The sequence below is a fragment of the Bubalus bubalis genome, chromosome 17, assembly GCF_019923935.1.
Source record: "Bubalus bubalis isolate 160015118507 breed Murrah chromosome 17, NDDB_SH_1, whole genome shotgun sequence".
Classification (NCBI taxonomy): domain Eukaryota; kingdom Metazoa; phylum Chordata; class Mammalia; order Artiodactyla; family Bovidae; genus Bubalus; species Bubalus bubalis.
The window spans coordinates 43,833,813-43,905,901 of record NC_059173.1 but is presented as its reverse complement, the minus strand read 5'-3'; the positions used below and the strand labels follow the sequence as shown (position 1 = coordinate 43,905,901).

The 72,089-nt window shown below is 37.5% G+C and overlaps 1 long non-coding RNA gene across 1 annotated transcript; it reads right to left on the bottom strand.

Moving 5' to 3' along the window:
• Nucleotides 1-14,481: 14,481 nt before the first annotated feature.
• Nucleotides 14,482-62,060, bottom strand: LOC112579962. Its single transcript, XR_006545619.1, has 3 exons — nt 61,586-62,060; nt 36,633-36,681; nt 14,482-14,744 (listed from the first exon to the last, which is right to left on the bottom strand). It is a non-coding gene; the product is annotated as an uncharacterized LOC112579962 (long non-coding RNA).
• Between the last annotated feature and the right edge of the window lie 10,029 nt (nt 62,061-72,089).

The following is a 72,089-nucleotide window of genomic DNA, read 5'->3' as shown; positions in this document are numbered from 1 at the left end:
CTTATGGCAGAAAGTGAAGAGGAACTCAAAAGCCTCTTGATGAAAGTGAAAGAGGAGAGTGAAAAAATTGGCTTAAAGCTCAACATTCAGAAAACTAAGATCATGGCATCTGGTCCCATCACTTCATGGCAAATAGATGGGGAAACAGTGGAATTAGGGGCTGACTTTATTTTTCTGGGCTCCAAAATCATTGCAGATGGTGATTGCAGCCAGGAAATTAAAAGATGCTTGCTCCTTGGAAGGAAAGTTATGACCAACCTAGAAAACATATTCAAAAGCAGAGACATTACTTTGCCAACAAAGGTCCATCTAGTCAAGGCTATGGTTTTTCCAGTGATCACGTATGGATGTGAGAGTTGGACTATAAAGAAGGCTGAGCACCAAAGAATCGATGCTTTTGAATTGTGGTGTTGGAGAAGACTCTTGAGAGTCCCTTGGACTGCAAGGAGATCCAACCAGTCCATCCTTAAGGAGATCAGTCCTGGGTGTTCATTGGAGGGACTGATGTTGAAGTTGAAACTCTAATACTCTGGCCACCTGATAAGAAGAGCTGACTCATTTGAAAAGACCCTGATGCTGGGAAAGAGTGGGGGCCAGAGGAGAAGGGGACAACAGAAGATGAGATGGTTGGATGGCATCACCGACTCAATGGACATGGGTTTGGGTGGACTCCAGGAGTTGGTGATGGACAGGGAGGTCTGGCGTGCTGCAGTTCATGGGGTCACAAAGAGTTGGAGACAACTGAGCAACTGAACTGAACTGAACTGAACTGTAGATTCTTTTGGATTTTTTTCTTTTTTTTTCCATTCCCCCCCCCCCCCACCCCTCTGTTGTAGTTGTTGATTTTACTGGCACTATGAAATCTATTTAAGCTTTTGAGCTTTTTTTTTTCTCCATCACATTTTTTATTGCTGTTATAAACCTCTGCCTCTACGTTGGGCTTTTACAATTCTGTGGAGTTTTCCTTTTATTTTTTCTCTTTTTTTAATTTTAACTTTTAAACCTATTATTATTATTTCTACATTTATTCCTTTGTTTGCTTTTCCTACTGTTGTTTGCCCTGTGCAGTTAATCTTTAATGTATACAGATCTTCTTCGCCTACCTCTATTTAACTTTGCATATCTAGTCTTTCTTTCTTTTCTTCCTTTCCTTTCCTCTCAACATATTTGTTAGTTTTATTTTCATTGCATTATTCCCCAATTGGCACCTTGCTCTAGTTCTGTTACATTTGTGCTTTAGTTAGTTTTGTTCTTAACTAGTAAATATAATTTTTTATTTACTTTGTTCACCAGGTCAGTCTACTGTACTTTATTATGTTGGACTGTTTTCCCTTTGCTCATGGGTATATATGTGTATATTCCATCATTTTAATTATTATTTGCCTGATTTTGTAACTGTCATTTCTCTGGGGTTCATCTTTGGTTTCCCATTTTTGGATATTTATTTTAATCTCACTTAATGCCATAACAAACCACTTGTGGAACCTTCATTCCTGACCACAGATCAAGCCCTCAGCCTTTGGTGCAGAAGCACTGACTCCAAGACCCAAGACTACCAGAGAACTAGCCCTAGGGAGTATCAAATAGTGAGAACTTGAAACCCACTTGAATACAAGACCCAGCATCACCCAACCACCAGTAGCACCCTGTGCAGGATGTCTCATCTAAACAACAAACAAAACAAAAATATGAACCCAATCAACAGCAGACAGGATTACCACCTCACTCAGCCTTGCCCATCAGAGGAAAAACAAACAAAAACTCAGCACAAATCTCAACCTATACAAAGCTTATACAAACCACTGGACCAACCTTAGGAGGGAAGAAACCAAAAGGAAGAAAGACTTTAACCTTTAAGCCTGGGAAAAGGAGACCACAAACACAATAAGTTAAAAAATAATAATAATAATGAAAAGGCAGAGAAATACTACACAAGTGAAGGAACAAACTAGAAACACAGAAGTCCAAATAAATGAAGAGGAACTAGGCAAACTACCTGAAAAAGAATTCAGAATAATGATAGTAAAGATGATCAAAAACCTTGAAAACAGAATGGAGAAAATGCACAGATCAATTAACAAAGACCTAGAAGAATTAAAGAATAAACATACAGAGACAAACAACACAATTACTGAAATTAAAAATACTCTAGAAAGAATCAATAGCAGAATACCTGAAGCAGAAGAACAAATCAGTGAGCTGGAAGATAAAATGGTAGAAATAACTTCTGAAGAACAGAATAAAGTAAAAAGAATGAAAAGAACTGAGGATAGTCTCAGAAACCTCTGACATAATATCAAACACACCAATATTCAAATTATAGGGGACCTAGAAGAAGAAGAGATAAAGAAAGGGTATGAGAAAATTTTTAGAGATTAGAGTTGAAAATTTCCCCAACATGGGAAAGGAAATAGTCAATACAGTCCAAGAGGCACAAAGAGTCCCATACAGGATAAACCCAAGGAGAAACACACCAACACACATACCAATCCAACTAACAAAGACTAAACACAAAGAAAGAATATTAAAAGAAGTGAGGGAAAAGCAACAAGTAACATACAAGGGAAACTCCATACTCTCAACAGCTGATCTTTCAGCAGAAACTTTGCAGGCCAGAGGGGACTGGCAGGATATATTTAAAGTACTGAAAGGGAAAAATCTACAACCAAGATTACTTTACCCAAAAAGGAGCTCATTCAAAATTGATGGAGAAATAAAAAGTTTTTCAGGCAAGCAGAAGAGAATTCAGTACAGTCACACCAGCTTTACAACAAATGTTAAAGAGACTTATATAGTCAAGAAATACAAGAGAAGTAAAAGGATCTACAGATCAACCCCAAAGAATTAAGAAAATGGCAATAGGAACATATATATCAATAATTACTTTAAATGTAAATGGGTTAAATGCTACAACCATAAGACACAGATTGCTGAATGGATAAAAAAACATGACCCATATATATGCTGTCTATAAACCCACTTCAGACCTAAAGATGCATATAGACTGAAAGTGAGAGGATGGAAAAATATATTCCATGCAAATGGGAAGCAAGAGAAAGCTGGAGTACCAATCCTCATATCAGACAAAATAGATCTTAAAGAGTATTACAAGAGATAAGGAAGGACACTACACAATGACCAAGGGATCAATCCAAGAGGAAACCATAACAATTGTAAATATCTACGCACCCAACATAGGAGCAGCTCAATACATAAGACAAACTCTAACAAACATAAAAGGAGGAATTGACAGTAACACAATAACAGTAGGAGACTTTAACACCCCACTCACACCAATGGACCAATCATCAAAACAGAAAATTAATAAGGAAACACAAGCCTTAGATGATATATTAGATGAAATGGATCTCATTGATATCCTCAGGACATTCCATCCAAATGCAGGATACACCTTCTTCTCAAGTGCACATAGAACATTCTCCAGGATAGACTACATCTTAGGTCACAAAGCAAACCTCAGTAAATTTAAGAAAATTGAAATATTTAAGAAATTTAAGAAAATTGCATATATGGTTCATATACACAATGGAATTTTACTCAGCTATTAAAAAGAATGCATTTGAATCAGTGCTAATGAGTTGAATGAAACTGGAGCCTATTATACAAAGTAAGTCAGAAAGAAAAACACCAATAGAGTAAATTAACATGTATATATGGAATTTAGAAAGATGGTAATGATAACCCTATATGTGAGACAGCAAAAGAGACACAGATGTAAAAAATGGACTTTTGGACTCTGTGGGAGAAAGCAAGGGTGGGATGATTTGAGAGAATAGCATTGAAATGTGTGTATTACCATATGTGAAATAGATTACCAGTCCAAGTTCGATGCATGAAACAGGGTCCTCAAAGCCAAAAACAGGACCACCCTGAGAGATGGGTTAGGGAGGGAGGTGGGAGCAGGGTTCAGGATGGGGGACACATGTACACCCATGGCTGATTCATGTCTATGCATGGCCAAAACCACCACAATATTGTAAAGTAATTAGCCCCCAATTAAGATTAATTAATTAATTTTTTTTTTTAAAGAGTTTCATGGACTGTATAGTCCATGGGGTCACAGAGTCGAACTCTACTGAGCAACTTTCACTTTCACTTTTTGGAGAGGAATACCTTCCATCATTCTGCTAGGAATTCTCAGGATTTATCAGATTCTTTGGCTACATCTGCTCCAGGCTTCCTGCTCTCTCTTTTGGCTGAATTCTTAAGCTTATATGCCTTCTCTTATTGTTGCAATATACACAAGGGTGCCAACAGCCACGTTTTTGCTTAACCAAGGACAGACTTAAAACTTAAAAATAAAAAAAGACAACTTAAAGTTTCTGGTCTCTCCCTGACCTGCAGAGTCAGTCTGATTTTCTGTGAGTCCCCACTAGTCATCTGCCAGAGCTCACTTCAGTCACCATCAGGAATGTGCACCAGGAGCCAGACACAGGGTGTGATAGTATATGAGTAAAGCAAGCAGAGTGCAGAAGGTGGGGGATCATCGGCAAGGTATCACCAGTGACTCATGGGTGGGCTTTTTGATGCAGTCCCTGATGTGGTTAGGATTTGTGTCTCTTTAATACTATCCAGGAGTTCTATCTGCTACTCCCCCAGCCTCTACAGTGATGTACTTACCAGTACTCTGGACACGATAATCAAATGGCTGTGTCCTGTACAGTTGGGAAAGGTACTTTGCCCAGTTTTTAATTGCAGTGGTGGTTGTTGAGTTTTAGGGGTTCTTTGTGTGTTCTGGATATTAATCTCTTAAAGGATTTGCAAATACTTTATCCCATTCTGTGGACTGCCTTTTCACTCTCTTGATAGTTTTGAATTTTACACAAAAGCTTAAATTTTGGTAATGTCCAACTGATATATTTGTTTCTTTTGTTGCCTATGCTTTTTCTGTCATATACAAGAAAGTATTGCCATATGCTTTTCTTCAGTACATTTATAGTTTACATATAGGTTTTTGATCCATTCTGCATTAATTTTTAAACATGGTATAAGAAAAGGACCAATTTCATTCTTTTGCATGTAGACATCCAGTTTTTCCAGGACTGTTTGTTGAAAAGAGTCCTTTCTACCACACAATGGCTGTAGCACCTTTGTCAAAATCATTTAACTATATATGAGAGGGTTTATTGTGGGTTTTTTATTCTAGTCTCTGTTATTTATATTTCCATAAGCCAATACACAATATTTTGATTGCTTCAACTTTGTGGTAAACTTTGAAATCTGGAAGTATAAATCTCTAGCTTTGCCTTTTAAAAATTATTTAAGCTATTTGAGGCCCATTAACATTCCACATGAATTTTGGAATGGGTTTTTTATTTCTGCAAAAAATGTCATTGGGGTTTTAGTGGAAATTACATTGAATCTGTGTACCATTTTATGTAATGCTATCATCTCAACAATACTAAGTCTTCCAGGCCATGATTAAAAAATGTCTTTCCATTACCAAAAAAAAAAAAGGAATCCAGATTGGAAAAGAGGAAGTAAAGCTCTCTGTTTGCAGATAACATGATACTGTACATAGAAAACCCTAAAGATAGTATCAGAAAATTATTAGAGCTAATCAGTGAATTTAGCAAAGTTGCAGGATACAAAATCAATACACAGAAATTACTTTCATTTCTATATACCAACAATGAAAAGTCAGAAAGAGAAATTAAGGAATCAATTCCATTCACCATTGTGACAAAAAGAATTAAATATCTAGGAATAAACTTACCTAAGGAGACAAAAGAACTGTACATGGAAAATTATAAGACACTAATGAAAGAAATCAAAGATGACAAAAACAGATGGAGAGATATTCCATGTTCCTGGGTAGGAAGAATCAATATTGTGAAAATGACTATACTACCTAACACAATCTACAGATTCAATGTGATCCCTATTAAATAACCAATGGCATTTTTCACAGAATTAGAACAAAAAATTTCACAATTCAAATGTAAACACAAAAGACCCCAGATAGCCACAAAAGTCCTGAGAAAGAAGAATGGAGCTGGAGGAATCAATCTTTCTGACTTCAGATTATACTACAAAGCTACAGTCATCAAGACAGTATGGTACTGACACAAAACCAGAAATATAGACCAATGGAACAAAATAGAAAGCCCAGAAATAAACCCATGCACCTATGGGTACCTTGTTTTTTTACAAAAGAGGCAAAAAAATACAATAGGACAAAGACAGTCTTTTCAATAAATGGTGCTGGGAAAACTGGACAGCTATGTGTAAAAGAATGAAATTAGAACAGTTCCTAACACCATACACAAAGATAAATTCAAAATGGATTAAAGACCTAAATGTAAGACCAGAAACTCTAAACCTCTTAGAGGAAAACATAGGCAGAACACTTGATGACATAAATCAAAGCAAGATTCTCTATGACCCACCTCCTCGAGTAATGGAAATAAAAACAAAAGTAAACAAGTGGGACCTAATTAAACTTAGAAGCTTTGGAACAGCAAAGGAAACTATAAGCAAGGTGAAAAGACAACCCTCAGAATGGGAGAAAATAATAGCAAATGAAACAACTGACAAAGGATTAATTTCCAAAATATACAAGCAGCTCATACAACTCAATGACAGAAAAATAAACAACCCAATCAAAAAGTGGGGAAAAGACTTAAATAGACATGTCTCCAAAGAAGACATGCAGATGGCTAACAAACATGAAAAGATGCTCAACATCGCTCATTTTAGAGAAATGCAAATTAAAACTACAATGAGATATCATGTCACACTGGTCAGAATGGCTGCTACCAAAAAGCCTACAAACAATAAATGCTGGAGAGGATGTGGAGAAAACAGAACGCTCTTCCACTGTTGGTGGGAATATAGATTGATACAGCCACTATGGTAGACAGTATGGAGATTCCTTTAAAAACTAGGAATGAAACTACCATATGACCCAGAAATCCCACTCCTAGGCATATACCCTGAGGAAACCAAAATTTAAAATGACACATATATCCCATTGTTAATTGCAGCACTATTTACAATAGCTAGAACATGAAAGCAACCTAGATGTCCATCGACAGATGAATGGATAAAGAAGTTGTGGTACATATACAGAATGGAATATTACTCAGCCATAAAAAGGAACACATTTGAGTCAGTTCTGATGAGGTAGATGAACTGGAACCTATTATACAGAGTGAAGTGAGAAAGAGAAAGAAAAATATCATATTTTAATGTATATATACGGAATCTAGAAAAATGGTACTGAAGAATTTATTTACAGGGCAGCAATGGAGAAACAGACATAGAGAATAGGCTTATGGACATGGGGAGAGGAGAGGAGAGGGTGAGATGTATGGAAGGAGCTACATGGAAACATATTACTATATGTAAAATAGAAATGGGAATTTGCTGTATGGCTCAGGAAACTCAAACAGGGGCTCTGTATCACTCTAGAGGGGTGGGATGGGTGGGAGATGGGAGGAAGGTTCAAAAGAGAGCAGATATATGTATACCTATGGCTGATTCATTTTGATGTTTGACAGAACACAACAAAATTCTGTAAAACAATTATCCTTCAATAAAAAATAAACTTAAAAAAAGATTCTGTCAGTTGTTTTAATTAACATTATAAATATTTCAGCTATATTTTAAAGTACAGATATAATAAATATCTACCACCCATTGTATAACTTTCTAGGCCCAAGACAGAGTGCTCCTGCCTGGGGTATCAAGTCAGCAAACTGAAACTAAGGTGAACTTTCATGTTCCTATAAATGTTCCACTTGACTAGAAAAGCAGGATAGTCAGTCAGCCAGTCCCCAAAATGAAGCCAGCTCTGGGCCCTATAGTTATTTTCCTTTCCCTTCTTATCTCAAACAAGGTTGACTATGTGGCCATAGCCAATTAGATATTTTCTATTTTTCACTTCCTTGTCCTTTATTTTTTATCCTATCACAGCTTCCTGCCTTCCACCCCATTTTGCAGTTCTCTGAATAGAGACTGTTTGCTTCCTCAAGTGTTAAGAAATTTTGTTTGTATCACCTAAATTGTCTCCTTAAAGCATTTTTTAACATACTCAGTTTAAGAAAAATTCATTAATCCCCCTTTCTCTCGCATGTTTGATATTTATTACTTCTAATCATGGTCTTTTAATTTTACCTATAAACTCTATCAGTTCAGTTCAGTTGCTCAGTCGTGTCCGACTCTTTGCGACCCCATGAATCGCAGCACACCAGGCCTCCCTGTCCATCACAAACTCCAGGAGTTCACACATACTCACATCCATCAAGTCAGTGATGCCATCCAGCCATCTCATCCTCTGTCGTCCCCTTCTCCTCCTGCCCCCAACTCCCAGCATCAGAGTCTTTTCCAATGAGTCAACTCTTTGCATGATGTGGCCAATGTACTGGAGCTTCAGCTTTAGCATCATTCCCTCCAAAGAACTCCCAGGGCTGATCTCCTTCAGAATGGACTGGTTGGATCTCCTTGCAGTCCAAGGGACTCTCGAGTCTTCTCCAACACCACAGTTCAAAAGCATCAATTCTTCGGCGCTCAGCCTTCTTCACAGTCCAACTCTCACATCCATACATGACCACAGGAAAAACCATAGCCTTGACTAGATGGACCTTTGTTGGCAAAGTAATGTCTCTGCTTTTTCATATGCTGTTTAGGTTGGTCATAACTTTCCTTCCAAGGAGTAAGCGTCTTTTAATTTCATATGTGTATACAATAAGTACCATCTTGCATATGTCTATTCTTTATAAAATAGTAGTATACTATGGGCTTCCCTGGTGGTTCAGTCGGTAAAAAATCCACCTGCAATGCAGGAGACCCAGGTACAGTCCCTGGGTTGGGAAGATCCCCTGGAGAAGGAAATGGCAACTACTCCAGTATTCTTGCCTGGAGAATCCCATGGACAGAGGAGCCTGGTGGGCTACAGTCCATTCAGTTGCAAGGAGTCGGACATGACTGAGCAGCTAAACAGCAGCATCAGTATACTATATTTATGCTCTGTATGTATATATGCAAAGTTATACTTTTGAGATTATCTACATTATTTGATGTAACTCAATTTTAATGAATGTGAAGGTAGGCCTGCATCTATAAACTCTCAGAGGAAAATTCTGCTACCCCATCTCCCAGCTCAGGCTGAAACTGGCAAGTTGCTTATTTGACAGTCTGTACCAGTGAGTAGATATTTTTCAAGTTCACCCCTGACTTTTTCACTGGTGTTGCATATCTTCAATAGTTTTTCATTTTATTTTCTATTTCATTTTCAACTCCCTGATTCATGTATGCACAGTGTCATTTTCTGTCCCCACAGGGCCATTAAATTCCAGCTCCTGAGAACTGAGAGATGGAACCAACCCCAACCCCCATCCCCACCTCCCAAGGCAGCTTCCACATTAGTTTTTGTTCTGGGGCTTTGTTTCCTCATCATTTATCTCCTTTGGAATTTTTCAAATTACCTTTTGGGCATATAAATGAACAGTTTTTATGTTCTATTATACGTATTAAAAATCTTCTGTGTGTTAGTAGCTTAGTCATGTCTGACTCTTTGTAACACCATGGACTGTAGCCCTCCAGGGTCTTCTGTCCATGGGATTCTCCAGGCAAGAATACTGGAGTGGGTTGCCATTTCCTTCTCCAAAAAATCTTCTAGATTTACAAAAATTGAAAGCTGTTTAGGTTATCTAATCCCCTCCATCCAGAAAATGAAGCCCTTTAACTGTCTTTAATATAAGTCAATATCGGATATTATGTTTAACATTCAATGATGGAGAAAATAATTTTAGGATTATTAAAAATGAAACCAAATTTTTCATATATAATTCAGTGAGAAGTCTTTATATTGTCATATCCAAACAACTTAGCTCTTTTTAAGGCTCTTTTCAGAGGTCAAACATGAAGAATTTTGTTTCTTTCAAAGTTCTATTGTTTAATTCATGCAATTTGAATTTATATGAATATAATTATGATTAACTCATTTATTCATCTCATCTTACATTTTCTTGATTTTTATTGAAATACCATGTGTCATGATCTATGAAAATTCAAAAATTTGTAATTTTGCCAAGTTTTTCCATTATTCTCCTGTAACTAGCCTATGCCCACAATAAAACAAGCTAGAGGGCATTTGACATCCCAGTGTGAAACATTTTTCTGCCTCTGAAACTTTGTTTATGCTTTAAATTATCCATATACTCTTATTCCCCTCTCCTTAAGTCTAACTCTTAGACCCTACCCACCCTGTTTATATGTCTATAGTGTTCATGAAAGTACTCCCTTATTGCCCCAAATATGATTTCCAGTCTCTTTCTGCATAACTCTTGCGGTTTTATAAAGTAATTTTTAATTGGAGGATAACTCTTGTGGATTTTACCATATTCTACCTTGGTATACTGCTTCATTAGGGTTTTTTATATTTTGTTTTAGCATAGAAAATGTGTCTCCTTTTTATTCTTGTAGTCCATAAAACACTTGGAGAATCTGTAGAAAGTCAATAAATACTCGTTGAAATTCAAGATAAATAAAATCTCCTTTGCAATTCAAATGGAATGTTTTAAATAATTATAAGTAGTGTCATTATTTAAAATATAAACCCTGAAAGGGAAGATTTAAAAGTGTTACAAGCTACATAAAAGGTGTGACAATACATGGAATAAACCTCTCTGGATTCCTACAAAAAGGAAGGGTTAGACTAGATGATTTCTAAGGTTTCTCCTACTTCTAAAATGCTCATATTCTTCCCCAACTTCAGATGTGTTTTCATGAACATTTTGGTCAAGGGGCATAGTGTTCATACTGGCAATGAGACAGTCACCTGATGAGAGCCAGGAATGCACTTTCCCCAAGAAACAGTGGTGCTTGAGGACTGTAGCTCGTGGTGGCGGGGTAGGGGCGGGTGGGGTGGGCGGTGGTTACGCCTGGATGCTTACTCCCTTCATGCATTGCTGAAAGCCATGTAGGAGAAAGCAAATAAAAGACAGACAGCATCAGAGAGAGGAACAAAAACTCCTTTCTCTTACAATGTCTCTCCACTGCCCTCTATTGTCATAGCTGAACGGCTGCGCCTGTTGAAAGTGAGAAATGGTTACAGGATCGTTTCTTTACTGCAGAGTCAGGCAATGCAGGATGAATTTGAAGCTGAGAGGCAGTAAACTGATGACTGGCACAATAAGGAATATAAATTTCAATACATACATATTATCCTCAATTTAGGAGCATATTTCCTATAATTTAAAAGATGGAATGGTCATGTTATGAGGAGGTAAATTTGGATTTAAAAATTGTATAATTCCCTCAAACACCAAACTACTAGTAAACTAACTACAAGTTCAGTATATTAAATTATAGTGAAGCAGCTCAGGGCATTACATGATTTTACCTTATTCTATAAATTTGCAATGAAGAATATAATTCGCCTTTCCATATCTGTTCCAGTTTGATATCAAAGTCTATTTGTAATAGATACCATGAACTATTCATTAGGAAAAAGACAGACTTGTGCCTTAAGATGAAACAGCATCTGATGGCTGGTATATTAAATTATAATAAAATTTGGGGACTTCCCTGGAAGTCCAGCAGTTAAGACTTCCTTCCCATGCATGGGGTACAAGTTTGATCCTTGGTCAGGGAGCTAAGACCCCACATGTCTCGCACCTAAAAAATCAAAACATAGAACAGAAACAATATTGTAACAAATTCAATAAAGACTTTAAAAATGGTCTACATCAAAAAAAAAATCTTAAAAAACTATAACAAAACTTTGATTCTAAACCCTAGGGATTTACTTGAATAAATAGACACAATATGAATTATATCATGTTGCTCTATGACATGGTAAATCAACTGTACTTCAATTTTTTTAAAAATCACATTCTTCACTTAACGGAATGAAGATCTGTTCTCCACTATGATTTCTGTGGACTTTGTCATCTACTTATCTTAAAATATTTTTGATTACATTTAATAAATATAAAAATCCTTTGTACAACATAGGTGGTATGCCATAGTGGTTAAAAGCAGGAGCTTTACAAATAGAATGAGTAGGTTTGAACCCTGGCTCTCACACCGTTGAGACTCTGGGCAACTTGCTTAATCCCTCTCTTTTTCTGTTTTGTCATTTCTGAAATGGGGAGAGAGTACCTGCCTCACAGGGCTTTTATGTGTGTGTATTAAATGAGCTAATACAAGTAAAGTACTTTGCCAAGAGCGTAAGTGACAAAAATCTGCTACTGTTGTTTTTCCTGCCACCAATCCTTGAGGACAAATTTGTCAAGCACCAAAGATTGATTATAGTAACTGATTATGTTAGGAAGAAAACAACTAATTTTCTCTAAAACTCTTATTACCACATCAAAGAACAGAGGTATGAATCTAAAATGAACTCTCTCTCCCCTTAGAATTCCAGAACCATTTCTTCGGAATAGGATCAAATATATTGTTTTACTTGTCCTAATACATGGTCAGATAGTCATGACTGATTTATCCCCACCACTCAAGCTTTCAATTATCAATATAAAATGTATTTCTATGTTTAAGTTTCCTCACCCCAAATCACCCAACAGAGCCTCAGAAAAATCTGTTAAGCCCTAGAGATAAAACTCCTCAGACTTCTGATTTTAAAGCTTGCTAAATTTCCTGTTTCAAGTCATGGATATTAGTGCTAAAGAAGTTACTGATATAAAGTTACTTTAAAGAATAATTGGGTCCTGAGAATGCACTATTGAGCAGTAAAGTGATAAAACTTTTTTTTTCTGCCAGCCTTTATATATTTATGTATCTAGAAGTTCAGTTCATAATCATTTAATAAAGTGAACACTTGTAGCCTTAAATATTAAAAAAGAAACAGGCTATTAAAAGTTAAAACCCTATTTGTATTTAGCTATGTTAAAAAAAAAATAATCGCAGGAATATTGTAATGAGTCTAGGTTTAGGAGCAGGCATTGTGCAAGTTAATGTAAGTAATGAACCTTTCATGTGAAATGATGTAGTGTCACAACTCATTTGCATCCCACTTAAAGTGTAATTAAGTTTCTCTGACAGCATGGCTTATGGCTGAAAGAACAGACCTGGCTGCTAAATTAATCCAGAGTCCCTCAGTTAATAACACTCAGCCAAGAAAACTTTATACACTCTTTCATTTAAAGTTCCCAAACTCCCATTTGCAGAAGCAAGGCAGCCTACAGAGAAATCTTTGTATAAAATTGATGGACACTCACTAGACAGATTTAACCATCAAAACACCTGAAAACTGGCCTTTGATGAGTCAGGACATGAGAATATGCTATTTTCCCTCTAGCTAAGGCTGGAGGTCTGGAGGGGTGGATTCACACTTAAATTACACTGCACCATATATTTAAACTATAGTACATTTTCAAACTTAAGTATGAAGCGCTGGGAATTTTGAATTTATAATCTGAACTGGTTTACCATAATTAAGAGCTCAGAAATCATGGAGTTTATTTTTTCATTCATTCTTTCAGGATCTGAGTTACTACATTTAAGTTTCCAAGTGAAGTTGTTATTCATTAAATTTCTTCAAGTTTTTTCATTTGTTATTGTCCTCATTTTTGTTAAGAATTGTCCTCAATATTGTTAAGAATATTCAATTTTGTAATCCCCAGAACAGATTATGAAGTTGCCACAAGATTAGAACTACACTGTGTTATTTAGAACAAGTTTTAACTAAACAAGGATTTAATTTATAAATAACCCCAAACTGTTTTCAGAGAGGCAAACGAGAGAATAGGCAAATTTTTTAGGATCGGATTTTCCTTCTCTCCAGGGCAACAAAGAATCTCTGCCCACCAGCTACATGGGCAACTGCGTGGTACTATTATGCTGTTCTACTTTTCCATGACACCCAAATTCAAAGGCTGATGCAGAAAAGAAATAGTTTATCTTTAAGCTTAAGGTCTCAAAATCAACTATTGTTGCCACCATAAATAAACTGATTCCTCAGAGACTCAGTGAAAGTGCTGGAGGCTGGAGAAAGATATACTTTTAACATACAAAACATTTCTGAATCCAACAAGTGCCCAGTAATTTAATAATGTAATGACTAGTGGACTTACTTTAATCCACTAAACCAATATTTCTCAGAGTATTTTAGGCTAGGTTAGCATTTATTCTGACAGATGACCTGCAATGCCATCCCTACAAGAAAATTGCCGTATTTAGAAAATAAATAATATATTAAAGTGTAACACTGAGAAGTATTTTCAAAGCATTGAAAAAAGCACTATTTTCCTTAAGGGCAAAATTTGCAGCAGTTCATTTTTCTACTTCAGGTCTCAGCACTATGCAGTGTATGACTGGCATTTTAACAGAAACGTATCATAATCTGTCTTAATTTTCAAAAGCTCTATTTCAGGGAACAAAAAACTTGCCAGGAAGGATGAGTTGATGGGAAAGAAACATCCAAACAATTATTTTCTCTTATCATTTATTTTTTTAAAAATCATTATTAGTAAAAGATAAAGCATAAAAGCCCTGTTCAATTAAATGATTTATTTCTGGCATGTTGTTGGAACACTTACAGCGGTAGCAGACAATGATTTTACTTCAGCTGTCCAGCTGAGGCCAAAAGGTGGTGGTACATGGAGTGTTAAGTGCCTTTCTTCATGAGTTATAACCTGTGTTGTCAGAAGGTAAAGGATCACAGGAAAGCTCTTTCCACATCTCCGAGTCTGGCTGCTCCCCAGTCATCTCCCATAATCCACTTCAGGTTGAAAGTTTTAAAACACTCCAGGCGATGGCTTCAGGTCATATAGAAAAAGAAAAAGTCAAATTTTAAGTATTAAAGACACCACCATGTTTTTATTATTCATTAAATAAAATTTAAAGAAAAATGCACACAAGACCACCAGTCCAAGTTCAATTCATGAGACAGGGCACTCAAAGCTGCTGCACTGGGACAACCCTGAGGGATGGGATGGGGAGGGAGGTGGGAGGGGGCTCAAGATGGGGACACATGTACACCTATGGCTGATTCATGTCAGTGTATGGCAAAAACCACTAAAATATTGTAAAGTAATTAGCCTCCAATTAAAATAAATAAATTAATTTTAAAACTGTTCATTAATATATTGGTTATATTATTTTTAATGATATAATAATGAATTAGATCTTTTTAAAATATTTTTCATGTATATATGTACAGATAAGATCAGATGAAATCAGTCGCTCAGTCGTGTCCGACTCTTTGCAACTCCATGAATTGCAGCACGCCAGGCCTCCCTGTCCATCACCAACTCCTGGAGTTCACCCAGACTCACGTCCATCCAGTCGGTGATGCCATCCAGCCATCTCATCCTCTGGCATCCCCTTCTCCTCTTGCCCCCAACTCCCAGCATCAGAGTCTTTTCCATTGAGTCAACTCTTCGCATGAGGTGGCCAAAGTACTGGAGTTTCAGCTTTAGCATCATTCCTTCCATAGAAATCCCAGGGCTGATCTCCTTCAGAATGGACTGGTTGGATCTCCGTGCAGTCCAAGGGACTCTCAAGAGTCTTCTCCAACACCACAGTTCAAAAGCATCAATTCTTCGGCGCTCAGCCTTCTTCACAGTCCAACTCTCACATACATATATGACCACAGGAAAAACCATAGCCTTGACTAGACAAACCTTTGTTGGCAAAGTAATGTCTCTGCTTTTGAATATGCTATCTAGGTTGGTCATAACCTTCCTTCCAAGGAGTAAGCGTCTTTTTTAATTTCATGGCTGCAGTCACCATCTGCAGTGATTTGGGAGCCCCCAAAAATAAAGTCTGACACTGTTTCCACTGTTTCCCCATCTATTTCCCATGAAGTGATGGGACCAGAGGCCATGATCTTCGTTTTCTGAATGTTGAGGTTTAAGCCAACTTTTTCACTCTCCACTTTCAGTTTCATCAAGAGGCTTTTTAGTTCCTCTTCACTTTCTGCCATAAGGGTGGTGTCATCTGCATATCTGAGGTTATTGATATTTCTCCCAGCAATCTTGATTCCAGCTTGTGTTTCTTCCAGTCCAGTGTTTCTCATGATGTACTCTGCATATAAGTTAAATAAACAGGGTGACAATATACAGCCTTGATGTACTTGATGTACCTTGACATACCTTGACGTACTCCTTTTCCTATTTGGAACCAGTCTGTTCCATGTCCAGTTCTAACTGTTGCTTCCTGACCTGCATACACATTTCCCAAGAGGCAGATCAGGTGGTCTGGTATTCCCATCTCTTTCAGAATTTTCCACAGTTTATTGTGATCCACACAGTCAAAGGCTTTGGTATAGTCAATAAAGCAGAAATAGATGTGTTTCTGGAACTCTCTTGCTTTTTCCATGATCAAGCGGATGTTGGCAATTTGATCTCTGGTATACATGTATAGAACTTGCTATAGTATTCATTGAGGAGTAAGAAATCATTATTTCTATGCTAATTAATGATTATATACAACTTTTTTTTTAATTCAAATCTCACCTAAAAAATTTTATATGATCAGTTTGTTGAATTCACATTTTAAGATATGTCAGGATGGTCTGAATCTGAGGTTTACCATGCAACAACAAAGGTATCCTCTCATGTCTTATTGGCAGTTTCTGTGAATCCCTGGTTACTACAAAACACATTCATTCAACTCACACAGACATACTGTACACTGATTAAGCATTGGGTTGGCCAAAAACTTTGTTCAGGCTTTTCATACCATATGGAAAACCCAAATGGACTTTTTGGCCAATCCAATAGTTTCATTCATTCAACACTCCTGTAGAATGAGCTTTACCTATGTATTATCAAAGTATGCAAGCTTTTACTACCAGTGGCAAAGTCACTATTATCATTCATAAAAGCAAACAGAAATCATACAGACCTGTAGAGTGCCTAGCACAGCCTGAAGGAAGTTGATTCAAGTTGACTGCTATGTAGATTCATTTCCAATTAGGTGGGAATTGAAGCAAATAATGGAGTTGTTAAAGAGTATAAAAAGCAGGTCAAGCAAAAATGTTAAAAATAATTCACTTGTGCTATACATAAAGAACACAAAAAGATATATATATATATATATTATATTACACATACTTGAATATAATTTTACATGTATGTGTAGTTTTTAAATTTTAGGCACTGTGAAAAAATGATGAATGTTTAAAGCATCTTTCCCTTAAATGTGTAGCATCTGAAATGAGCAGGTATCAAACCAAAAATTTCAAATATCTATAAAATATAATACATAGGGAATATTTGCAAAAAGTAAACCATATGTGGAATTGGGTTGGAGTTATGGAGGGTTGGGCTTCCCTTGTGGAGGGTTGAGAAAATAATATAAACATATTATATATGTTTATAAATATATTATAAAACATAAAATACTATAAAACATAAAGGTTACTTGTTAGATTTAATTCTATAACTTAGAGAGCCTAAATAATTTAAAATTGTTCCTTGGCATTTTTAGTTTCAATTAGCTCTCATAGTATAAACCAGAAAGTGTTTTTAAATAAATTTGGAAAAAAATCTCAGTATATGTGAATAGAGCTACTTATTTTAATCACCAGAAATGCAGTGAAAATCCTTCTGGCATATTAAAAAAAAACTTAAGGAGTTGTAGTTAAAGCTCGTATCTCCCTCTCACAATTTATTAAAGATAAAATCTGAAAGTAAATACATAATCAAATTATTTGCATACTCACAAGTTAGGCCTTGTCCATCCTCAGTTTCTTCATGTGGTATTGAATCTTCTAATCCCTGATCCATGAATTGCATATAAATTCATTTTATCCATGCTGCTGCTAAGTCGCTTCAGTCGTGTCCGACTCTGTGTAACCCCATAGACGGCAGCCCACCAGGCTCCCCCGTCCCTGGGATTCTCCAGGCAAGAACACTGGAGTGGGTTGCCATTTCCTTCTCAAATGCATGAAAGTGAAAAGTGAAAGGGAAGTCGCTCAGTCGTGTCTGACTCTTAGCGACCCCAAGGACTACAGCCTACCAGGCTCCTCCATCCATGGGATTTTCCAGGCAAGAGTACTGGAGTGGGGTGCCATTGCCTTCTCCACATTTTATCCATACCAGGTGGAAAATATTCCCAAGGAAGAAATAGAATCCCATTCCACTGTTTCCAGGTAGCGCTGATTTTAAATTGTAAACTCAGCTCTTTCTTTCATAGTTTGGAGTTAATAATCAAAAAAGCAATAATTTTCAACTGGCAGAATTAATATATTAAACAAATAGAACCTAAGTTTAAATTAGACAAAAATGATATGCTTTTGATAAGGCAAGCTTGTAACTCATGGCTCCTAAGTTGAAAACCCATTAGTAATGCCACTGAGTATTCACCCCATTCACAGTTTTATTATTTATAAAAAGTTGAAAATATTTATTGTCTGTTATTGGCTTCCCTGGTGGCTCAGATGATAAAGAATCTGCCTGCGGTGTAGGAGACCCGGGTTTGATCCCTGGGTCAGGAAAATCTTCTGGTGAAGGGAATGGCAACCCACTCCAGTATTCATGCCTGGAAAATTCCATGGAAATTTCCATGAAAATTCCATGGAAATTTCCATGAAAATTCCATGGTGGGCTATAGTCCATGGGGTCGCAGAGTCAGGGGACCACTGAGCAACTAACACTCTCACTTTCATTAATATATAAAATGTCAGATCATATTGTACAAACAGCTAATTTTTATAAGGGCATAATGATACTGAAGACCTAAGTATTGGTACTTCATGCTTGGAGTTCTAAGGAAAAGTAAGGGAAACTACTTTGTGTGCTCATTAGCCCTATCTCTATTTTAGTTGTTAATATCTATGCAGATCCCTGGCAAGCAAACCTAAACAATGGAGACCTGTAGCAGTCACCATACCCAAATGAACCTGACCTGAATCACGGAGATAACCTCTAATGGATTTTATATGCCCCTACCTGTTTGAGTTAGTCATTTCATTCTTTGTCACTATTTCAGAATCTGATTATATTTATTATATTGGCTATTATAATGCATTCATCAACAACTATTTTATCAGTTTTGTAATTTTTAGTAATTTTCTACTGACATCAATTTTTACCTTTTTAAATGGTTCATCTCATTAATGCATATTAATATAATCTTTTAACAGGGATAAGGCAAAACAGAGATAGGCTTTGGAAACAATCCATGTCCTAAATAGAGAATATTGGATTCCTTTTTAACACAGATTATCTCTCCATAGACTTCCTTCCTTTGTTCCCAGACAGTTCCTGTCAACCCTTAATGAAGAATCTAATATTAACTTAAGTCAGCCAGAATCACTGACAATCCTATTTTAAAAATTACCCATTTGGAAAACAGTGATAGTCAAGAGCCAAATTATCTTCTCTGCTTTCCAACTCCATTCCCTCAGAGATCAAGACAATTCAATTAAAAAAAAAAACTCTTCAGGGAACTGCTGTAACAATGTTGTCCACAGAACAACTGACAATTTCTATGAAGAGATCCATAAACCAAAATCTATGGTGTCTGATAAACACAATCTGCTGGTCATAGTGATTTCCCTTGATGGTCTATTTTTGCATCTGGAGAAGAAAGTATGTGAGGAATTTTACCCCTCTGGAATCGGCTCTATTGTAACTCCATAGAGCTGCCAATAGTTGTCTCCCTTTCAGAATTTTTTTTAAGGAGAACATTTAGGATAAAGGGTCCACTGTGAAATTATTGGAATTCAATATATTATTCTTCTGCTAGGATAATCTCAAGTAACTTGTCTGACTTCCTTTCAAAACAGAAATTTCTGTAAGTTCTCCATTATGACTAATTTCTTGATACATTTGAAGATGAGAAGTGTTACCATAACAACCAACCATTAACTGTTTGGGATTTCATTTTTCCAAAAGTCATTTACAAATATATATTTTTTATAAAGATCTGAGCCCACTGAACACCAAAAAATCTTAGGATCTAAATTGTTGTTGAGTTATTCAGTTTTCTCTGACTCTGCAACTCCAGGGACTGTAGACTGCCAGGCTTCTCTGTCCATAGGATTTCCCAGGCAAGAAGGCTGGAGTGGGTGGCCATTTCCTTCTTCAGGAGATCTTCCTGAACCAGGGATCAAACCCACGTCTCTTGCACTGCAAGTGGATTTTTACCACTGAGCCACTGGGGAAGCCCCTAGGATCCAAATAGAATACCATTATTTTTCTCATTCCACCTGCTTCTGTATCAAGAAGGTTAAATTAATTCCTGACTTTATCAAGCTCCTGATTGTCATACAGTGAGTATTTAATAAGTGCCTGCCATGCAACAGATCTTTTCAAGGAACTGGGCAGATGGTGTCAACAAAACAAAGTCCCTGTCCTCACAGAGCAGACATTTTAGCTACATTCATAGAAGACACTCTTTACCATTTACTAAGAGAAGAACAGGATGCCATTTTTTATTTTCTGAAAGTATTACAGAAAAACAAATTAATGTTTAGAACTCAGACTATACCAGTAAACCACTGTTCAGCTGAATAAACTTTTTATTATCTGTTATTCCTTTCTGTATGAGAAAAATATAATTCTAAGAGGTCAAAGAGGAAGTCTAATCTACCCTGTACACCAGCATGTTCCCATTGTCTAGCACATTTAACACTTAACAATACTGAACATTTGTAGAATGACTAATGAGCATTAGGCCAAATAATAAATGAATATACTGAAGTATCTTAGAAGCTGAAGTGGTCAAACAAGAGACTGGCAACAGTGAACATCGACATTTTAGGAACTGGTAAACTAAAATGGGCTGGAATGGGTGGATTTAATCCAGATGACCATTATATCTATTAATGTGGGCAAGAATCCCTTAGAAGAAATGGAATAGTACTCATAGTCAAGAAAAGAATCCAAAATGCAGTACCTGGGTACAATCTCAAAAATGACAGAAAGATTTCTGTTCATTTCCAAGGGAAACCATTCAGTATCACGGTAATTCAAGTCTATGGCCTAACCACAAATGCCAAAGAAGCTGAAGTTGAACGGTTCTATGATGACCTACCAAACCTTCTAGAACTAGCACCAAAAAAAGACGTCCTTTTCATCATAGAGGACTGAAATGCAAAAGCAGGAAGTCAAGAGATACCTGGAATAACAGGCAAGATTGGCCTTGGAATACAAAATAAAGCAAGGCAAAGGCTAACAGAGTTTAGCCAAGAGAACACACTGATCACAGCAAACACCATCTTCCAACAGCACAAGAGACGACTCTACAAATGGACATCGCTAGATGATCAATACTGAAATCAGACTGATTATATATATCCTTGGCAGTTGAAGATGGAGAAGCACTATACAGTCAGCAAAAACAAGACCGGGAGCTGACTGTGGCTAAGATCATACCATCACTACAAACAAAGCTAGTGGAGGTGATGGAATTCCAGTTGAGCTATTTCAAATCCTAAACAATGATGCTCTTAAAGTGCTACACTCAATATGCCAGCGAATTTGGAAAACTCAGCAGTGACCACAGGACTGGAAAAGGTCAGTTTTCATTCCAATCCCAAAGAAAGGCAATGCCAAAGAATGTTCAAAGTACCACGCAATTGCACTCATCTTACACACTAGCAAAGCAATGCTCAAAATTCTCCAAGCCAGGCTTCAACAGTATGTGAACTGTGAACTTCCAGATGTTCAAGCTGGATTTAGAAAAGGCAGAGGAACCAGAGCTCAAATTGCCAACATCTAGTGGATCATCAAAAAAGCAAGAGAGTTTCCTGAAAAAACCCACTTCTGCTTTATTGTCTACGCCAAAGCCTTTGACTGATTGGTCACAACAAGTGTGGAAAATTCTTCAGGAGATGGGAATATCAGCCCACCTTACCTGCCTTCTGAGAAATCTGTATGCAGGTCAAGAAGCAACAGTTAGAACTGGACATGGAACAACAGAACATTTGGAATAATATGGTTTCAAATCGGGAAAGGAGTATGTCAAGGCTGTATGTTGTCACCCTGCTTATTTAACTTCTGTGCAGAGTACATCATGCAAAATGCCAGCCTGGATGAAGCATAAGCTGGAATCAAGATTGCTGGGAGAAATATCAATAACTTCAGGTATGCAAATGACACCACCCTTATGGCAAAAGAGAAGAAGAACTAAAGAGCCTCTTGATGAAAATGAGAGAAGAGAGAGAAAAAACTGGCTTAAAACTCAACATTCAGAAAACTAAGATCATGGGATCTGGTCCCATCACTTCATGGCAAATAGATGGGGAAACAATGGAAACAGTGAGAGACTTCCTATTTTTGAGCTCCAAAATCACTGCAGATGGTGACTGCAGCCATGAAATTGAAAGATGTTTGCTTCTTGTAAGAAAAGCTATGACCAACCTAGACAGCATACTAAAAGCAGCAACATTACTTTGCCAACAAAGGTCCATCTAGTCAAAACTATGGTTTTTCCAGTAGTCATGTATGCAAGTGAGAGTTGGACCATAAAGAAAGCTGAGTGCTGAAGAATTGATGCTTTTGAACCATGGTGTTGGAGAAAACTCTTGAGAATCTCTTGGACTGCAAGGAGATCCAACCAGTCCATCCAAAAGGAAATCAATCCTGAATATTCATTGGAAGGACTGATACTGAAGCTGAAATTCCAGTACTTTGGCCACCTGATGCAAAGAAATAACTCGTTGGAAAAGACCCTGATGCTGGGAAAGATTTCATGCAAATATCAATCCTGAATATTCGTTGGAAGGACTGATGCTGAAGCTGAAGCTCCAATACTTTGGCCACCTGATGTGATAGAACTGACTCATTGGAAAAGACCCTGATGCTGGGAAAAATTAAAGGTAGGAGGAGAAGAGGATGACAGAGTATGAGATGGTTGGATGGCATCACCGACTCGATGGACATGAGTTTGAGCAGTCTCCAGGAGTTAGTGATGGACAGGAAAGACTGGTACACTGCAGTCCATGGGGTCGCAAAGAGTCGGACATGACTGAGCAACTGAACTGAAGTATCTATTCACAGGGAAAACCACATGACTGTGGTTGATTTAACATCCTTAATTGTTCACAGTATCATCTTTCTCGCTTCCCAAAGTGACTCTTTCATGTGATCTTCCTGTTATATTAGGCAGAAGGCAAGATTCTAAGAAAAATTGTGAAGACACTTATAGATTGAGGTAGCATTTCTGTGCTCTTCCCCCCTTGTCCCTTGTGCTACCTCCCAATATTTAGATATTCTGCTGCTAAATTCTTTAAATTTTGCTCTGAGTGGTGAAGCAAAAGATTCCATCTACTAGCTGGAAGAGGGAACCAATGTACTACTTATACGCTATCACAAAGGCATTCCCTTGATATCCCAAACCTCAAAATCATCAGCTTGCCACCTACCCTCTCAAACCCCAGTTTTTCCTACTGAACTTCTCACTGATTGATTTTTTAATTGGAAAAATTTAAACTTGATTCAGAAACCACATTAAAATCTGGTCCTCAAAAATATTTCAGGCCAATCTCTTCAAGGTTTATGGTGACCATTTCTGTAATTTCAAGGAATTCCTTGTTTAAGCATCAAAAATATTTCAGGCCAATCTCTTCAAGGTTTATGGTGACCATTTCTGTAATTTCAAGGAATTCCTTGTTTAAGCATCTGAGTAGAACCAGAGATGCAAACTGAGGCATTCCTACAGTTTCTTTTTAAGGAGGGAATTATCATTTCAGCAAGAAAATCAGTAAATATCTCCAGTATTCCCCCTGAAACACCATGTTGGCCATCAACTTTGCTTGATTAAGATTACAATAAGGAATTCCCTGGCAGCCCAGTGTGGTTTAGACTCCATGCTTCTACTGCCAGGAGCCCAGGGTTTGATCCCTGGTTGGGGAACTAAGATCTTGCAAGCCAAGTGGCATGGCTAAAAAAGAAAAATACATACAACAGTTTTTTTTTTTTAATCAATTAGCAACATATTTTAGAAGGCATCATCATAGTGTACTAGCTATTGCTTCCCACTAAGAATTTTCTGCCACGTAGCTCTTACTACAATCCTAGCTAAGATTATTTACATTCAAAATGAACTTATTAAAGTGGTCATTAAAAAAAACTGTATGATTGTAAGGTAATTATAAAAATACAAGTTCATAGGAGACATTCAAGATCTCCTAAATCTGAATATTAAGAGAGGATCCAATGCTTAGAATATAGCCTTGGACACAGTAGGTGCACCCTGCTGCTGCTGTTGCTGCTAAGTCGCTTCAGTCGTGTCCAACTCTGTGCAACCCCAGAGACAGCAGCCCATCAGGCTCCCCCGTCCCTGGGATTCTCCACGCAAGAACACTGGAGTGCATCCTAAGCATAAGTTAAAAGAGTAAATGTATGAGATACTAAGTCCTACACCGCAGTGTTTTATTTCCTGAAGACAGATAACTCATTCTGTGGGACAGAATTATTAGGAATTTCTCCACCTGAACTCTTTGCTAGTCAGGACTTTCCCTGGAATATGAGCTCACTGAATAAAAGAGCTTAGACTCCTGTTCACACATATAACCCCAGTCACAAGAATAACACCCTGTACATGGTAAATGCTCACAAAATATTTGTTGAATAACCGAATTAGCCTGTGAATCCTCATATTTGTCAAACCCCATATATGATGTCAGGGGTGTTCAATCAGAGTAGAACTCATAAAATTAAATACAGGTAAACCCAAGCCAGCAAAGTTGAAAGTTGACATTGATGATTTCAGTGCAGTTTAATAGCCTATTTTCTTTCCTCAAAAAGTAGTATTTATAATTTGGGAAGGATTGTAATGGTTCTCATAAAGACATCAAATTCTTCTTATTTCAACCTACATAATAGTGTCCTACTAAACTATATTGTTGTTGTTTAATCACTGAGTCATATGTCACTCCTTTGCGACCCTATGAACTGTAGACTGCCAGGCACCTCTATCCATAGGATTTCCCAGGCATGGATACTGGAGTGGGTTGCCATTCTTCCTCCAGGGGATCTTCTCCACTCAAGGATCAAACCCACATCTCCTGCATTGGTAGGTAGATACTTTACCACTGAGTCACCTAGGAAGCCTGTAAAAACTGTATACACCTACAGCTAAAAATGTGAAATGCATTAAACAATACAGCAGATTTTGCAGGTGACACTCATATATCAATGAACTTCTAACATAAAGAACCATCCTCAAAGAAAAGGTACAGTACAGTCTTTAATATAGAAGAAAAAAGCTTTTCTTCCTTTCAGAGCTAGCGGGATTCCTTACTTTGTAGACTCTCAGTGTAGTAGCTTGGCTTGGTGTTGTTTGTTGTTTTATTTTCTCTTCTGTTGTTTCACTCTATTTTTATTTCAAAGCAGAAGAAGAGATATTTAAAGTAGATATAAAGAAAACATATACCAAAAAAAAAAAAAAATTCAGAGAAAACTTGTTTTTAAGAAATCCAATCAATATTAACAAAACATTTTGAAAAAGCGGATACATGTCACTGTAGCAAAAGCTCCAAAGGGGCAGAAACTACATGTTATTTGACTTTGTCTCTTCCGCCCCTAACAGAATCTGACCCATAAAGAGTACTCAGTGAAAGTCTGGTAAATAAATGAATTAATGATTTCATTTCCTCCTAACAAATATATTCAAATAGGCAACTTTGTTTTCATTAATCAAACACATTTTTTTAACATACCACTTTCAATAGCAATTTTCTTGATCCTCAAGTGCACATAGCCTTTTCCACATAGTAAGACAAAATCGTGCTCCAGTTTTCAGTGTTGATTATGCTAGATACTACAGAGCCAAACCATTTTAAGAATTCAGCAAAACATTTAACTCTATCTGACACATAAACAGACAGCAGTGTTAAATCTGTCACTTTGGTTCAGTTATCTCTACATCTGCTGATGGGATTTTAATCTGGTTGGCATGCACTTAAACAGTCATACGCACAGTTCTCAATTTTCATTTTCCCCCTTTTACAAAACAGAAAGTCAAATGGTAAAGTTAATAGAGCTGTAAAAATATAGTACCAAATTTATTTTAATCACTGTGTGAGTGTCATTGATTTAGGACAGCTGCTGTCTAAATAAATAGACCTAAGGCCAAACTGTCAAGGCCAAGGCAGATGTCTATTGCTGGGACCTGAAGACTTGTAGGCAGATCACTGTCCAGTTAGGATGACTGGTCTCAGTGGCAGTTTCCCTACAGCTCAGAAAACTGCCCAGCTCTTTTTGTATGCAGAGGTTTCTAGATCAATTTCTTACTGGAACAGATTCCTCACAAACAAGGATAATCCTTTATTTGAGGTTTAGTCACTTGAATTCCCCTCTGTTCTCTTCACTGTCAAGCTTTGCAATTTTTATTTATTCTTGGTAGAATGCACTTACTATTGTAGTTACGGCACTTTTCACTTTAAGCCTCTTTTCAGTGTCTTCAAGAGAGAAAGGTCTTTAGTTAGAAATTTCTCATGCTTGTTGACAGTCTGGAAATGATTTATTTTAGAAGAGAATAGAGGTGAAAGGAATAGAAGGAAAGATCATTATTTCACCATCTTTGAGAACTTATCAGTTAATCACTGGTTTATTGTTAAATGTGATGGCTTTCAAGATTTAATTTTATTGGGTTTATCTTTAAGAAGCAACACTGAACTATCTTAAAGTCTTATAAATAAAGTAAATCTAACAGGCTAAAAAAATTTCCTGTGGCTAAATTATTTTAATTTATTCTCTCTCACACTTATATGACAAAGTGGGTTACTGAAAAACTAGACAATGAAAATATGCTTTAAACATATATATTTATAAATAAGTTTACAAATATAGTTTTAATATATGATATACAGATAGCAAATATTTATTTCATGGGTATGCTTTCAGATGCTTTCAATACTAGCTTCTTCCACACACATGAAAGAATTCATAATAATTATAATTGTCACTCTTTAAAATCTCTACTTAATATTCTGATATTTTAATCCACTGCTCTCCAAAGATTTTTTTCTCCATGAGAATTACTGCATATGTACATACATAGGACTAAAGGATAAAATAGTTACTGAAAGAATTATTTAACAGGATTTCAAAATGTATCAAACTCACTCTGGGCTTTCTGATTTTGCTACATAGAAATAAAATATTTATTTCTTTATTTATTTAATTTCTTTTAGAGAATAGCAAGATTCAAGGCCATCTGTTGCTTCTCTCTCTTCTTTTTCTAATAAAAGAAATTCTTTGAAGTAAAGTATTGCCAATTACATGTTCATCCAAGGAGAAGAGAAAAAAATAGCAAGTGGATTTGCTTTAAAGATTATTCCAACTTCCCAAGTGTGAAATCTTCAATATAGACTATTTAACAGTAAAAACTAGAGTGGAAAATACACAGAGATTAAAACTAGATACTAAAACTATAAGAATTTATAGGAAATTTGTCATTATCTTTTAAATTAAATGCAAAAGCAAACTGTTTATGAAAGTTAAGATCCCTATACTTATTTTTGATTTCTTATGCTAACCTTAAAGACTCTACAAGAAAAAACTCACTGAAATATTGAATCTGCATACAGATAACAGTTTCTCAAAACCAAGTTATATATCAGAAGCAGAAATAGAAGGAAAGTATGCATATAAATATAAAGTTATAGATCATGTTTATTATTATATTTTTATTATCTGAGCCCTAGAACTTGATTTTATCTCATCCTTGTAATTCCAAATGTAAAATTAAAATAAATAACCTGTATTTTTTCCACTAAGAACGTTTGACTTAGGGTAAGAATAAGCTATTGCTAAATTTAAACTTCTCTTTCTCCTCTTAGGGCAGGAGATCAATAAATAGGAAGTAAGCTGGACATGAATAACGTACATCAGGAAATTCCCAAAGAAGACACCATATCCAGGATAGAACTCAGCATGTTAGGTAAACAGTACACTGGAGTCAGCTTCATGTGAACTGGAGTTGTCTTAGCTATTATCCAGAAAGCATAAGCAGGAATATAAGGAAAACACATAAGGAAAGATTCTTTTTTTTTCCCTCCAAATTCAGAATAACACACTGATACCACCTTCTTGGGTACTAGGGGACAAACATAAGGGACTGCTGCCTAGCTTCCCAAAGTTGAAAACAATTATGCTCAATTGAAAAATCTTTTTCCAGCAGAAAAGTATTACTTCTCACAAATTCTTTAATGGTTAACAATTTTATATCCAATCAAACATTATTATGACTATGTATAAACCACAGTAGGACCATCTGGCAAGTAAATTACTTGGGGCACAAATCCCAACCTGTGATTTAAAAAAAAAAAAGCACTATATAAAAAGCTCAGTTAGATGTTCGCCAAGATTCAAAATGAAAATACATGCACGAGCCATTCAGAATTCACAAATAAATAAAAATGGAAAGGTCAGCAATGGTCTTTCTTCTTCACTGTACTAGGCCTTTGAAATAAGCTCAGGAAATGTAAGTAGGTGGTTTTTGATTAATTTGATAGAGGTACATCCATGGAACCAATTTACAAGTGATTTGCAGGCAGGCTGGCATTACTGAAATAAACGGTGCTATTACTATGATTTATGCTACTATTCCTAACACAAGTGATAAAGTGAAATTTACAGTCCTTAATTACTACCATGAAAAATTGGGAGGGAGAAAAAAGAGCAAAGATTGGCAATTTGCAAACTTGTCAGTAAGGCAACATGCAAAAATTCATTTGCTTTACTTAAAAAAAAAAAAAGACACTGCACAAATGGGCCTTTCTGTATTGTTATCAATCCACTGGGGAAGGACAGGCAGCTCAAAAAAACAAATGACCAAAATGTAACCTTGAGATGTATGGTTTAGGAAAACAGCTGACAAAATGCAGTCACTAGTTACAAAAAGTAGGGAGGTGACGAAATATTGCACTACACTATATGTTATTTGGGCCACTCACAAGGCCCAGCTTGCTCTTTAAATCACTTCCTTTCAAATGTTTTATAGTGGGGGTGGGATAAAATTAAAGAAATCATATCTGTAACTTTTTAATTGAATGTTTTCCTCTTATCCTATTCATATCCAAATAGCACTGAGAGTCTGTTAAGTTATTCAAAAATGTTTACAGAGACACTGCTATCCAGAGAACTCGAACAAAGCTACACAGAGGACTCTATTCTGAGAGGCATGCTCCAGCACAGCAGTTGTCTAGAGGCTGGAGATTGTGTGGACGCTTAGTTTCCTGGGCCGTGGCCCTCTCTCTGTCTTCCATAACTTTCTACTTTAATGGTCCAGCCAAGTTTTATTTCCAATACTCATCCCCTCACGTGACTGACCCGCTATCAGGCAATGCTTAGGGTTCTAATGGACCTTCTAGTCATTATTTGCTGTTTGGTTCAGTATAGAGCAATTCCATTCAGTGGTCATTCACACTACTTAACAGTTGCTAAATAGCAAAATTCTGCAAGGTTACAAGATGTGGCAACTAATGGTACATAATAAGCGAGAGAGATGCAACAAAGATGGCAGAAGTTTCCTGTCTGCTTGATTTAGAAGATAATGGGGCAACCTTAGACAGAGATGCTCAACCAAAACCTGGAAATTGATAAGTCAGTTTCAGGAATGTTAAGTTTGAGTTGCTGTCAGGATATCCACATGCAGATACACAATGAGATTTACTAGGAATGTAGGACTAGCGCTCTGGAGAAAAGTTAGGCACAGATATACATATATTAGAGAAATATGAATAGAAATTAAGGTTGAAGGCATGGAAGAGGATCAGATGGCCATAGTGGGCAATGTAAAACACAAGAGATCTAACAGCAGAAACAAAGAGAAGACATACTTGGAGGACCAGGAAAAAAGAAAACAATGACATCGCAAAGGACTAATCAAAGAACTAGAAGAACTCTGAAATGAATCTCAAGAAGAAAGAAAGGGTCATTAGTGTCACATGCTGCACAGAAATCAGGAAGATGAGAAAACTCCATTAAATCTGTTGACCAAGATAGCTTCAATAGATAAAAACCAAAATACAAGATTCTGAGAAACACATTTAAGGAAAAGGAGCTCTCTCCACACATTATGGAGAGAATTAGGAAAAAGCTCTTTACACAGTAGATAATAAAGCATATATGTGTCTTATTGATTTTTTATTTCCTGCCACTTCTTAAAAATTTCTTATTTTATCACTGGGATACTATAGTGTATGAAAAAACCCTTCAAACTGGTCTTTTCTGGAGTTAATCCCTTATGTAGCAGGACCTCAGTGATCATGATGGATTATTTTATCTTTGCCTTGTTCCCAGAAAGCCTAAAAGCATTTGGGCATTCTACAACCAAGCATTTTCTTCATTTCTACTTCCCATCAACTCAGGCTTCCTTCCCACTCCATAAATCTTTTTTTAAAGCATCATTTTCTCCATTTCAGTAACTTTTCTCCTGAGATTTTAAATTATAATAAAAATTTCACATTTTCTTTAATAACCTCCTTACTTCAAATTTCATAAATTTCACACTTTTCCTTCAGGAGTTTCCCATACCTCCATTCATCTGTATTTGGATAGTATCTCTTTTCTGTAAGTATTTTCTAAGTCACATTTTCATCACCATACTTGAAATGCAACACATGAAATATGCATTGCTGTTTCTTCTAATTTATATTCCTTTTAATATTTTCATCAGTAGTTAATACCATTTGAAGAGATGTATTAAATATCTAATGTAGTGCCTGACATTCATTGTTTCATTTCATCATCTCCAAAGCCTTTGAAGTGATTGTTTTATTCTCTCTAATTCACAGATTAGGAAACTGAGTGTCAGAAAGGTTAGGTCACTAAAGTCACACAGCAAGGAAGCAACAGAGTTGGCTGGAATTCGTACCCATGTCCATTTAACTCCAATGTGCATCATTTACCTTGTAGAAAATTCTACCTCAATCCTTTTGGTCTTACTTTATAAGAATATCAATGGTCAATTAATGCATTTTCATTTTTGGAACACAGCCAAAAAAAAAATTTTAATTCTCATTAGTGAAACAGGCCTCTGTCAATTCTGGTTCATCCTAACTCAAAAGACTCAAAAGGATAGATTTCAAGATTGTTTTGTTCCTTTTATCCTTTCTTCACACTTTATCAACCAGCATCCTGTCTTGAAGACCCAAGTTATTTCATGGGTCTTTCCCTCTGTCACCCCCCTTTGTTTTTCCTCTACCCTAATTACTCTGAATTCTTCTTTATTGATAGAGAATATAAATGTGCATAAGATCACCAAAATTTCAAATTACTCCTTAATTTTCATTAATGATACCCACATCTTTTAGATTTTATTTTAGTTTTTATAATCTTTATCAGATATAATACATATCATGTGCCTATGAGTATGCTGCTCCTGCTGCTAAATCGCTTCAGTCATGTCCAACTGTGTGCGACCCCATATACAGCAGCCCATCAAGCTCCCCCGTCCCTGGGATTCTCCAGGCAAGAACACTGGAGTGGGTTGCCATTTCCTTCTCCAATGCAGGAAAGTGAAAAGTGAAAGGGAAGTTGCTCAGTTGTATCCGACTCTTAGTGACCCCATGGACTGCAGCCTACCAGGCTCCTCCATCCATGGGATTTTCCAGGCAAGAGTACTGGAGTGGGGTGCCATTGCCTTCTCCAGCCTATGAGTATAGATACACACAATTTAATGGTATTAAGTTAGTAGTATATCTTTATATTATATAACAGTATGAATACAAAATTTCAAATTTTTAACCATATTGTACATTTATATGCACATATATATGTAATTTAAGGGTGTTAAATCAGCAGCATATTTTGTATTAAGTATTTCTCAAACAACACATAGATTATTTTTTTAAAACACTTCATTTAGAATATACAAGCAACTCCTAAAGCTCAACTCTAGAAAAATAAATGACCCAATCAAAAAATGGGCCAAAGAACTAAATAGACATTTCTCCAAAGAAGACATACAGATGGCTAACAAACACATGAAAAGATGCTCAACATCACTCATTATCAGAGAAATGCAAATCAAAACCACTATGAGGTACCATTTCACGCCAGTCAGAATGGCTGCGATCCAAAAGTCTACAAGCAATAAATGCTGGAAGAGGGTGTGGAGAAAAGGGAACCCTCTTACACTGTTGGTGGGAATGCAAACTAGTACAGCCACTATGGAGAACAGTGTGGAGATTCCTTAAAAAACTGGAAATAGAACTGCCTTATGATCCAGCAATCCCACTGCTGGGCATACACACTGAGGAAACCAGAAGGGAAAGAGACACGTGTACCCCAATGTTCATCGCAGCACTGTTTATAATAGCCAGGACATGGAAGCAACCTAGATGTCCATCAGCAGATGAATGGATAAGCAAGCTGTGGTACATATACACAATGGAGTATTACTCAGCCATTAAAAAGAATACATTTGAATCAGTTCTAATGAGGTGGATGAAACTGGAGCCTATTATACATAGTGAAGTAAGCCAGAAAGAAAAACACCAATACAGTATACTAACGCATATATATGGAATTTAGAAAGATGGTAACAATAAGCCTGTGTACGAGACAGCAAAAGAGACACTGATGTATAGAACAGTCTTATGGACTCTGTGGGAGAGGGAGAGGGTGGGAAGATTTGGGAGAATGGCATTGAAACATGTAAAATATCATGTATGAAACGAGTTGCCAGTCCAGGTTCGATGCACGATACTGGATGCTTGGGGCTGGTGCACTGGGACGACCCAGAGGGATGGAATGTGGAGGGAGGAGGGAAGAGGGTTCAGGATGGGGAACACATGTATACCTGTGGCGGATTCATTTTGATATTTGGCAAAACTAATACAATTATGTAAAGTTTAAAAATAAAATTAAATTAAAAATAAATAAATAAAATTTAAAAAAATATTCAAAATTAAAAATTAAACAATAAAAATAAGATAAAATTAAAAAAAACACTTCATTTAGAACTTATCTCTCCTTTCCACTTTCACAACTGGAATGCTAGCTGTATTCATATCTTTTCAGACATATTAAAGATCAAAAAGCACAATTACATTTAAAAGAAAAGAGAAGATGCCATACCTCTATCTATGTGATACTTTTCCTAGAACTTCACTGTTCAATATGGTAGAGATCAGCCATACCTAGCAATTTAACCTTAAATCTGAATTAATTAAAATTAAAGTTAAACTTGAGTTTCTCAGTTGCACTAGGCACATGTTATGTGGTGCTGCTGCTGCTGCTGCTAAGTCTCTTCAGTCGTGTCCAACTCTGTGTGACCCCATAGACGGAAGCCCACCAGGCTCTGCTGTCCCTGGGATTCTCCAGGCAAGAACACTGGTGTGGGTTGCCATTTCCTTCTCCAACGCATGAAAGTGAAAAGTGAAAGGGAAGTCTCTCAGTCGTGTCTGACTCTTCTCAACCCCATGGACTGCAGCCCACCAGGCTCCTCCGTCCATGGGATTTTCTAGGCAAGAGTACTGGAGTGGGTTGCCATTGCCTTCTCCAGTCATGTGGCTAGTAGCTACCATTTAGGGCAGAGCATATGCAGAACATTTCCCAACATCACAGAAATTTCTACTGGACAGAGGTGATCTAAGAAAATTCAAAAGGTAAGTCAATCTTTTGTACGTCTTGCTGTTTCTCTTAAGATAATTCTCCTCCATGAATGAATAAAGAAAATGTGGTATATACACATACAGTAAATAATACTCAGACTTTTAAAAAGAAGGAAAGTCTGCAATATGTGACAACATGGATGAATCTTGAGGACATTATGCTAAATGAAATAATGCTAAGTCAGTCACAGAAAGACAAATGTGATATGGTTCCATTTACATGAGGTATCTAACATAGTCAACTTCATAGGATCAAAGAGTAAAACCCAGGTGCTGGGAGATTTAGAAATGGGGAATTACTAACCAATAAGCATAAAGTTTCAGTTTAGCAAGATGAATAAGCTCCAGGGGTCTGCTGTACCACACTGTATCTACAGTCAACAATAACATGTTATACACTTAAAAATTTAAGAGAGTAGACCCTATGTTCTTTGTTCTTACCACAAAAAAAAAAAATGATTGTTTAAATAACGTAGAGCTATATATGGGCATGGTTCTGAGGGAAACAAATGACAAATGACAGATAATAAATTATTCTTTTACCATTAAGAAAAGATTACTACTTCCTTCTTAAACTCTTTTTAAAAATTGCTACCCAAAAAGCAGAGACATTACTTTGCCAACAAAGGTCTGTCTAGTCAAAGCTATGGTTTTTCCAGTGGTCATGTATGGATGTGAGAGTTGGACTGTGAAGAAAGCTGAGCGCCAAAGAATTGATGCTTTTGAACTGTGGTGTTGGAGAAGACTCTTGAGAGTCCCTTGGACTACAAGGAGATCCAACCAGTCCATTCTAAAGGACATCAGTCCTGGCTGTTCATTGGAAGGACTGATGCTGAAGCTGAAACTCCAAAACTTTGGCCACCTCATTCGAAGAGTGACTCATTGGAAAAGACCCTGATGCTGGGAGGGATTGGGGGCAGGAGGAGAAGGGGACGCCAGAGGATGAGATGGCTGGATGGCATCACCGACTCAATGGACATGAATTTGGGTAAACTCTGGGAGTTGGTGATGGACAGGGAGGCCTGGCGTGCTGCAATTCATGGGGTCACAAAGAGTCAGACACAACTGAGTGACTGAACTGAACTGAGTCTTAATAAATTTTTCTACTCACTACCAGTTTTAAAAAACAATCCTGGAAATATTTTACAATGTAAGATCAATAATTCAAATGTCCACTAATTCAAAAAGTCTCCAATGACTTTTTCTTAAACAATAGATCTTGAATCATTTTTTATCTCCACTAGCTCCAAAATTTAAATAACAAAGTAAAACAAGCCTTCCCAATAGTGTTAGTCACTTGGTTGTGTCTGACTTTTTGTGACCCCATGGTTTGCAGCCCACCAGACTCCTTGTCCATGGGATTCTCCAGGCAAGAATACTGGAGTGGGTAGCCATTCCCTTCTCCAGGGGATGTTCCTGATCCAGGGTTTGAACCAGGGTCTCCTGCATTGCAGGCAGATTCTTTACCATCTGAGCCACGAGGAAAACCCAGTAGAGTGAGCAATTTTTTCTAAAATCCAGTGATAAGACCACTGTCTCTACAGTGGATTGATTCAGTCCTTTGCTAAGAATTTTGTTTCTAGAGCTGGAGAAGAATTCCTCAGTAGTGTGTTATACTTTTTATAGGTGGGTCATTATTTCAGCTCCTAAGTCCCATATTTCTACCCCTGTTAGCAATTTTACAACAAGCTTCTGGTTTTTCCCTTGCCTCCCCATTTTCTGAAGTTTCAAACCGATAGAATACACAGGTGAAAAGCTTACAAGAGTTAGGGTTGTAATCTATAGTCATGGGCCACACAGGATAACTGGCCAACATATCCATCAAACCTCTAATCCTGGCCTTTTTAGCACCCTTGGACTGAGATATCTTTGGCAACAAAAAGCTTATGTCTGAATGTATTTCTATTAGAAAAAAAAAAGATACATCATCTACTGTGTCTTTTCTTAATGATTCAAAAGAATTACCAAAACACACACCAAGTATTTTAAATATGAAAACAAATTCCTGAAAGCAGTTGCCAATGGACTAAGACTGAAGTGAGAAATAATGGGTCAAAGGTATATTGTATTCAGTTCTATAAAGCCTTTCAGTAGATTTTTGAATCGTGGGCATTTTACAAATAATTATTTATTGATATAATTGCTTTTAAAAAATGAAGAGAAACCACTTGATTGTTCATCATTGAGGAACACACTGATTTTATCTATTAGAATAAAACTGTGAAAAATTGCAAAATATATGAATTTAGAAAATATTTGACTTTTGCCCTAGATTGTATTTACAAAAACATATTAGCACCTCTTCACAATTTAGTAAGAAGAATATACCATTTTTTAAACTTTTAAAAATATTTTTAAAAGATTTTTTATGGATACAGACATTTAAAAAGGCAAGAAAATGCTATGGAAATGATGTAGACTGACTTTAGAATAGTGAAAGTCAAAAAAACTGAAAAAGATAGGAAGAAGAAAGGAGGAAAAAAGGGTAAGGGATAAGAGATGGGTATCAGCTGTGTCCATAAGGATTTATTTTTAATATGTGTCAAATCTACATGGGAAATGTTAAATTTCAGTGGCAGGTGTTATCATTTTCTGTAGTTTTCAGTTATTTTGAAATTCACTTAAAAGAATTTCTCCTTCTTCATTCGAACATGTCCTCAGTTTACAGAAAATTTTCTAATTAAATACACAGTATTCTCTGCTGCTCCTTTTTAGAGAACAGAGTAGAACCTTTAATCCCAGAAGAGTAGTGATCATTATTAAATCCAATGTGCAAGAGCACACGTAAAACAACAATTACTGATCCATATTAATTATCCACCCATAAACCAGCCACACCAGTGATATGACATAATATATACATACATATACATACACACACACATATACATATGTATATACATATATACAGACACACACAAACATTAGCCTCATACACTTCAGCCCTACTCAAACCTTTGAACTCTCTTATTTGCTTCCTCTTCTAACTTTGAGAAGAAAATAAAAGTTAAACATGAAATATATAAATATTCTAATCTCCAAAGTCATTTAATCCTACATTTTAAAATATAGACACTGTAAAAACAAAGGCTGATTTGATTCAGCAAAGATTTGTAGTACTCACTGCAAATGCATCATCGTTGGAGAGCAGTAGGACCAGGTGCTGTCTTTGCCTAAGGAAATAAAGAGAATCATAATGATAGTGCTGAAATTAGGCTGATAGTTCAGGCATTTTGAAATTAAAATGTCATCCAATTTTAATTTTTATCTAATATTATTTGTTATTTTCCAGTATCTCATTCTCAGAAAACTGCAGGCTACTTAATAGACTAAAGCAAAAAATGAGTGACAGTGGGAACCAGAACCCTTAACATTTACACAGTTTAAAAAGGTTTGTCTTTCTCCATTTGTGTAGGCTTTATAAATTTCCTTAGTTCAGTTCAGTTTAGTCACTCAGTCGTGTCCGACTCTTTGCGAGCCCATGAATTGCAGCACGCCAGGCCTCCCTGTCCATCACCAACTCCTGGAGTTCACTCAAACTCATGTCCATAAAGTCGGTGATGCCATCCAGCCATCTCATCCTCTGGCATCCCCTTCTCCTCCTGCCCCCAATCCCTCCTAGCATCAGAGTCTTTTCCAATGAGTCAACTCTTCGCATGAGGTGGCCAAAGTACTGGAGTTTCAGCTTTAGCATCACTCCTTCCAAAGAACACCCAGGGCTGATCTCCTTTAGGATGGACTGGTTGGATCCCCTTGCAGTCCAAGGGACCCTCAAGAGTCTTCTCCAACACCACAGTTCAAAAGCATAGATTCTTCGGCACTCAGCTTTCTTCACAGTCCAGCTCTCACATCCATCCATACATAATTTCTTCAACCTACTATTAAAAGTATGCTAAACATTGGCTATATCTCTAAACTTCACCTAAATTTTCAGCTGTTTCTATTAATTGAGAAATTGTCAGATAAAAGAATATTAATTTCAAGACCAGTTATATAGATTCAGGGCTTCCCTGGTGGCTCAGATGGTAAAGAATCTGCCTGCAATGCAAGAGACTCAGGTTTGATCCCTGGATCAGGAAGATCCCTTGGAGAAGGGAATGACTACCCACTCCAGTATTCTTGCCTGGAGAATTCCATGGATATGGGAGCCTGGTGGACTACAGTCAGTGAGGTCGCAGAGTTAGACATGACTGAACGACTAACACTATATAGGTTCATGTTAATAATGTTTAACACTCTGTTCAAAATATGCTAAAGTGTTCTGCTCACAAAATGGTCAGATATGGCAACGTATCAGGATCAGTTTGGCCTCAGTTTATTTACTGCCTTTCATACAAGAGATGTGTGCATTTCAACCAAAGTATGAATTAAGTACATATTAATATGACATTGCCAAATGTCATATTTACAAGGTCAAAAGAGAAACTGCCTCATCAACAATGTTAAGGAATGAATATCTTAGAAGTATCTCTTAAGAATTCAGGTTCTTGATAATGATGTCTTTAAGATTAGAAACTAAAAGTAGATTAATTGTATTCAACATTGTAACATAAACAAATTAAACTGAAGAATTTTAATACTTAATTTCTTTAAATTTTACTTGCTCACTTGTAATAATGGACAAAAAAGAAAGACACTCTATTTAGCACTATTTGGCCTACATGTTTAATTCTTATAGTGATGTGTACTATTTATATTTTTAAGAAATCATTTATTTGTTGTTGTTGCTTAGTTGCTAAGACATGTCTGATTCTTTTGCCACCCCATGGACTGTAGTTTGCCAGGCTCCTCTGTCCATGGGATTTCCCAGGCAGGAATACTGGAGTGGGCTGCCATTTCCTTCTCCAGGGGATCTTCCTAATCCAGAGATCAAACACATGTCTCCTGCATTGAAGGTAGATTCTTTACCACTGAGCTACCTGGAAGCCCAGCAGAAATCATTTATAGTGACTGGTAAAAATAATGTTTTCTTTAAAATTGTATATGCTTTATACATTTCTCCACCACTTCACTGACACTCTACAAACAATCTAAGGCATATGAATTCACACTTTTTAGAAAATAAATACAAAAGTGCATCTTAATATGATTTTGTTCTTTTTCTTCATTAAAAAAAAAAAAACATTCAATTTATTTAAACTAAAAAAAAAAAAGTTCATCCATTTCATCCACCTCACCTACTCTCCACCTCTGGAGACCACCAATCCATTTTCTATATCTGTGAGCTTAGATTATCTCTCTCTCTCTCTCTCCATCTTTCTATCTAGACAGATAGGTAGGTCAATATTTTATCAGGTATTTGTCTTTCACTGCCTGACTTATTACACTTAGCATAATGTCCTCAAGGTCCATTCATTGTTTCACAAATGGTAAGATTTCATTCTTTTTATGACTAAATAATATCCATTGTAGATATATGCCACATCTTCTTTCATCCATCAATGGACATCTAGATTGCTTCCATGTCTTGACTACCATAATGTGGCATTGAACATGGGGACATACACATACATGCATGTGCATAATTTTTTTCAAATCAGTTTTTTTCATTTCCTTCAGATAAACACCCGGAAGTGGAAGTGGAATTGTTAAGTCATATAGTAGTTCTACTTTTAACTTTTTGAGAAATTTCCATACTGTTTTTTAAAGTAGCTGTACCAATTTACATTCTCACCACAAGTACACAAGGGTTCTTTTTTCTCCATATCCTTGCCAACACTTGTTATTTCTAGTCTTTTTGATAACAACCATTCTAACAGGTATAAGGTAATAATACCTCATTTTGCTCCCAGCTTGCCTTTGATATGTAAAGGAATCAATCCAGAGACTTCGCTCTCTCTGCCTGGCCACACCACCCAGGAGGCAGTATTCCTCTGCTTGAATCATCCCAGGGCCAGGTATCAGGTAATTAGGGACCACCCTTATAGCTTACAGCCTGGAAAAGTTTTCCAAACAAGCCAAACCTGACCTGTTTACACTGCCCTGCCTTGACTTTTTCTCAGGAAATGCCAATCTACAACGCCACCCCCCACCCCTTCTGGCTACTGCCCCATGCCAGTGCTTTCCCATGTTGCTCTTCTAGGACCAATGAGTATAAGAAACTTTATTTTTCTGAACTTCTCCTGGGTCTCCTCTAGTGGCCATATCTAATGACCGTCACATCAAAGAACACAGAACGTGATGTCTGTTTCATATATGCAGCATGACTGCTAACTATCCATCAGTATCTATTCTCTCTTGCTATATTTTAAAAATAGATACAATAGAGTTTAGCTGGCCTGTGACTGCCTGGCTAGAGGTGACATTTTCCAGCCTCCTTTGCAGCTAGATGTGGCCCTGTGATTAGGTTTCACATAGATGTGAAATATCAGTCACATAGATGAGAAATAAAACTTGCTTTTGTTCATCTAAAAGGCAAAAATGGGAACAGCATCTAGCAAGTATATAGAACGAGTTTCAACTAAATATGGAAAATTACCTTCTAACTATGGCAGTCTTTAGAGGCTACTGTCCTTCCAATACTATATCTTTTCTATCAAAGCCTAGACAAAAATCTTTGCTCCAACAACCAGGTGGAAGAGATTTCAAAACTGAATAAAACTTTTAAATAGATGTCCCTCAAAGTTTCTTCCAGCCCCAATATTCTACAATTCTATGCAAGACAGGAAAAGAAAAGTTAGGACAAGGAAGAGAAAGTAGGAGGCAGGACAAAATGGCCAGAGAGAATGAGGAAAAGAAAAGGAAGAGGTAAGAAAAAGGCAACTTTCAGAACCAATGAAGATTACTGGGAAATACATCTGAGTAGCTAGAAAATATTTCCTTTAGTTATCATTTTTATGCAATACCAAGTTTCATATCAGTTCAGTTGCTCAGTCGTGTCTGACTCTTTGCAACCCCATGGACTGCAGCACACCAGGCTTCCCTGTCCATCACCAACTCCCAGAGCTTGCTCAAACTCATGTCCATGTAGTCAGTGATGCCACCCAATGATCTCATCCTCTGTCACCCATTTATCCTCCTGCCTTCAATCTTTCTCAGCATCAGGGTCTTTTCCAATGAGTCAGTTCTCATTGATGACAATACTTACTGCCCAGGTGAAGACAGTAAGGTAATATGTACATGATTAACAAAGCCTAGCATATGAGAAGTTCTCAACAAATGTTATTTATAAGTTGATCACATTTGTTGTTGTTCAGTCACTAAGTCATGTCTGACTCTTTGTGACCTCATGGACTGCAGCATGCCAGGCTCCTTTGTCCTCCACTGTCTCCTGGAGTTTGCTCAGATTCATGTCCATTGAGTTGGTGATGCTCTGTAACCATCTCATCCTCTGCCACCCCATTCTCCTTTTGCCTTCAGTCTTTCCCAGCATCAGGGTTTTTTCCAATAAGTCAGCTCTTTTCATCATGTGGCCAAAGTATTAGAACTTAAACTTCAGCATCAGTCCTTCCAATGAATATTCCAAATTGATTTCCTTTAAGATTGACTGGTTTTAACTCCTTGCAGTCCAAGGGACTCTCAAGAGTCTTCTCCAGCACCACAGTTCAGAAGATCAATTCTTTGGTGCTCAGCCTTCTTTATGGCCCAACTCTCACATTTATACATGACTACCAGATAAAACATAGATTTGACTATATGGACCTTTGGCAAAATGATGTCTCTGCTTTTTAATATGCTGTCTAGGTTTATCATAGCTTTTCTTCCAAGGAGCAAGTGTCTCTTAATTTCATGGCTGTAGTCACCATCTGCAGTGATTTTGGAGCTCAGGAAAAGAAAATCTGTCACTGCTTCCACTTTCCCCCTTCTATTTTCCATGAAGTGATGGGACCACATGCTATGATCTTAGTTTTTTGAATGTTGGCTTTCTAGCCAGCTTTTTCAGTCTCCTCTTTCACCCTCATCAAGAGTTCTTTAGTTCCTCTTTGCTTTCTGCCATTAGACTGGTATCATCTGCATATCTGAAGTTGTTGATACTTCTCCCAGAAATCTTGATTCCAGCTTGTGTTTCATTCAGTCTAGCATTTCCCATGATGTTCTCTGCATAGAAGTTAAATAAGCACAGTAACAATATACAGCTTTGTCATATGCCTTACCCAATTTTAAACCAGTGAGTTGTTTCAGGTCCATTTCTAACTGTTGCTTCTTGACTCAAATACCGGTTTCTAAAGAGACAGGTAAGGTGGTCTGGTATGCCCATCTCTTAAAGAATCTTCCACGGTTTGTTGTGATCCACATAGTCAAAGGCTTTAACATAGTCAATGAAGCAGAAGTAGATGTTTTTCTGGAACTCTCTTGCTTTCTCCATGATCTAAAGAATGTTTGCAATTTGATCTTTGATACCTTTGCCTCTTTGAAACCCAGCTTGTACATCTGGAAGTTCTTGGATCATGTATTGCTAAAGCCTAGCTTGAAAGATTTTGAGTTAACCTTGCTAGCATATGAAATGAGTTTAATTGTATGGTTGTTTGAACCTTCTTTGGCATTGCCCTTCTTTGGGACTGGAATGAAAACTGACTTTTCCCAGTTGTGTGGCTACTGTTCACAGTACCTATAAAATAATGTCAATATACAACCACTCATATTATAACCTATGTACTATAATTCATTGAATAAACATCCTATGAGGAAAGATTTGCCTATTTTTTCATTACTGTCTCTCCAGTGCCTAAAACAATGCCTGAAAGACAGTAGATATTAAGGAAAAAGTGTGTTTTTAAATAAATTAATCAGCAATAAAGACATTTTTATAGCAAAACATTTCATTTTCTTTATTATAGACTTTCATTTTGAGAATTATAAACTACATGGACAAATGCTATATTAAGATTAAATGAAGCAGGACTTCTAGTATTTTAAGGCAATCTAGCTCCTTCCAAGATGCCGCCTTACAAAGACAATATAGGCAGGCAATAACTACTTAGAGTAAAATGTCTACCTTTATATAATCTGAATAATAAAATCTTTAAAGTGGCAATAAGTGTGGTAAGTTAATGAAGCATATCTGTTAAAAAAAATTCAGAGAAGTCTTAACACATAAAAACTTGAAAATCCAAAGTGATTCTTGATTTTTTAAATTAATCTTGGGACTACATAAGACATATTCTTTCAACAGAAGAAAATGCTAATAATGTCAATCTTATCTCCCAACAACATACTTTAGTAGTTCATGATACATGGCAAAATAGCTTATGTATATTTATTTCTCCATTCAGCACTCCAGAAAATTTGCCAAAAGGTAGTGTTCCAGGTGGAGAAAAAAAGAAAGAAAACATGAATAATTTGAATAACCCATAAGGATTTATATTTGAGGGCTGTATAATGACTTGCTGGAGATGTGTAGAGAAAATGATCACTAGTCAACTCTGCGAGATTTTCCTTCTCCATTTCCCCCAGAACCTTCTCTGCTTTTGAAGAACGATTCCTTACACCTTGAATTATGTGGTTCCGGCAGGGCTGGCAGTGACAGGATCACAGCCTCCTTACAGACTGAAGCGAGAAGAAGAAACCTGTTTCCTTTAAGTTGGCCAAGTTAGGACTGCTGCAGATTTTCAACTACCTGAGTCACCTCCCTCAGCACCATCTCCTAAAGGAAGCCCATCTCTACAAGATGAAAGAGTGAGGCAGATACACATAGATGTTGAAGGGATTTAGAGATGAATGGAAAGGGCTGGTGGTGGGTAGGACATGAAGGTGTAAAGAGAAAACAGCAAGAGAGAAATACTCTTTGACATCACTCTAATCTTTGGATTGAAGCAAACTGAAGCAGGCCAGCTAGTTCACCTCTGATCTTCTGAAACATCTGAGTCAACAATTCTTTCTACTCAAATTTACTTGAGTTGTATTTCTTTCACTTATACATAAAAGAATTTTGCTGAACAGGAGACTTTCAATTTACTTAGTCACAGAATATCTACAGGCACAGTATAAATTATGAATCAAAATATATAAAGTCTTATAAATACTCAAGATTTTCAACTTTGGACATAATTTTTTTTGTTTACTGTTTTTAATATTTTATGCATTTATATGATTAAAACTGCAAAACATATCGGTTGTACTCATTGAACTATTCTTGCTGAGATGCAAATGTCCACACAATAAGAGTGAAGAAAATAAGTGATTCATTTTGAAGAAATTATCTTAGTAACTCAAGTTAATATAATTTTTATGTTATCAACAGAAGCAGCATCGGGATTAAAAAGCATGGACTTTAAAACCAGACTGCTCAGATTCAAGTTTAGCCTCTGTTACTTACTATCTGTGAAACCTTGGTCAAGTTATTCAATAGATATATGGCTTCCTTTGTGGCTCAGTTGGTAAAGAATCCACCTGCAATGCGGGAGACCTGGGTTCAATCCCTGGTTTGGGAAGATCCTCTGGGAAAGGAAAGGCTACCCACTCCAGTATTCGGGCCTGGAGAATTTCATGGACTGTATAGTCCATGGGGTCACAAAGAGTCGGACATGACTGAGCGACTTTCACTTTCACTTTCCTCACCTGTAAAATGGATTATGGTAGGGCTATGCCAAAGCCTTTGACTGTGTGGATCACAATAAACTGTGGAAAATTCTGAAAGAGATGGGAATACCAGACCACCTGACCTGCCTCTTAAGAAATTTGTATGCAGGTCAGGAAGCAACAGTTAGAACTGGACATGGAACAACAGACTGGTTCCAAATAGGAAAAGAAGTACGTCAAGGCTGTATATTGTCACCCAGCTTATTTAACTTCTATGCAGAGTACATCATGAGAAATGCTGGACTGGAAGAAACACAAGCTGGAATCAAGATTGCTGGGAGAAATATCAATAATCTCAGATATGCAGATGACATCACCCTTATGGCAGAAAGTGAAGAGGAACTAAAAAGCCTCTTGATGAAGGTGAAAGAGGAGAGTGGAAAAGTTGGCTTAAAACTCAACATTCAGAAAACAAAGATCATGGCATCTGGTCCCATCACTTCATGGGAAATAGATGGGGAAACAGTGGAAACAGTGGCAGACTTTATTTTGGAGGGCTCCAAAATCGCTGCAGATGGTGACTGCAGCCATGAAATTAAAAGACGCTTACTCCTTGGAAGAAAAGTTATGACCAACCTAGACAGCATATTCAAAAGCAGAGACATTACTTTGCCAACAAAGGTTCGTCTAGTCAAGGCTACAGTTTTTCCAGTGGTCATGTATGGATGTGAGAGTTGGACTGTGAAGAAAGCTGAGTGCCGAAGAATTGATGCTTTTGAACTGTGGTGTTGGAGAAGACTCTTGAGAGTCCCTTGGACTGTGAGGAGATCCAACCAGTTCATTCTGAAGGAGATCAGCCCTTGGATTTCTTTGGAAGGAATGATGCTAAAGCTGAAACTCCAGTACTTTGGCCACCTCATGCGAAGAGTTGACTCATTGGAAAAGACTCTGATGCTGGGAGGGATTGGGGGCAGGAGGAGAAGGGGACGACAGAGGATGAGATGGCTGGATGGCAGCACTGACTTGATGGACGTGAGTCTGAGTGAACTCCGGGAGTTGGTGATGGACAGGGAGGCCTGGCGTGCTGCGATTCATGGGGTTGCAAAGAGTTGGACATGACTGAGTGACTGAACTGAACTGAAAGGATTTAGGATGTGAAAAGTGCTCAGGATAGCATCTGACACAAGATAAGCATTATAGTTTTGTTAGTCATTGTTGTTGCTGTTATTGTCTATAACAACTGATGAGGCAATTGGCAGATCTTAGGTTTCACCAGCATGATTTGGAAACAGCAATACAGTGCTTTAAAATGCCTCACTGATTGGCTTATTTCCTCATCTCATACTTTGCTTCAGTGAAAAAAATAAGGATCAGAACTGCCCATCAGATGCACAAAAGTTAAGGTGCACACATCCAAACTGATGAAGCATTTTAGCAATGTTAGTGATGCTAAAGCCAAGAGTAGCATGGCAGGTTCCCTCTACTGCTTGCCCATTTTCCTCTAAGGAAAAGGAAGCAATGGAGAGCAAATTACCTGACTGGGAGTATGGGACTTGAGACAGAAAGAACCTAATGCTGATTGCTTCTGCTGATTTTCTATGACAATATGATAATATGCTCAAAAAAAAATCTGCATTATGACTCTAGAGAAATCATGCTCAAATATTTAGAAGGCCAGGCATGTACTATGACTATGAGAAGCATTCTGAATATAAACAGTTAAATTCAAAATTGTAAAAACACGCTATAAGCAAAAATCCTCCAAACAAACAAACAAACAAAAAAACCAACCTTCTGATAATATTTAGCTACTTATATATCTGATTATATACATCCAAAGGTGAACAGTGACTTCACCTGGGTAGCAGTATTACAGTATTGATTTTTATTTGTATATGTGCTTTATATTATTTCCTAAGTGTTTTTAATGTACATGCTTTCTTTTTATTATCAAATGAGAAAGACACACAAAATGTGATTAAAAAAAAAATTACAGGTTCAGTGACTCAGCCAATCCTAACTGAATTTGCTAACTTGTTACAACTAAGAAAATCATAAAACAAGACTTGAGATAAGAGGACAGACATGAATACGCACTTTAAAGAACAACTTTTACCAAAAGAAAGAGAGAAAAACCTGTGGATGAGGTTACTCTGAAGAGGAGAAGTACATCCTTAGATGACTGGCTGTCATAGAGAAAAGTCCAGTATAGCCTTTTTACCAGGCAGAATGTGAAGTTATTCAAATAGACTGATTGTGGTTCAGTGTTTTTTAAGTGTAGTAAAATTATATTTTATAATCTAAAATGACTATCTAAAGAATTCTTTCTTTGTTTCTTTAAAGTTATCTCCATATAATGCATCTCTTAAACCATACTGCTTGACTGAGCATCTTTACAGATATCAACATTGTTTGTCCAGTATAGTAAGGGCCAGAAGAATCCCTATACTCTTGTATAGACTTTGTGTAGAAATTGTAATGCCCTGGATGGAGTTAAATAGATGGCTTTAAATTTTAAAACTTTGAAACAAATACTTTGGAACTCAATACTTCAGAACTCATCTCATTAGGAAATTATCTTCTAAACTTTGCTTGTTAACTTAAAGATGAAGTCTATAAAGTGTAAGGTGTGTGTGTGTATACAGAAGTTACTTAGCAGAGTTGAATTAGAGTTATAAATACCCTAAAAAATTGGGTATCATAAGTATACCAGAAGCTCTCTATAATTCTGAGACCTGTGAGACTAGTTTCACAAAGTGGTTAGTCTATCTACTTTAGTGCTTCTAACTTTGTATAGTGTCTACAATAACAAATATGGTTGGGACTCATCAGTTTGCAAACCAAATAGAATGTCTGACACATTAATGATTTTTAAAAACTATTTGGAAAGCTAACCTAAAGCAGCAATCAGCCTGTGTGTATTAAAAGAGAACTTATAGGCAGAGTTCCACCTCTAGATACTGTTTAACCTTGCTGTTCAAAAACACAATTCAACAACTGCAAATAAAAAAACAATCATCATATTGAGAAATTTAATCCAAAAAGAGTCAAGAAAGTAAACAATTATAAAGAATCACATCCTGAAGAATGGATCCAGTACCTTATATACTAATAACAACAATGGCAACTACTATTTATTGAGTACCTACTATGTCCCCAACACTATTCTAAAAAATACCTATAAAATTAAAGTTTATATTCAGCATTACTATAAACTATTTTAGAAAATTCAATGTAACATCTCAAGACCTGTGAACATTAAATTTTAAAGTAATTTATCTTTTGTCCATACAAAACATTCTGTTTCAATTGTTTCCCAAAGTAATTTCACTGAAAAACTCATTCCATAGCATTTCCATAGATGAAAGTGAAAGTACTAATCACTCAGTTGTGTCCAACTCCTTGCGACCTCAGATGGTAGGTATTAAATGTGGGCTTCTCTATTCTTCTATAATATGTGGCTCAGCAGGTAAAGAACCTACCTGCAATGCAGGATGCACAGGAGATGTGGGTTTGATCCCTGGGTTAGGAAGATCCCCTAGAGGCAGAAATGCCAACGCACTTAAGCATTCCTTCCTGAAAAATCCCACGGACAGAGGAGTTTGATGGACTAGAGTCTACAGAGTTGCAAAGAGTTGGACACAACTGAGTGACTAAGCACAAGTTCAGCACAGTTATTTGACTTCAAGTTCAACCTAAACCACTTTTGCGACCTTGGACAAAACTGTCAAATGCCTTATGCTTCAGTTTCCTAATTTGTCAAACAGAGGTAAAGACAGTGTCTATGTCATAGGACTAATATGTGAAACTTTTAGAATAGTGTTGGGGACATAGTAGGTACTCAATAAATAGTAGTTGCCATTGTTGTTATTAGTATATATATATATCATATATATTTATGTATATACATATATATGAGTATAAAATATGTTTGAGTATGTCAGGTTAATAATATGAAACAGATTTATCTTCTGAAGGATTTGGGAATTACGAAGAAGCACAAGCTGGAATCAAGCTTGCCAGGAGAAATATCAATAACCTCAGATATGCAGATGACATCACCCTTATGGCAGAAAGTGAAGAGGAACTAAAAAGCCTCTTGATGAAAGTGAAAGTGGAGAGTGAAAAAGTGGGCTTAAAGCTCAACATTCAGAAAACGAAGATCATGGCATCTAGTCCCATCACTTCATGGGAAATAGATGGGGAAACAGTGGAAACAGTGGCAGACTTTATTTTGGGGGGCTCCAAAATCACTGCAGATGGTGACTGCAGCCATGAAATTAAAAGACGCTTACTCCTTGGAAGAAAAGTTATGACCAACCTAGATAGCATATTGAAAAGCAGAGACATTACTTTGCCAACAAAGGTCCGTCTAGTCAAGGCTATGGTTTTACCAGTGGTAATATATGGATGCGAGAGTTGGACTGTGAAGAAAGCTGAGCGACGAAGAATTGATGCTTTTGAACTGTGGTGTTGGAGAAGACTCCTGAGAGTCCCTTGGACTGCAAGGAGATCCAACCAGTCCATCTTAAAGGAGATCAGTCCTGGGTGTTCGTTGGAAGGACTGATGCTAAAGCTGAAGCTCCAATACTTTGGCCACCTCATGAGAAGAGTTGACTCATTGGAAAAGACTCTGATGTTGGGAGGGGTTGGGGGCAGGAGGAGAAGGGGACGACAGAGAATGAGATGGCTGGATGGCATCACCGACTCTATGGACATGAGTTTGAGTAAACTCCAGGAGTTGGTGATGGACAAGGAGGTTTGGCATGCTGCGATTCATGGGGTCGCAAAGAGTTGAACACGACTGAGCGACTGAACTGAACTGAACTGAATATGCTAATATTCATGGTGACTCTCCAAGGGACCATTAGAGTTTACAGTGTTTTCCAAACTTATCTCACTAGAACCTTTTTTTTTCCCCTCAGCTATTTTTCAAAATTAATATCAGTGAACAGACTTGAGGGATGAAAGTAAATAAAAAGAGAATTTCAAAAAGAATTTTTATAAATACAAACTAATTCATCTACTATAATCAATCTAGTAAGGAATGCTAAAAAGTCTGGTTCTAAAATCAGATAACCTGGCCTTTTGAGTACCAGATCCATTACTTATGCCCAAAGTGATCACAGGCAAGATAATGAACTTCTCTGAGCCTCTGCTTCCTCACTTGTAAAATGGTGATAGTAATCATAACTATCTCATAGGACTGCAGTGAGGATTAAATGGATCGATACTTGTAAAGTGCTTGCCAGAATGCTGTCAAGCAGGGGAAAGAGATTCTGCTCAGGGCATCCTGTACACTGCAGTGTCTCCAATCTTCCACCTCCACCCCAATAAGGCTGTGACCTTCTGATGCCACGTAGGACTTGAGAAGCAGGAGAATTCAGATGTCTCCAAATATTTCTAGTTAAAGACACATTATTGCTAGTATATGCTTGCCTGGTGGCTCAGACAGTAAAGAATCTGCCTGCAATGCAGGAGACAAGTGTTCAATCCCTGGGTCAGGAAGATCCCCTGGAGAAGAGAATGGCAACCCACTCCAGTACTCTTGACTGGAGAATCCCATGAACAGAGGAGCCTGGGGAGCTACAGTCCATGGGGTCACAAAGAGTTGGACACAACTCAGTGACTTTCACATTGCTACTATCAGCTCTTGAGAGCTAACATAAATCCTAATCATAAAAGGCCACAGCATAACAAAATCATTCATCTTCTCAGGGCCTTCATGACTGACACCCTGCTGCGACTATGTCTCGGCCAAGACTTCAGGGGCCAAAGGAACTTGCTTGAAGAGATCTTGTATCTTCTCCTACTCTGTATGCACTTGCTTCTGCTGAATTTCTCTATCCTTTGTTCTTGCAAATTTGGAAATTAACATAATTTATTATAATGCAGGTTTTTTTTTTAATTTTATTTTATTTTTAAACTTTACATAACTGTATTAGTTTTTCCAAATATCAAAATGAATCCGCCACAGGTATACATGTGTTCCCCATCCTGAACCCTCCTCCCTCCTCCCTCCCCATTCCATCCCTCTGGGTCGTCCCAGTGCACCAGCCCCAAGCATCCAGTATCGTGCATCGAACCTGGACTGGCAACTCATTTCATATATGATATTTTACATGTTTCAATGCCATTCTCCCAAATCTTCCCACCCTCTCCCTCTCCCACAGAGTCCATAAGACTGTTCTATACATCAGTGTCTCTTTTGCTGTTTCGTACACAGGCTTATTGTTACCATCTTTCTAAATTCCATATATATGCATTAGTATACTGTATTGGTGTTTTTCTTTCTGGCTTACTTCACTCTGTATAATAGGCTCCAGTTTCATCCACCTCATTAGAACTGATTCAAATGTATTCTTTTTAATGGCTGAATAATACTCCATTGTGTATATGTACCACAGCTTTCTTATCCATTCATCTGCTGATGGGCATCTAGGTTGCTTCCATGTCCTGGCTATTATAAACAGTGCTGCGATGAACATTGGGGTACTCGTGTCTCTTTCCCTTCTGGTTTCTTCAGTGTGTATGCCCAGCAGTGGGATTGCTGGATCATAAGGCAGGTCTATTTCCAGTTTTTTAAGGCTGGAGAGGGTGTGGAGAAAAGGGAACCCTCTTACACTGTTGGTGGGAATGCAAACTAGTACAGCCACTATGGAGAACAGTGTGGAGATTCCTTATAATGCAGTTTGAGTGGAACAGAGGAGGGGAGTTCTTTCTATTTGTAGCTAAATAGAAATACGATAGCAAAACAGTGCCTCAACATTAGCACAAAATGAATATTGTTTGCTGATTTTTGGTTACTGGCTAAGTCATGTCTGACTCTTGTGACCCCATGAACTGTAGCCTGCCAGGCTCCTCTGTTCGTGGGATTCTCCAGGCAAGAATACTAGAGTAGGTTGCCATGCCCTTCTCAGGGGACCTTCCCTACCCAGGGATTGAACTCATGTCTCCTGCGTTGGCTGGCAGGTTGTTTACCAACTAAGTCACCAGGGGAGCCCAAAATGAGTATTAACTGTTAGCTGCCATTCTGATTGGAAACCTAATGCAAAGAGCTGACTCATTAGAAAAGACCCTGATGCTGGGAAAGATTGAAGGCAAAAGGAGAAGGCGACAGAGGATGAGATGGTTGGATGGCATCACCAATTCAATGGACATGAATTTGAGCAAACTCTGGAAGAGAGTAGAGGACAGAGGAGCCTGGCGTGTTATAGTCCATGGGGTCGCAAAGAGTCAGATATGACTTAGCAACTGAACAACAACAACATCATTCCCATTCAGAGTTAGACCCAAGGTTTATGGAGCTAAAAATGTATATATTTTGACAGGACCCTGTCCGAAAAAAATTCAAAATTATGAAAACAAAATTAGACATGGAATCTTAGAAGAGATCCATGCAAGTAAGGTGCTAAAATTTCATTAGCTATACAGTAAATCCACTCAGGGGACAGAAAATACGCATCCTTGCCCTTTTTATTTGTTTGTTTTAAATTTTATTTGTTTTAAATATGACAAGGGAAACAAGACATTGTCTAAGAATTTAAACAGCAGTAAAAAAACATTAGAAAAAATTCAAAATTCATTTTGGGGTTATGTAAATGCCATAAAGCAGTATATAATAAATTTCTAAATGAATGGCACAGCAAAATACATTATAGGAATTCAAAAGGTAGAGTAATCACCATGAACGGGATTATCTTAGAAGGCTTCACAGAGGAGGTGATATTTTGGTAGGATTGAAAAGGAAAGATTTGGGTAAGCAGGAAGAAAGGAAAATTCTATGTTGTCAAAGATTCAACTCATTTAAGTTAAAATGAGCGGACCTGCTTGGTTGAGACAGAGATTTCTGGAAGAATAGTAATTGAATAGTTTTCAGAGCAGCCAATCAAAGGCCTTGAGCAGCAGTCTAACAATTTGGGGCTTAACTTTGCAAGCAAAATGGAGCTATTAATCTTTTAAAAAAAAAAAATAGAGTAACATAATCAAAGTGGTGTTTTAGGATCACCAGCCGGGTCACTGTATGTGGGATAAGCAGGATCAGAGAGACCCTAGGGGCAGAAACACCAGTGGAAGGCAGACTGTAATGGTCCAGACAGTCCTCAAGAACTCATGCTGAGGACAGGAATAAAGGAGCATATTCTAGTTCAGTTCAGTTCAGTCGCTCAGTCGTGTCTGACTCTTTGCGACCCCATGAATTGCAGCACGCCAGGCCTCCCTGTCCATCACCAACTCCCAGAGTTCACCCAGACTCACGTCCATCGAGTCAGTGATGCCATCCAGCCATCTCATCCTCTGTCGTCCCCTTCTCCTCCTGCCCCCAATCCCTCCCAGCATCAGAGTCTTTTCCAATGAGTCAACTCTTCACATGAGGTGGCCAAAGTACTGGAGTTTCAGCTTTAGCATCATTCCTTCCAAAGAAATCCCAGGGCTGATCTCTTTCAGAATGGACTGGCCGGATCTCCTTGCGGTCCAAGGGACTCTCAAGAGTCTTCTCCAACACCACAGTTCAAAAGCATCGATTCTTCGGCGCTCAGCTTTCTTCACAGTCCAACTCTCACATCCATACATGACCACAGGAAAAACCATAGCCTTGACTAGACGAACCTTTGTTGGCAAAGTAATGTCTCTGCTTTTGAATATGCTATCTAGGTTGGTCATAACTTACCCCAAAAATATGATTATAGGATTTGATAACTGTTTGTGGGGTGAAAAAATGAAGAGGTCAATGATAACATCAGGATCTCAAGGCTGGTAACTTGGAGAGTAACATAAACTGGAAAGTCAGAAATAAAAGTGATTGTGTGTGAGGATGATCAAATCTGGACAAGTACACATTTAGGCATGGGACGTCTGGGGTAAAGAAAGGACATATTCAGGTTTCCATGTTCACAACAAAGTTGTAAATATGGTTTAAAGACAGATTCCATAGAAAGAATTTCTACTCTTTTAAATTCTAAATAGTTGAAGAAATGAATTTTTTAAACAGGACAATAGCATATCTTGGAAGTTTCCAGACTTGGAGTCAAGAGAACTCAGATGTAGACACAGATATGTTCAAGGGTAGTCAGGCTTTTAGACTCCTACAGGTAGAGTTCCAATACACTATGATTCAATGAAAAATCACTTTGTTTTCCATGACTTATTCAATGAAATTTATAAATTAAAAAAACATAAAATATCTGGATGAAAAATCTTTCTCAAAATATACAGCTATGTTTTTTAGAAATAAGAGTAACAATACTACTAAAAATTTTTAAAGATATAATTTTATAGTTCTTAGAACTTAAAAAAAGATTCCCAGGTGGCTCAGTGGTAAATAATTAGCCTGCCAAGCAGGGGACACGGGATCAATCCCTGGGTCAGGAAGATCCTCTGGAGGGGGAAATGGCAACCCACTCCAGCATTCTTGCCAGGATAATCCCATGGCCGGGGAGCCTGGCAGGTTACAATCCATAGGGTCGCAAAGAGTGGGACACAACTTAGCGACTAAACAACAGCAGCAACAACAAAACTTAAACACTGTCAACTAAATTTAAGGATGCATGCTTTAAAAATGCCACTCAACAGCCGAACAAATCAATTATCTATATTTACTTCTTAAGCTAACGTTTTCACGTGAATTGTTAGTACTGTTTCAGAAATAATTTTCTTAAGTGCCTATCAGATACAGACTGTTTATTCAAAAAATTTCAATTCTAGGTCACACAATTTTGACTCCAGCTTTCCATGTCACTGAATTTTCAGATACTCAGGATGAATAGCATCAGGTCTTTGGAAACTCTGAGAGGATTAACAGATACTGTAAAAGAGCACTGCCATATATCACAGCACATGCTCTCTATTTCTCTCAGCTTTGGCACTCAAAATAGAAAATTTTTTACCTTCAGACTCCCAGAGTCCATCAAAAGGTTGTCCAGCTTCACCTGGTGGTGCTGGGGGTAATCATCAAAGAAAGGAACATTCAGGTCCCTCAGTAAGTCTTGGACTTAAACTTGAGAGTCACAGGCAAACTGTGCAGCACTGGGTAAATTGTGCCTCTTTGTGGTAATTCCACATTCCATTGGTCAAAACAAGACAGAAGACCAAGTCCCGTGATATAAGTAAAGCAACGTCTTTCTAGTCTCCTTCAGTTCAGTTCAGTTCAGTCGCTCAGTCATGTCTGACTCTTTGCGACCCCATGAATCGCAGCACGCCAGGCCTCCCTGTCCATCACCAACTCCCGGAGTTCACTCAGACTCACGTCCATCGAGTCAGCGATGCCATCCAGCCATCTCATCCTCTGTCGTCCCCTTCTCCTGCCCCCAATCTCTCCCAGCATCAGAGTCTTTTCCAATCAGTCAACTCTTCACATGAGGTGGCCAAAACACTGGAGCTTCAGCTTTAGCATCATTCCTTCCAAAGAAATCCCAGGGCTGATCTCCTTCAGAATGGACTGGTTGAATCTCCTTGCAGTCCAAGGGACTCTCAGGAGTCTTCTCCAACACCACAGTTCAAAAGCATCAATTCTTCAGCACTCAGCCTTCTTCACAGTCCAACTCTCACATCCATACATGACCACAGGAAAAACCATAGCCTTGACTAGACGGACCTTTGTTGGCAAAGTAATGTCTCTGCTTTTGAATATGCTATCTAGGTTGGTCATAACTTTTCTTCCAAGGAGTAAGTGTCTTTTAATTTCATGGCTGCAGTCACCATCTGCAGTGATTTTGGAACCCAAAAAAATAAAGTCTGACACTGTTTCCACTGTTTCCCCATCTATTTCCCATGAAGTGATGGGACTAGCCTCCTTGGTCTTTATCAAATTAAATTGAAATAACATTATTTTTACTAATAACCTCAAGGCAATCAACACCCCCATTACATTTTAAGGAATTATACTAATTGCAGTAAAATATTTTTGTGTGGTATTCACCCACAGCAAAATTTATATAAAAAATACTTTGAGGAATTGCTTTTTGTGACTCAACACACAGGTACCTTTATTTATGTAGCATTTACAGTGTTCAAACATGTGAATTTGCTTTTATTCATTTGTTGGGGAAGAAGAAAACTTTCCTTTACCCTTCTAGGTTCTTCTTATTGATCTAAGAATTAAATTGCCATGAGACAGTTTAATAGGAGAAAAACAAATTTAATGGGAACCTCCCATACATGAGAGATTCAAAGACTGAAAGGTAAAATGAGGTACAGATGCCATCCTCACCTAAGAACTGGGATAGGAACTTGGGGCTTCCAAGGATAGGAGGCTTATTCATAGGACAATACGAGGAAGAGCAGAAGTTTAATAATTAGATCTTTGCCCTGCCATATAGATAAAGCTACTTAGATAAATTTTACCTCTGGCAAAAACTCTTTTCTAGGAAAAATTCCTAATTCAAATTCTTATAGGTGGTAAAGGAAAGGCAGTAGTTTCTCTTGAACCTACAGAGACTCAACTGCCCCCAGCTCAAAACAATCTCCATACAAAAGCGACACCTTCTGAGGAGGCTCATTCTGAACCCCTACGCATTCCATAAATAATTTTTGAGAACATATTGTGTGTGCAGCTTCTCACTAGATTCTGCAGGAAAAAAAAATCAAAGTAGCAGATGTAACCCCTGAACTAAAAGAACATATAATCTTTATACTCATAAAGAAAGACAAAATGCACATCTAAAGCCCAATGAACAGTTCAATGAAGCATACATTTAGAACCTGACTGGATAAGAGAAAAGTAATGGAAACACGGAGATAAATATAGGTTGTAGTAGTCAGAAAATGCCTCCTAAGACTTGGGCTGCACAAGAAAGGAAAATATATATGTTGAATATAACTATCTTGGATAGTTTATTCTGGATGTTTGTTTTGTCTACTTCAATTTCAAAATTTTTGAGAACAGAAAATAATGACATTAATTAGTCAGCATTTATTACACTGTATGTATAATATATGTGGTGGCGGTTTAGTCGCTAAGTCATATCTGACTCTTGCAACCCTATGGACTGTAGCCTGCCAGGCACCTCTGTCTATGGGATTCTCCAAGCAAGAATGCTGGAGTGAGTTGTCATTTCCTTCTCCAATAATATATGTATCCCCCTCAAAGAATATCTTAGTGTGTTCCTCTTACCTGGGTATACATTAAATGTTTATTAACTATTAATTAATAATACAAACATTTCTTGTGTAACCACCATCTGCTTTTCTGTGCTGATGTTAGAACTACAAAAAGAAGACACTTTCCTTGCCCATAGGTAACTCACAATCTAGTGGGAAAGAGAACTGTGAACAACACGCAAGAAAACTGTGGAAGTGCTATAACAGAAATATGGGAGCACAGGGTAGGGAGCTTCTAGTTCTGACGGTGGGAACTGAAAGAGTTGAGAGTGCCAGCAAAGTTCACAGACGTTATTAATACAATTGAAAGACATGTAGGAACAGAAAAGGAAAGGCTGCAAGGGTGATTATGAATGGAGAAAACTGCTTGAATGAAAGCACAGAGCACTGTGAAAGCTGAAAGCAGATGAGAGATGAGATATAAAAGGAATGGAAGGTGCATGGTGGGTGGCAGGAGGATACAGTGAGAGAAATGTTGCTGATAGAAGTGGGTGCAGATCCTGGGGGCTTACATTAGAGTTTATGCTGAAGCCATTGGAAACCACTGCTACATTCTAAGCAGAGAATTTACTGACAAGGTTTATGCTTTAGAAGAATCACTCTGAAGAATATATAGAAGAACAAAAATACTTTTAAGAAATCTGAAGCCTTATTCAGAATTCATTTTTCTATTCCAATTTCCCCTAACTACACGGGTAAGTCTGTTTTCAAAGTTACAGTCTTTATTTCAAATGATTTTGTGAAATGTCTGTAAGAGAAAGGATCTTAAAGAATAGAATTGAACTCAATTCAGTAACGGGACTCTTTATTCCCTCTCTACAACATAATACTTCTTGAATCTCCTAGTGTTAGATACACTCTGCTGCTGCTGCAGATACACTCACGCCTTCTCAATTATTCATTCCTCATTATGTAAAGAAAATTAGCCAAAGTGATTCTGATGGAAGGAAAGAAAGCAAAATTTTGAGCCAGGCATAAATTAATGTAAACATCCAATGCTATAGGTTTAAATAACCATTTAGAAAACAATCTCATCATGAAAAAAAAGAAACTTAACTGCACCAAAGTTTAAAACTCCATATATTCAGTGATGATATTGTTCTTCTGCTCCTAAATATTCTCAAACTATGTCTATCTCTGAGCTCCTTTTGCTTAAAAAAAAAGGGAAAAATTTTTAAACGTACTATGTTGAAGTTTCTTTTTTTCTTTTCTTATAAACAATGTTTTTTGTAATATCCCAAAATGGTCAAAGGCATTCTGGCAACTTGGAAATTTCAGTAAAAAATATCATCTTTAGTAAAAATTCAAAATTTCAAAATAATCATAATTTTGTAGGAAATTTTAGTTGTTTTGTTATATAGTTTACAAATATCAAATGCCAACAAGAAAATTTATCGAACAAAATAAAATGAATATGTGTGAACAAGAAGCACATATTTTTTATTCTAGTATTCAAACGATCTCCATTATGAAACTTTTGAAGTGAGATACCTATTTTGTTAAACCCACTTTGTATATACAGAAAAACTTAAATGCAAAAACAAAACAACACAACACCATACACTACGGTTTGAGGTACCCTTATGCTCAACTGCTGATATAATTATGATGTAGTTCCCTTCCTAAAATAGCTTGATGTTTACCAAATTCTCAACTGTCTTCTTTCTATTGAATTTATGAAATTCCCATTTGATGCCAGCACTACAAAGAACAAAATTTGGACTCATGAGTTTTGTTTTAATCAGATTTCCACAAAGGAATATTATATTACCTGTAGTAACAAAGAGATGTAATTTGGCCAAAAATGCTATGACTCCTGAAAGGCAAAACTACATTATTCTAAACTGGAAGAAATAAACTTCTAAAAGTTAATAAAGAGCAAATAACACTTTTAACAGGCATGTTTTATTAAGCCATATAAACTTGTCTTGTCAGATTTTAAAAAAGAAAGGTCTCTATAGGAAAATCGCCAATGATTTTCATGTGACAAATAATAGGAAACCAAGCATTAAAGGTAGGGTGAGGTTGTATCAAATTAGAAAATTTTATTTTTAGATTTTCTACTGATATCTGTAAGAGTAAAGAGTTACAGAGAGTTAAACGGAATTATGCTAAGCCAATGGAATCAATATAAATACACGGTCTGGATAAGCAGGATGCAAACTCCTTACTGTATCATTGCTTCAATTACAGGGCTTAAAATTTTTGCCCAGCTCTTTTCAGATAAGTACCTCTATTCTCTATCTTGCTTATGTAGACACAGTCCTAAAAGAAAGCCAGTAATTAATGTAGGCTTCTACAGCCATTTTTTATCCCTCTAATAAGTACTTTTGAAGTTCTATTTTTTCAGATCCAATACTACTAGTGAGTTATAATTTTTTTAAGATTTAACTGTAGAGGGGCAAAAAAGTCATAAAATCAAAATGACGTCATTCTCTTTGCAGGGGAATTAGTTTATATTTTATAAAGCACATTAAGTATCAATAAAATAAAATTATCAGCTTTATTTAATGAGATATAAACAAAGCTAATATTTTATATGTGTGTTAAAATAACCAAGGCTACTATTTTTAATTTGGGGAAATATGAATATATTTAGCTATTACCAAAATGTTGCTTTGTAGAATAAAATGGTGAGGCTGTTTATAATCTGAATTTATTCATCTGAAATATAAATATATAAAAATATATATGTACATTACATACCAGGTAATTTAGTAATCCTGTGTATGATCACATACTTACCAAATTTAAATAAGACAATGCATAGCATTTTTACTCCCATCAAGATAAAAAACAATATTTAATTTTAAGTTTTAATTATACCTTACTTATAAACAAGAAATAGAAAAAGTAGGAACTATAAGCTAAAAACTATATTAAGGTCTCCTACATACGTTTCTAGCAATTAAAAGAATGATGAAGTAGATACAAATAATATTATAGGAATAATATAGAATCTGAATTTGGAAAACAGTTACAAGATCCTCATTGAGCTGTACAAAATTATAACACCATGAAGCTTGTCCTACAGTAGAACAAGGTGATCTCTGAAATTATAAGGCAATGAATTCAAAACCATAAAAAGGAAATATTACTTCATAACCTTTAGTTAACCTGTGGCTATAGTTCCACAGGAGGTCATAAAATCAAATTCTGTGGTTGGATTTAAAAGCTAGATAACTTTATAGCCACTCATAACATCAGGGTTCAAGCTCATTGCCTTCGACAGCTGGAATAGAAATCTTTGATCATTCACATTGGTAGACACTAGGTATAAAGGTAGGGAGTACTATGTGTTATTCCAAACATTAAATACTAGTTTTGGGAGTCAAATGACACTGTTTACCACCTTGTTCTCCTTTCTAACATGTGCAGAGCGGTGAAGAACAATAGAAGCTGCAGGAAGTTGCCCTCATACGTCAGAATTCATCATTCTCTTATGGAGTCTTCCTACCAATTTACAGACCCACATGCACAGTAAAGCTACATTTGATAAAACACTGGCATCAGATGGATGCTAGTGTTCTCATTACAGGCTACTGCATCTTGAGCGATCTTCTGTTTCTAAGCTGAAGCTTCACTTTTCTGGAATGCCTACCCTCCTACACTGTGCTTTAGCACCTTCCTATATCTATCATTTGCTCAAAAACTACATTTTACAATGTCTTAACTATATAAACATTTAAGTTGCTTTTTAAAATGCACGGTCCTTTCATCACTATACACTATACATGCTTTTAACCTGCTATTTCCTGCTCTGTGCCTTTGCTCATTCTGCCTCTATCATAGGAAAGCCATTCTCTGCCCCTTCCACATCAACTGTCCCTCTTAATTCTAGTTTCTTCATGAAGTGATTCCTGCTCTCCTCAGATTAAAGTGACCCTCCAAACCTACACTTCTTCTATGTCCAAAATATTGTACCTGTATTTCTAGTATTTATCCATTTTTACCTTATTTTAAATGATGCATAAATGAATCTTGCTCAACTCCCCTGTAGAATGTAAAATTGTTATAAGCAATTACTGCTCTTAAGTCATCCCTGTGTGTTTCTCAGCACTTTGTTTAGTGTCTTCAGTGTGCCAACTGCTCAGTAAGCATTTGTGGCACAAAAGAATAATTACACGAATGAGGATTGTTATTTATTGGACAGTAATGCACATGAAGAATTACTTTGCCACATTGACGGGGGCCAGCGTGAGGCACTCCACCCGTGGCAAAGGTCATGAGGAAGGAGGCTCAACATACGCAAAGGTGGGATGGAGCCTCAGGAGTCCCCCTGGAAATCCTCGAGCATCTACCCCCATAACCAGAGCCTGCCTACTTTACTACTTTGTGCTCTCACCTACACCTCTGACTTTACAGGGGGCTGTCCCCCACCACCTCTTTTGGAGAACGAGTTAAATTAGAGCTCCAGTTAATAAAAATTCCTGGGCGTGACAAGAGTGTTTTAACCTACAAACTCCTCTGAAGGTTCTCTAGCCTGCCTGACAGGCTTGTCCAGCCACATGTGATTGCTCACAGCCTCCCAACCATGAGAGGCACGAGATGATTTAAACCTTCTAAAAACAGGTTCCTTAGAAAAGTTAGAAAACCATTAGTATAAGTATAGTGGGCTGATTAGAAATTGTATTGGTGAAGGGTTTTTCATTTGTTGAACCAATGTTTGTCGCTAAGTCTCCACATCCCCTGCCCTTACACACATTAATGAATATATAGAAATAAGTATTAACTTTTGATATTAATCACATTAGACCTTAGGCTAAGTAAATTCTTTCCTTAACTAAAACCCACTACACCCTAACTCTATAGGAATGTAACTTTATTTGGGTGGCGTCTGTTTTAAGAATAATCACCCCTGGAGAAATAAGTGTCCTGGTTGACTGACCGCTGTCACAAGGAGAGGGTCATAAATTGTCAGCAGGCACCCTGGCCAGAAGATGATGTAACACCCCTAAGACCTCTGTATACATTTGTATGAAGCACCTGACTTTGATAAAAACCAGGACTGCTGACCCCACGTGACTTTTGCATAACATCTCAGTGTATAAAAGTAGACCATGGAAAATAAAGAATTGGGATCAGTTTCTCGAAATACTGGTCTCCCCATGTCGCCCTCTCTCTCACTCTGGCTGAGTCTCCATCTGGAGCGTGGAACCCACCAAGCTTACTAATTTTGCCTGGGCTTCTAAGATCCGACCGGGGAGGCCTCAGTGTCTCCTCTCCTTCGGGAGAAGGGAAGGATGCCTGCAGCCTACGTAAGTGGTGCAAGCTTCTTGTCTTGAAGCTTTATTGGTTTCCCGTGTAAACCAAGCTACTCAGCCTCTTTTCTCCACTGAATTTTCCTACTGAGCTATCCTCATTCTATTACTCTTTACATCTTTAATTGATATCTAATTGAAGCTATTGTATCCTGATCCTCACCGACGCCGTCCCCACTTCGAACTCCCTGGATCTGATGGGGCTGGACCCCGGCACCACATATCTATTTTTTATATACCAATATCTTATTATAATTCTTACCTCTTCTCTTCCAATAGCAGTTGCTTTCCTTCTTGGTTGTTTTCGAAAATTTAAGTCCTTTAAAAAAATAAAAAGAAAATTAATCTCTATAAAAATACAAAAGAAATACACTTTTTAGATCTAGTATGTACATGAAAAGAAATACTTCACTAAAAATAAAACAGAATGCTGAGACTGTCATTAGTTTAAATATAGTGTTGTGGTTGTTTCTGGGTAGAGTTGAATAAAACACCAAAAATATCATTTTGTTAACCTGCTTCTTCCATCTAGTGGCAAAAAGCAGTAAGAAACAATGTTCTAGAAAAACACTGTGTTAAAATGGTTCTAAATGCTGTTTCAGGAATTATTTGATGGTGAGAGTCCAACATCCAAGGCTTAAGTTATGAATATGCAATAATTATTTCAAAATAATTCTAGCAAATTGGTAGGGTTCAGCTCAGATAACTGCCAAAGTTGTATAAATTCATAAGTGTATTTTCACATTTTAACAAAGACTTCTGATATATATATAAAGGTATATATCACCTTGCATTAAATTGGAATAGATTTGGTTTTGGATAAACAGCTTTATTTCTAGACCAACCTGTTGGATAACTATTTAGAATTCCATTACTTCCTCAGCTATTGGCACAGTGATACTGTGCTATTACTATGAGTTTCAAGCGGTATAATTGAGAGCCACTGAAAGTGACCTATCCCATTGGAATTACCAGTTAAAATACTTTTGCAATAACAGTCAGTGAAATAAATTATGACTTGAGGTATGAGGTCAAACTGAAGGAGGAAAAGAGGTAAAGTTTAAAGGAGCTACAATCAGCTGCTCTTCATTGGCATTCAAAGATATTAATGAAAAAGTAATATGCAATGTACAGCATAATTGTGTATTCTCTGAGCTCTCAAAGGCCACCAGCTAATACCTAATATATGAGGTTTGCCTGCCCTTCTACCACTTTCTGTTTGCCTCACTGCAAATCTAATTAATGTTCTAGATGTTTTAGAAGTTAAATGTGGGTTATGCATAAATGGATAAAATGTTCTCCAAGACAGCAAGTTTCTCCCCTTCCCTTGTTCAGGTGAGCCAGTTAGCAATGTTTAATGGTAATATAGATTAAGGGTTGTCAATATATTAAGCTGAAAATATATTAAGACTACATAAAGGAAAATAAAAGAATTAGTGAATGCCATGATAACCTGAAATTCAGTATTTTGTATTAAAAGAAGACTTTTTGTTTCCTAATTTTGAAGAACTGAAAAACCCTGCCATAACCCTCTCAACCCCTAAAGCAAATTTTAGTACAGAAGGATTGGCTGTTGGTTTTTTCTCCTCACCCTAGCCATCCTCCCTGCTCAAAGGAAAGCAGGTTAAGGTTTTCTGTTGTGCTACATATGGGAGAGAAGAAGGGGAAATAGAGCAATGACATAACAGAGAGGGTAAAGTAAAGAAGATGGGATCACAGTGAAAGTCATGTGGGCAAACAAGGCAGAAGGTGGTTCCCATTTCCCCAATATTCCTGTGACCAGTCTCTCTGGATTGGACCAAGGAAAGGGTGCCAATTAACTGACAGATTACTGGAGCCATTGCCATTGTTTGCTGCTGCTAAGTCACTTCAGTTGTGTCCGACTCTGTGTGACCCATAGATGGCAGCCCACCAGGCTCCCCCATCCCTGGGATTCTCCAGGCAAGAACACTGGAGTGGGTTGCCATTTCCTTCTCCAATGCATGAAAGTGAAAAGTGCAAGTGAAGTCGCTCAGTCGTGTCCTACTCTTCGCGACCCCATGGACTGCAGCCTATCAGGCTCCTCCATCCATGGGATTTTCCAGGCAAGAGTACTGGAGTGGGGTGCCATTGCCTTCTCCGATTGCCATTGTTTAGATAACGTCAAAGCCACAAGACTCAAAGCCTCACTCCCAATAATTAAATTAATACAAACAACATTGCCATCTGGTGATGCAGGATGGGTATGGAATTCAGTGGCCCAGCAGGACTGCTGGCACTGGTGGTGGAACCTAGTCTGGTACTTGCCAATTCATTTACTTCATAATCATGAGCTCCCATGTTATAGGCAATTGAAACGTGTCAGTCTCTTTGATGGTGTTATAATATAGTTCTGCTAAAACTAGAGACCTTGGTATTTAAAATTTTCTTTCACAATGAACAAATTCAGTTTTTGAGAAGTGAATTTCAGAAAACTATATACATAGTCACTGGCATTAATATTTTATTTAATATGTTTATCAATCAGTTATTTGACCTTGCTCAAATTATATAACTTTTTTGAGCCTCTGTTTTCTCATCCATAAAATAGGGATAATGATAATATCCCTCTGATAAGGTTTTTATGAGGAACTAAGTAAGAACACATAAAGTACTTGGCAAATAGTAGTTATTCAATAGCTATGAATAGATTATTAGTTACAGGGTACTTAACATATACTAAGAATTTTTGTACATTATGCAATAACAGATACATTAAAGTATCTAACACTATTTATATGTGTTTGTAAAATAAAATTGACAGTGCTCCCTTTGGTGCAAATATTTCCTTATCTTGTGTGTTAGTTGCTCAGTTGTGTCTGACTCTTTGTGACCCCATGGACTGTAGCCTGCCAGGCTCCTCTGTCCATGGAGTATTCTTAGAATACTGGAGTGGGTTGCCATTTCTTTCTCCAGGGTTCCTTATCACACCTCATCTTTATAAATAGGCATGGGGATTTTTATAAACAATTTTCAAGGCTGTCTCCAAGTCTTTGGGTAGTCAATAAACAATTACAGTTAAAATTATGTCAATATTTGTGTCTTGCATTTTGACGTTGCTTAGAAAATCTTAGAAGAAAAGCTTGAGATTAATGCAAGAAAATTTAAAAACACAAAATTTTAAACAAAGAAAAGACAGATAACTAATAAAAAAAAATCTGTTACAGAAAAAAAAGTAGAAGAGAAAATGATCATTTAAAAACTTTTAATCTTTGAAGAATAGAAACTCATGAAGTCTTGCATCCTATGTTTATATAAAGCCAGGAGCCCAGAGAATGAAAAAAAGTCACTCCAAAGCACCCCATTAATTTTTCTGTCCCATGTAATATGAGTTGGAGTGAGGCTGTGATATGGTAAAAAAAATTTTATGAAAGCATATTTAGAGAACAGAGACATGTTTTCATATTTGGACAGAATACACTCAATACCGAATGCCTATTCAAGACTTAAACTTGATTCTTTGTAATTAAGGAGGAAGAAAAAAGATGGAATTGTCATAATTTGCACACAAATGCAAATGATGTCCATTCACTCTTATTTACTCTTCTGAAGCCAACCTGTAATTACCTTTAATATGCAAAATATTTCTGAAAGACTCCAAGATCAAAACAAAAATATGAGATAACTTTAAAACACTTAGGCTTTTAGGTGAAAGTTCTTTTTTTGCTTGTCATATACTTGCTTTTTCTTTCTGAGTCTACACATGGTCTTAAATAAAATCAAGAGTAATAGATGTGCTCCAGTTTTGACTCAAACTACTGGACTTTTTTTTTGGCTGCACTGGGTCTTCGTTGCTTTGCGCGGGCTTTCTCTAGTTGCAGTGAACGGGGGCTGCTCTTTGTTGCCATGTATGAGGTGGGCTTCATTGAGAGGGGCTTCTCTTGTTGCAGAGCACAGGCTCTAGGCATGCAGGCTTCAGCAGCTGCAGCACATGGGCTCAGCAGGTGCAGTTCATGGGCTCTAGAGCACGGGCCCTGTAGTTATGGCACATGGGCTTAGTTGCTCTGTGTGCAGCACGTAGAATCCTCCTGAACCAAGGATCAAACCTGTGACCCCAGCACTGGCAGGCAGATTCTTATCCACTGTGCCACCAGGGAAGTCCCAGATTACTGGACTTTAATGTAGATTTTTTTTTTTTTAACAGAACATCAAACCTCTCTGATTTACCTATACAAATCTCTATGTATCATGGACACAAGGTCTGATGTTGAACATTCTTTAACAGTTCTTAATTATTGTCACAACTATTCACTAACAAAAGGATCTCTGGCATCCAGCTTTCTTTCTCATTTTTTGAAATAAAATTCTTTTAGAATTTCCTACAGGAGCTCCTGAAAAAATTTATCCTAAAAATGTAATCTTTTCACAATAAAACTTTATTTCAAACTCTAATCATTAGAAATATTTACCAGTATAATAGATTCCATTTCTCTGTAATATCTATTTGAAATTTTACTGCACTGATTTTTATTATAAACACATAGCAAAAAAAGAAAAAAAAACTACTAAAGCAAAGTTTTCATTGGACAGGAAGAACTATGACCCTCCCTAGCAAATAGCCAGATGGCACTAATGCTAAAGAATCCACCTGCCAATGTAGGAGATGAAAGCAACACGGGTTCAATCCCTGGGTCAGGAAGATGCCCTTGAGAAAGAAATGGCAATCCCCTCCAGTATTCTTGCCTGGAAAATTCCATGGACAGAGGAGCCTAGCGGGCTCACGCCCAAGGAGCATCAAAGAGTCAGAGATGACTGAGTCACTGAGAACACACACAACAAAGAGTCACATCCCTGCTGCTGCTGCTGCTGCTGCTAAGTCGCTTCAGTCGTGTCTGACTCTGTGCGACCCCATAGACGGCAGCCCACCAGGCTCCCCCGTCCCTGGGATTCTCCAGGCAAGAACACTGGAGTGGGTTGCCATTTCCTTCTCCAATGCATGAAAGTGAAAAGTGAAAGTGAAGTTGCTCCGTTAGAAAATGAAAGAAAGGAGTCAACACCTCCTTGGTAAAAAGCAGCACGCAGGACCTCCACCACATGCTACAATAAGAGTTAGGATCAGGATGAACTTCACTTTTAAAAACTTAAAAGAGAAATATATTTTGAATATTATTTATAAGTTAATATATCTTATCAAGGTTAAGGCATTAAGTTTCATTATTTACTAGAAAATTTATGATTAATGTTTACTGTCCTTAGTAGTGTGGTCCTTGGTTGTGGTTGTTTATTGATAATGGTGACAGATCAGTGCAGCAAATATATAGTCAGAGCAAGTGACAAGACCAATATCATATAGCCTAACTTGGAGAGGGCCACATATAGTCAATACAAAAAATTCTCACTTTTTTTTAGGTGGTGTGTTCTTTTAAAATATTATGAGAATGTTGTTAGTGGAAAGAAAAGAAAACTCTGTTCCATTTGTCAAAATTTGTATAAGTTTCAAGGAAGCATTTTCAGCAACAACTAACTTACAATCAGACTTAAGCCTTAATATGACCTTTACTATATTTTCTACACTAAAACTGGGACTACATGTTCATTAATTAAATTATTTTCATTTATTCAAAATTACTTCTAGGGCCTACTGAAACAAAATATTTATGTTGTAATACGGAAAAGGCAAATTAGCACAAATTATGTCCCAGAGAAACTCACAGTTTTGTTGGCAGGTCACTGAATATATGGGCTTCCCTAATGGTTCAGAAAATGAAGATCATGGCATCCGGTCCCACCACTTCATGGGAAATAGATGGGGAAACAGCGGAAACAGTGTCAGACTTTGTTTTGGGGGGCTCCAAAATCACTGCAGATGGTGACTGCAGCCATGAAATTAAAAGACGCTTACTCCTAGGAAGGAAAGTTACGACCAACCTAGATAGCATATTGAAAAGCAGAGACATTACTTTGCCAACAAAGGTCCATCTAGTCAAGGCTATGGTTTTTCCTGTGGTCATGTATGGATGTGAGAGTTGGACTGTGAAGAAAGCTGAGCGCCGAAGAATTGATGCTTTTGAACTGTGGTGTTGGAGAAGACTCTTGAGAGTCCCTTGGACTGCAAGGAGATCCAACCAATCCATTCTGAAGGAGATCAGCCCTGGGATTTCTTTGGAAGGAACGATGCTAAAGCTGAAACTCCAGTACTTTGCCACCTCATGCGAAGAGTTGACTCCTTGGAAAAGACTCTGATGCTGGGAGGGATTGGGGGCAGGAGGAGAAGGGGACGACAGAGGATGAGATGGCTGGATGGCATCACTGACTCGATGGATGTGAGTCTGGGTGAACTCCAGGTGTTGGTGATGGACAGGAAGGCCTGGCATGCTGCGATTCATGGGGTCGCAAAGAGTCAGACACGACTGAGCGACTGAACTGAACTGAACTGAATGGTTCAGAAGATATTAAGAAGAGGTGGCAAGAATACACAGAAGAACTGCACAAAAAACTTCTTCATGACCAAGATAATGACAATGGTGTGATCACTGACCTAGAGCCAGACATCCTGGAATGTGAAGTCAAGTGGGCCTTAGGAAGCATCACTACGAACAAAGCTAGTGGAGGTGATGGCATTCCAGTTGAGCTATTCCAAATCCTGAAAGATGATGCTGTGAAAGTGCTGCACTCAATATGCCAGCAAATTTGGAAAACTCAGCAGTGGCCACAGGACTGGAAAAGGTCAGTTTTCATTCCAATCCCAAAGAAAGGCAATGCCAAAGAATGCTCAAGCTACTGCACAGTTGCACTCATCTCACACACTAGTAAAGTAATGCTCAAAATTCTCCAAGCCAGGCTTCAGCAATATGTGAACCGTGAACTTCCAGATGTTCAAGCTGGTTTTAGAAAAGGCAGAGGAACCAGAGATCAAATTGCCAACATCCGCTGTATCATCCAAAAAGCAAGAGAGTTCCAGAAAAACATCTATTTCTGCTTTCTTGACTATGCCAAAGCCTTTGACTGTGTGGATCACAATAAACTGTGGAAAATTCTTCAAGACATGGCAATACCAGACCACCTGACCTGCGTCTTGAGAAACCTATATGCAGGTCAGGAAGCAACAGTTAGAACTGGACATGGAACAACAGATTGGTTTCAAATAGGAAAAGGAGTACCTTAAGGCTGTGAATTGTCATCCTGCTTATTTCACTTATATGCAGAATACATCATGAGAAATGCTGGACTGGAAGAAACACAAGCTGGAATCAAGATTGCCGGGAGAAATATCAATCACCTCAGATATGCAGATGACACCACCCTTATGGCAGAAAGTGAAGAGGAACTAAAAAGCCTCTTGATGAAAGTCAAAGAGGAGAGTGAAAAAGTTGGCTTAAAGCTCAACATTCAGAAAACGAAGATCATGGCATCTGGTCCCATCACTTCATGGCAAATAGATGGGGAAACAGTGGCAGACTTTATTTTTCTGGGCTCCAAAATCACTGCAGATGGTGACTGCAGCCATGAAATTAAAAGACACTTACTCCTTGGAAGGAAAGTTATGGCCAACCTAGATAGCATATTCAAAAGCAGAGACATTACTTTGCCAACAAAGGTCTGTCTAGTCAAGGCTATGGTTTTTCCTGTGGTCATGTATAGATGTGAGACTTGGACTGTGAAGAAAGCTGAGCACCGAAGAACTGATACTTTTAAACTGTGGTGCTGGAGAAAACTCTTGAGAGTCCCTTGGACTGCAAGGAGATCCAACCAGTCCATTCTGAAGAAAATCAGCCCTGGGTGTTCTTTGGAGGGAATGATGCTAAAGCTGAAACTCCAATACTTTGGCCACCTCATACGAAGAGCTGATTCATTGGAAAAGACTCTGGTGCTGGGAGGGATTAGGGGCAGGAGGAGAAGGGGACGCCAGAGGATGAGATGGCTGGATGGCATCACCAACTCGATGGACGTGAGTTTGAGTGAACTCTTGGAGTTGGTGATAGACAGGGAGGCCTGGCGTGCTGCGATTCATGGGGTTGCAAAGAGTCAGACACGACTGAGTGACTGATCTGAACTGAATGGTTCAGGCGGTAAAGAATCTGACTGCAGTATGGGAGACCTGGCTTCAATCCCGAGCTTGGGAAGATCCCTTGTAGTGGGGCATGGCAACCCACTCCAGTTATTCTTGCCTGGAGAATTCCCATGGACAGAGGAGCCTGGCAGGCTACAGTCCATGGGGTGGCAAAGAGTTGGACAAGACTGAGCAACTAAGCACAACAACTGACATATATAAGACATATATATATATATATATATATATATATATATATGTCTTTGCACATGTAACACAAAGTGCAAAAATGATAAAGTGCAATAAGAAAGGCATGAGAAACAAAGTTTTATAAAATTTTTGGAAAGGCGTTTACTAGCAACAGAACAATGAAAGTTGGATAGGATGTGGGCATGTTCTAAGAAGAAGTCTTTCAATCATTCATTCACACGTGTCTGGGACAATTACTCTATTGGTGCATTAATTCTTTTTGTTGTTTCATTTTATTTTATTTATTTATTTTTATTTTATTTTTAAACTTTACAATATTGTATTAGTTTTGCCAAATATCAAAATGAATCCGCCACAGGTATACATGTGTTCCCCATACTGAGCCCTCCTCCCTCCTCCCTCCCCATACCATCCCTCTGGGTCATCCCAGTGCACCAGCCCCAAGCATCCAGTATCATGCATCGAACCTGGACTGGCAACTCGTTTCATACATGATATTATACATGTTTCAATGCCATTCTCCCAAATCTTCCCACCCTCTCCCTCTCCAACAGAGTCCATAAGACTGTTCTATACATCAGTGTCTCTTTTGCTGTTTCGTACACAGGCTTATTGTTACCATCTTTCTAAATTCCATATATATGCATTAGTATACTGTATTGGTGTTTTTCTTTCTAGCTTACTTCACTCTGTATAATAGGCTCCAGTTTCATCCACCTCATTAGAACTTATTCAAATGTATTCTTTTTAATGGCTGAGTAATACTCCATTGTGTTTATGTACCACAGCTTTCTTATCCATTCATCTGCTGATGGACATCTAGGTTGCTTCCATGTCCTGGCTATTATTAACAGTGCTGCAATGAACATTGGGGTACACGTGTCTCTTTCCCTTCTGGTTTCCTTCTGCACATCAAAGGAAACTATTAGCAAGGTGAAAAGGCAGCCTTCAGAATGGGAGAAAATAATAGCAAATGAAGCAACTGACAAACAACTAATCTCAAAAATATACAAGCAACTCCTACAGCTCAACTCTAGAAAAATAAATGACCCAATCAAAAAATGGGCCAAAGAACTAAATAGACATTTCTCCAAAGAAGACATACAGATGGCTAACAAACACATGAAAAGATGCTCAACATCACTCATTATCAGAGAAATGCAAATCAAAACCACTATGAGGTACCATTTCACGCCAGTCAGAATGGCTGCGATCCAAAAGTCTACAAGCAATAAATGCTGGAGAGGGTGTGGAGAAAAGGGAACCCTCTTACACTGTTGGTGGGAATGCAAACTAGTACAGCCACTATGGAGAACAGTGTGGAGATTCCTTAAAAAACTGGAAATAGAACTGCCTTATGATACAGCAATTCCACTGCTGGGCATACACACTGTGGTGCATTAATTTAGATTTGTCCACTCTGTGAGAGAATTTTTTTTTAATGTGGTAATTTCCATCCCCATCAACCAGAACATAGCCAGGCTATGTGGAATAGTTCTGAACTGATTTATTCTTGCATTCTAGGGCCTAAAGTAGAAGTTCCCAAGAACCACTTGCATTTTGGTGTGTGCATATGCATGTGAGCATGTGTAAAGGTAGATAAGACTAGGCTCTGAAACACTTAAGTGGCCTATTTATGGAAAGAGGGAGTGGTCAGAAAGTTTTCTGAATGAGAACTATAGACAAAGGTTTAGAAATTGGAGGATCTTCTTATGGAGGTGGAAACCCATGCCACTACTATGCAGAGCTCTGGGATGTGACAGAGCCTTTGACTGGGTGGGATAGAACTTGAGGAGGCTGACCACAGAGAAAAAAAGACTTCTGTGTTCACGCTTGGCTAGGAAGCAGCTGAGTCATGAGTTCAAGGGAACACTGTGGTTTGTACCATCAAAATACTAATGGTAGCCTATGTAGATGAAAGAATAGAAGAAACTTCCACAAATATTTTACACTAAGGAAGACTTAGAAACACCTAGAACTCTTGAAACACCTAGGAAAGATGAGAAGACCCTTGAAACATGATAGTATTCTGTCAGCCAGGTAGGTGTGGTCTGGGAATAGATATCTGTTTTAATTAAATAAAGAAATGTAACACTTCTTTATCCATATTATAAAAGGAAAATTCCTATCTGCTACATATTCAAATAATCAACAATAATTTGTCTAGTTTTACTGTATTAGGCATGATTCTGGGGAACATCTCACTTGGAGCTTATATTTGCGTAAGGGGGATAAACATACAATAAAAAATATTTAATATGCCATGCAGGGATCAGTTCAGTTCACTCAGTCATGTCCAACTCTTTGTGACCCCATGGACTGAGGCACGCCGGGCATCCCTGTCCATCACCAACTCCAAGAGCTTGCTCAAACTCATGTCCATCAAGTCAGTGATACCGTCCAACCATCTCATCCTCTGTCATCCCGTTCTCCTCCTGCCTTCAGTCTTGCCCAGCATCAGGGTCTTTTCCATTGAGTCAGTTCTTCATATCAGGAGGCCAAAGTATCGGAGTTTCAGTTTCAGCATCAGTCCTTCCAATGAATATTC